Here is a 72,089-nt window from a genome sequence, read left to right as displayed (position 1 = left end):
AGAAGAGAGAGACAGGAACATCAATGATGAGAGAGAATCATTGATGGGCTGCCTCCTGCACACCCCCTACTGGGGTTCGAGCCCACAACCTGGGCATGTGCCCTTGACTGGACTCAAACCTGGAACCCTTCAGTTCACAGGCCAATGCTCTATTCATTGAGCCAAACCAGTTAGGGCTGGACTACCTTTTATTAATCAAATCAGACTACTAGTAAATATCATGCTGGTTGGGTAGCAGAGCAGCTATTAGAAATACCAGAAGGGCATCGTGTAACCACTCTGACAGCTCTACAAAGTCCCAATAGATGCCCGAAGGCCATCCTCCGCCCTTTCCTAGCTCTGGGCCTCCTCTAAATCGCATGCTTGGTGCAGGCTCACCACAGGCTAACCTGGAGCCTGATCATTGGAGGAGCAACATGACCTTACACCTCTGTAAGAAGACTATACGTCCATGCTTGCTCACCTTGTTCAGCTAATTCACAAGGTCGCACACATTCTCTCCCAAATGTCCTCAGTCGTGACTCTGTCTTGGCTCGGAATCAAGAGAGTGTGTTTTCTTATTTTGAAAATATGCCCGTCAGTTGAGATCAGTCTTATAAGATAATTGCTGATTTTTTTAAAATTAATTGGTTAATTAATTATTTTCTTCAATAACAATTTGCTGTGTTCCTTTTCCATGATAGGCACTGTGCTGGACATGTGAGCTAGAACAGTGAACACCAATTCCTCCCTTCAGGATTTTCATTGCAGAGAGATGAACTAGAAATAGGTGAATATCGCAGAGCACCTGAGGATGAGGGCTCTGAAGAATAGAAACTATGAGAAGGGGAGCTGTGACAGAATAGACCGTGAATGTGAATGAAATAGGTTTCCAATCGCACGCGCAAACTTAAGCCTCAGTTCTGCGCAGTGCTATTGGGATTCACCCATATTCTGTCAAGCTCTTAGAGTCAGACTGATTACTTAGATACGAGAAATTTACTTGTGCTGCTGGGTGACTCAAATTTGATGTTTTTCTTCACTTTATATTCAGACTTACGCTTTTACTAATTATTTAAGCTCTGAGCTAAACTTTCCACTTTTTTATGTTTCTAACAGAGTCATGCAATCTCATTCAGGGAAGGTTTTTGAAAAGAGATAAACAATTACCTGAGTTTCATTTAGATTTAGTTCTCTCTTGAGTCACCTTGATCCCTAAATCTCCCTCAATTCTCTTAATCTAGAATGCATTCCAACTCCCAGGAGGATGATAAGTAAACAGACAGACAAAGAGAAGCAGGGAGAAGGGAGAATGGTGTTTCAAAGACTGTGACAATATTTTCTTAAATATTAGAATTCGAATGAAAAATGCAACTCTTCATAAGCAGACATTTTATTTGGTACTGCCTTCACTGCAAGCAATTCTAATGAAATAGATTCCATTTTAAAATTACTTGTATTGTGACCAGAAAAGGCTGGTTTTGTGGACTCGGAGGAGCCAGACTAATTGTGACCCAGTTAGAACAGGATGGCTTTGCTTTTATTAAATGATGTCCAAGGTTAATGTCAGACAGCATTTGTCAACCTCGGGCCTCCTCGTGGCTGCGCTGGGAGTTGGATGCGTTTACAGGGTGTGAGTCTGGCCCTACCGATCCAGCGGACAGTGGAATAACCTCGATTGCTCTTTTAGAATCCAGTGATTGTTTTTAAAAGTGATTAATCTCTTTGACAAATCCCATCCCGCCCCCCACCCCCCGTTTTTGCAGGGTAAAAGACTTTCCCTTGAGGAATGAATAATCTTCCAGCAATGCTCATACGTATTTCTGTCTGCAAACATTAGCCTTTTTTTAAAAAAATATATTTTATTGATTTTTTCACAGAGAGGAAGGGAGAGTGGTAGAGAGTTAGAAACATCGATGAGAGAGAAACATCAATCAGCTGCCTCCTGCACACCCCCCACTGGGAATGCACCCGCAACCAAGGTACATGCCCTTGACCGGAATCAACCTGGGACCCTTCAGTCTGCAGGCCGACGTTCTATCCACTGAGCCAAACCGGTTAGGGCAAACATTAGCCTTTTTAATAGAATGCTCACTTAAAGACTTTTATCCAACAGAAATAAAACCTCACTTTGCTGTCCTGTGTACCAACTTTTTAATTTATATTTCTTGAATTTTAAAAGTTAGAATGATTTATAGTCATTCGCAATTTCAGTGGATTCTAATTTATATTAGAAACATTTATTTTATTGGTCATTAAATAAGTTTCTAATAATTAGTGAACTTTTTCAATCTATAAATCTATTTTTCCACTTCCAAATTCCCAGGAGTAAACTGCCACAGAAGATGATCCTTTTTTCTTGGGAAAACTAATCACATAAAAGAAGTTATCAGGCAGCACAACCACATGTGGGACTGCGATTCGGGAGCAACATGGTTCTATGCAGCTCACGTGTTTCTGCTCTTTCCCACTGAGAGTCCATTTCTAATCTTCGACAGTTTATAAGCAGGCTCGCATGAAATCGATACATTTTCTATGATGAAGAAATATTTTCTTTTGTTCAGGAAAATAAAACCTAATAAAAATATACTCCAAATATCTAATTGAATCTCTGACAGTGCTTGTTCAATCATTTTCACCTGTAGCCTCACATCAAACGAAAGTAAAATCAATCATATAATTAAGACAAACATCCTGGAAAACTACGATGTGCTGATGCATTGATTTGAATAACATATGTACTGAGGACATTTTATTCTACGATGAAGAGTGTTTATTTTAATTATCTCTTATCTTTGGGGTAAATAAAATATATTGTGATATAAAAAGCGTTAATGTACATGTTCTAACAAATTAAGATACAACATGTATTCATTCCTGGATCCAATAATCATCTATGGGATTGAGTTTTGTGCCAGGGTGTGGGCTAAAAATATATCGGAAGAATTTCCTACCTTCTCCTACTAACCTGAAAGACACGCAGTGAAAGAATTCATGTGGACATAACAGGATTGGGCAATAGTAGAAATGTGTACAACGTGGTACAAGAATTCAGTAAATGGGGCAACTCTGTGTATGGGTCAAGGAAGGTCTGACGGTGGCTTGCAAGATAACTAGAGCTCACCAGGCAACGCTGTGTTGCAGGTGAGACAAGGGGGGAAATCAGGACCTGCCACAGCGAGCAAGGGTGACGTACTCGGGGGCACAACGTGGTTTCCTGTCATTGGAGACAGTGTCTTCCCTTTGGAGGGATCAGGCTTGGATTAGATCACGAAGGGTTTTTATTAATCTATTGACTCTGACATGATTGGCAGAGAATCCACGTGGGATCTGAAGTACGTATTCTTTATTACGATTGTCTTGTGTCCTTTGAAATCATAACACAGCATGAACAACCGCTGCAGAGACTCCCAGAATTCAGGTAGACGAGATAAACATGTAGCAATTACACTCAAAGGGCAAGGAAAGCCTGTGCATGTATGTCGGCTGCAACAAGCGTTTGTAAGTAGGAACCTGGTCCCCCTCAGTTGTTTTCTTGTTTTCCTATGCTGCTTTCAGTGTAGATAAAAGAGATGTATAATCATCTGAATCAACTAATTCAAGCTGCAAAAGCTTTGCCATCAGTCTTTGGGGTGCAGCACACAAAGGGGTTCAAATGGATTCAGTAAATATTGATTGTGTTCCCTCTACGTGTGGGCAGCCAGGGCTACACAGGCGGATAAGATCCACTTCTTTCCCTTGAGGATTGAATGGTCTCCCACAGTAGACAGAGCAATAAGCAGACAACTGGAGACGCTGCGGTAAATGATAAGGAAGGGACAGCACGTGCCGGATGCCGGGGTACAGAGTGGGGTCTTCCAGGAAGGCAAGCAGGACTTTTGGAGGAGACCGGGCTCAGCTTCCTCTAGAAGACTAAGTATCCGTTAGTAGAAACAGACTGTGCAAAAGCAGGCATTTCTGTGCTGTTGGCAGGAACACACAGGGTTTGAATCGGTTCCTGTCAAGTATGAAGTGAATGCCTGAGTCTAGAGAAAGTTGAAGCGATGGAGCTGGTGGGGACCAGTAAGAGCAAAGCCTTCATCCATCTTTGGGAGCTAGGGGCTAGCACCCTGGGTAATGGAGGCATTAAGGGGCCTTCCGCAGGGCCAGGGCATGCGCATCCTTGCATGCTAATCAATGTGGAGGCAGTGCGCTCTTGCCCTGCAGGGGGTTGGGGAGAACATTCCAGGGTCCAGGAACAGTTCCCATCTCGGTCACTACTCATCACAGTCACCTGCCAACCACGCAGGTGCTGCAGAAACGGCTGCTGAATAAATGAATGCAAAGCAACCATTTGGTGGTCGTTGATGATGGAGACTGGCCTGAACCGGGGCGGTGGCGGTGGGGAGTGAGGAACAGGGAAGGATGGAAACACAGGACATTTTTCTAGGAACTGAGATGAACCAAAATTGGTGATTGGGTCTGAGAGGGAGAAAGAAAAATGTAGAAGAATTTAGGGGTTGGGGAAAAAGAAAATTTTGGTTGTGTTAATTAAAAAAAATTCCTTAATGGAACAGAAAAGTAGAACACGTATTCTTGCTTCTTTAAGGAGCATCTATATTCTTGCCTCTTATACATCCAGCATTAGCAGGACTCCAAAGGGGTTTTGCATGTTGCCTTTATTGTGTGAATAGGCAAGGAGACTGTAAGGTCTCCATGGGAAGACACTGCATCTAACATGCACCTCTTGAATCTCCTACATGCAGTGCACAGCACAGGACTTTATTAAGTGTCTACCAACTGACTGGCATCATGGTTCCAATTTAAGTCAGCATGTCAAGTAGTAAGATTCAAGGAAATAGAATTTCACTGTAAATGTGCGATGATATATTCATAGAATCCCACTAAAATACTATCTCCGCCCTAGCCCGTTTGGCTAAGTGGATAGAGCATCGGCCTGCGGACTGAAGGGTCCCAAGTTCTATTCTGACCAAGGGCATGTACCTTGGTTGTGGGCACATCCCCAGTAGGGGTGTGCAGGAGGCAGCTGGTTGATGCTTCTCTCTCATTGATGTTTCTAATTCCCTATCCCTCTTCCTTTCTCTCTGCAAAAAATCAATAAAGTACAGTGGGGCCTTGACTTACGAGTTTAATTCGTTCTGAGACTGAGCTCGTTAAGGAGCTCGTTAACTCAAATTACTCTGTCAACTCAATGCAAAAAATCGACCAAGAGACAGCTGGTATCTCAAACAACTCGTTAGTCAGGACACTCGTAAGTCAAGGCCCCACTGTATATTTAAAAAAAATAAAATGAAATACTATAGATAGAAATACTATTCCATCTTGTAGTTAGAATTCTCTTATTTTCCCCCCTTTTGGTATTGGGTAACTCAGCCTCACTGGCCAGTGCCGTGGGTAGATCACATTCATAATAACCTGGGGCCTACAGAAGTGAGCTAGTCCCCTCACCCTGCACTGATGTTGGTGCGCGGACTTCAGTTTCAGGACCTCCATCAGCCCTTCCTGTTTGCTATCAGTTCGTAGTCGCTGCTTCCCCTGTGGCTGGTCAGGCTCCGCTCTGCTCTGTCTTATTGCAGGATGATATTCTTTAATGTACCTGAAATGCACCTTACAAAGCCTGTTCATTTCCTTAAGTACATGGATCACTTAAGGCAGGACTGATATTTAGGAAGGTCTGATAGTACAGAAATAGCCTTTTTTTTTTAATAAAAGGAGAACGAGGAGAAAATATGACTCAGTCAAAACAGGACTTCACATTCTTCAGGAAGTTGTGTTTCACGTGAAGGACAAGCGACTTTAGTTACTTGTGCATTGTGTGAGAGATTTCTGCATGTGGGCAAGAGGCATTTAAAATGTGGGAAAAATGCGCGGCCAATGTGGTTCAGTGTTAAGCATCAACCTAGAACCAGGAGGTCATGGTTTGATTCCCAGTTAGGGCTCATGCCTGGGCTGCGGGCTCATTGCTTATGGAGTGTGCAGGAGGCAACCGATCAATGATTCTCTCTCATCATTGATGTTTCTATCTCTCTCTCCCTCTCCTTCCTCTTAGAAATCAATAAAAAATATATATAAAATGAAAGTGGGAAAATGAACCAGATTTATATCTATAAGTCAGTATTTTAACAGTTTATACTTTGTATTGTCTTTGCCAGTAGAAACGAAGCATGTTGATGGACACTTAGAGAGCTGGAAGAGCTCACACTGGTTACCCCGCACCTGAACTTCATTGCTTTATGGGTGAAGAATTTAATGAATCCTTGTTTTTGCTGGTTTCCACGTAAAAATTCTGATAGAAACAAACTCACCTTGAACGAGAAGCTTCTAGTATCACAAAATCAATAGTAAAGTGAGTTTCAGTGCCATAACAATATCTAATTCAATGTGTGTCACATGGGTGACTTACTTAAACCTACAATATCTTTTTTGTCAGTTCCATTGAATGGAAAAAATGCATCTATATTTAAATTAGAGACTGCGATTAGAGACTGCTATATAATTAATGAATATATAATTTATTGCCCATTTACTTCCAAAACAGCTTAAGTTAAAATTCAATGGTGAGAGTAGGAAGGATATAAGTCCTAAATATTTTTTGAATAAATGAATCAACAAATAAAAAAACACGATTTGATGTGGCCATGCATACTCTAAATATATACACAAAAATTTTTAGATCTCTATTTATTATAAAAGTTGAACATATTAAAACATACTTTCTAATTTTATAGATTTATATAGCTACTAGAAGAATATTTTGATATGGTTTGTAGTTTTATTCAAAAGTCTGCTTGTGTCTAGAAAATTTTCTTTATTACTTGAAATGCACATTGCAGAATAATTCTGACAATCCATAAACACTGCAAATAAGAAAATAACTATAACTTCATACAACAAAGAATCACTCATATGGGTCTCGACATCAGATTTGTGCTGTAGATAGCAAGGCGGGGAGACCAGTGGATGAAGCGTGAGTTGGATCTCTTCAGCCTGGGAGACTGTGTGGTCACAGAGCCACATATTTCTAATTGTGTAACTTGGCTCTGTGTTCAGGACAAGCATACGTAGATGTCCCCGTCCTGAGCATTTTGATTTTTAAAAAATATATGAGTCTCCTTTAAAAGCTTTCCGGCACAAGCCTTGAAGTAGTAAATCAGGTTTACCTGAGTCTGCATTATAACCATCTCACCCATGAAAGTGAGACTCTGTTTGTTTTGTGATATTTGATTCCCTGTTAAATACTTTAAAATGGAGGTTCCTGTCTGGCCCTGTGGTGTGAGGGTACTTAACATCGAAGAGGAGTCAGTTGTCATGAATATATTTAAAGGGACTTAAAATACTCCTTTCGAGTGGCCATCTCTACAAGGTAAAAGTTGGCGATTATAATGTATCATGAAGGCCCATATATTTCTCCTCCTTCTGTCTAGTGCAAGTGTGAGAGTGACTGAAATGGAGTCAGGAGGGGAAGCTGGGAAAATAGGCTTACATACTATCTACTAGCTTTCCAGATGCCCTCCCCAGCGGGAGTAACTGCAATTGACATGCTCATTAAATCTCCTGGAATTTTTTCATTGGGCAGAATACATTCATTCCAAACTATTCCTTCATATATATAGTATAAAGATATATTTCTTCTTCCATTAAGAAATTATAGTATATGGAACACTGACATAGTGTAATAAATTCACCTGTGAATAGAAAATAAAATCTAAAACAAACTTAAAGAGAGCTACATGTATTTAAAAGATTTATAATTTCTTAGCCAGTGAAAATTTACCATATACTAAATGAAGACTGACCTCATACATGATAAAAATTTATCAAAAACTCTAATTAAAATTTAAATTTAAGTTTGTGACAAATCAGTACTTCCAACTATTTTGGTTTTGCACTTTGAATAAAGGTTCACATTTCTACATTTAATTTCCGCATATAGCTAATACTGGATAACTGTAATTAATCAGTAGGAATTTATTTATTGCCACCCAAATGGTCAGTCCTACTCTAGGTACTAGCTACATAGTGTTGAATGAGACATTTATTTATTCAAAACATACTTATGAAGCACCTATCATATGCTATCGCAGACCAGGAAATGGTAAAAATCTCAGCCCTAATGGTGTGTGTGTGCGTGTGTGCATGTGTGTGTGTGTGTGTGTGTGGTGGGAAGACAAGGTAAAAAATGGACAAGATATTAAATTAAAACATAAGGTACTTAGATGGTCATCAGTGCTAATTTAGAAAGAAAAATAAAGTAGGGTATGGATGTAGGGAGTGAGTGATGGCTACAGTGATGGGGTTTGCACATTTTGATAGGGTTGTTGGGGTTTCCTGGAGAACGTGACATCTGAAGAAAGCGCTGCGAACAGATGTGAAAAGGGAGGGAGCCGTGGAGATATGTGAAAGAGGTATATTCAGGAAGAGGGAACAGCAAGAGCAAAAGCCCCCAAAACAGGTATCAGCATGGTGCCAATATGACAAAGGAGAATGAGTGTTGCCCAATATCTTAGGGGACAGTCAGAGAAGGATGAGGGTACATGGTGCCATTATATGGACTTAGCTTTTACTCAGAGGGAAATAGGTAGCCTCTGAAAGGCTTTGAGTGGTAATGGATAGGATGTGAGTTTTATTGTAATGGATCGTTCTGGCTACGGGGTCAAGAATAGATCGAAAAGAGCATGGTGAAAGCAGGTAGTCTATTTAGCAGGCTACTTCAATAATTCATGGGGAGACATTGGTGAAATAGCCCAGAGGAGAGAGAAGAGGTTGGGTCTGAGATATATTTGGAAGGTAAACCATCAACTGAATTTGATGGCCATTTGGCTGTGGGATTTCATGGCAACAGAGGAGAGGAGGGTGATTCAAAGATCTTGGCCTAAGAAACTAAAATGCATATGTTTATCCTTTTGTGAAATGAGATGATTACGAGAGGAACATTTCAGGATAAAGATCATGAGCTCAGCATTGGCGTGTTCATTTTGAGAGGATGTAGATGGTTTTAACGATGGAATTCAGAGAGAGAGATTCTGGGTTAGAGAATAAGTTTTCTTATCATAAGAATGACACTTAAGGCCATGTTTGGATGAGGTCACAAACATGACAGTAGATAAAAAAGAGAAGAAGTTGACTCACTGCTTCATGGGGAATGCCAACATTAAGAGGTTGGGTGATGAGAAGGGACCAGCACTTGGGAACTGACAAGGGTCATCGCAAGGAAGTATAAAGAATACCAGGTGAGCAGTGTGTTCTCCTAGAAGTCGGGTAAAGGACTCCTTTGAGTATGAGGGACTAAGGACCTGTGTTGAATGTTGCTGATGAAAATCAAGTAACTTGAACACTGAAAATGAATCATTGGGTTTTTAAATGTGGGGATCATTAGTGACCTTGATAAAAGCATGCATCATGTGGGAAAAGGTCCAATTAAAATACATTAAAGAGAAAATGAGAGGGAAAAAGAGATCATAAAGACAGTAAGTTTGAAACATCTTTCAAGGAGTTTTTTTTTTTCACAAAGTGAGAGAAAAGAATCAAGAGAAAGTTGTTTTTTTTCAAGATTGAAAAAAAAATGGATTACGTGTAAACTGATGAGAGATTCAGTAGACGTAGAAAATGTGAGACACAATACCTTCTACTGTTTAGGATCTGAGTGATAATAATCTAGCAGCTAAATAATTGAGCACATAATCAGGTGCTATGATAAAATAAAACAAGATGCTGTGAGACCTCAAGTGAAGGGATGAGAAGAGATCATTTGTACTTAGATGTATGTGACCACAAGGAACCACTCTATAATAATAAAATGATAATATGGACATCCTTCCTTACAAAGCTGGGGCCGGGGGAAGCCCGCCCAGGTCCCGGGTGCCTGCAGGCAGCCCAGAGGAGGGAAGCACAGGTCCTGGGTGCTAGAGGGAAGCCGGTGCTGACAGCTGGGGGAAGGAAGGCCTGCTCTTGCATGAATTTTCGTGCACTGGGCCTCTAGTTGTATAATGAGAATCTAGGATGGGACTACTCCAGACAAAGTGGCCAGCTGAGTGTGAAGACCCTAAGGCAGGGATCAGTTCAGTTTTCCACACACAAAATGAAACATTTTGGTAGCTAGTGGAAGGAAATTGCATGTTACCTGAGGAGCAATGAGAAGGGTGGAAAGTCATGTTGATCACTACGTGGAGACTGGACTTAGGAAAAAGACATGGGAGGAAGCATAAATAGTTGGAAGTGGATTTCAATAGCTCAGAATGGCCATGGGGAAGGTGGTTGGGGACAGCATTTTAATTTTATTTAAATACGAGCATTTAAATGAGCATTTTAAAGTACTCTTCCCAACAACCTTCTATGATAACAATAACTGGCATTTATTGAACACTCACCGTTTTCTGAATACTGTGGTAAGCATTTTATAAGCAATATTTTATTTATCTTTACATCAACCCCAGGTGATGCAGTTATTCTCATTTTACAGGTAAACTTGCTCAGAGGCACATGTGGGGGCTGCGTCTCCTGCCTGGTCTGCTCACTCTGGAGTGATCCTGTTCCATCTCCCGCCCGCGGCCTCACAACCACGTGCCTTTCAGACCTCACAGAAATGCTCTCCATCACTTCCAGTCTGTCCTTCAAACTTGTTACAAATCAAAGGGAGGAGAAGTCCTGCCTTCCCTACTAGGGACTTGAAGATCCCAACAAACGCCTCCAAGAGTTCTTTCTAAGTGGTTAAACAATTGTAAAACTTCTGAGCAATGCAAAAGACTTTCATAAACACCCAAATCTGTGGCTTTGGTTTCTGGTTTAATACAGTGGCTAGAGGAAGGGCAATTCTTTCTTGTTAAGTCTGAGACTGCTGGTTGGCACAATGGTGAAGAGTCCATAGGCTGAACTGGACTGCCTTACGTTGAAGTTCTGCTCTGCTAGTTGTGTTATGTTGGGTGAGTTACCTCAGCTTCCTCATCTGTACAATGGGGATTATAGTAGTACTGACTTCATGGAGTTGTTATGGGAATTCAATAAACAAACACTTATAGAGTACTTAGTACTTAGTAAGAGCTCTGTAGTTACCAGCCACATCCTTTCGAAGCATTGCACTATGACCTATTGTTACCTGGTAGCTTTGGGTGAAACAGTGGTTCTGTGTCTGTTCAGAAATTCTAAGCAGCATAGACACAGGTTTAAGAAGCAGGTCTATGGATTGTTTCAAGTACTTGCTAACGTGTCCAGAGGCCAGCGAGGCTCACCGTACAAAGTTAATTATTTTTTAACGGAATGAGATTGTCAAATTCAGTCCAGACCTTTCCCCTCATGGGTGTAACCTCTCTGGGGCAGGTAGAGAAAGGCACAGTGGGTCAGGACTGGAACTCGGGGCTTCAGACATCCAGTCCAGTTTCCAGGAACCATGGCGGTATTTTCAGCAGGATGACCTGGCCTCTCCCTGAGGACCCTGCCACCAGCTTATTCCTAGTCACACAAGGATGTGCCATTCCGTAAAGCTGCCTTTGCTGCCACGGCCTCGGATCGGGGTTTATGTTTACATCTGAAGGGAAGCAAATTGTATTTGGAGACCAGGATAATGAGAGAACTCAGCAAGGGTGTGTGAGCATGCTAATTTTTTTTTTACCTGATACTCCCTGTCTCTGGTGGCCCCACACTTACACAGGCCAATTTCAAGCCTCTGAAATACAGTATGAAAAAGTGTAAGTGTTCTCAGAGGCACGTGGTACTTGATGGTATCCTATATAATAAAAGGCTAATATGCAAATAGACCTGATGGTGAATGACCAGTTGTAATGATGTGCACTGACCACCAGGGCGCAGACGCTCAATGCAGGAGCTGTCCCCTGGTGGTCTGTGTACTCCCACAGGGGGAGTGTCACTTAGTCAGAAGCCAGGCTCACGGCTGGCAAGCGCAGCGGTAGTGGCAGGAACCTCTCCCACCTCCGCGACAGCGCTAAGGATATCCAACTGGTGGCTTAGGCCTGCTCCCCAAGGGACATTTCCTAAGGGCTCCCAGACTATGAGAGGGTGCAGGCGAGGATGAGGGACTCCCCCGCCAAAGCACACACACACACAAGTGCATGAGTTTCATGCACCGGGCCTCTAGTTAGTCAATAAGAACTGTCCATTGACCTTGAATTCCCTTATTCCAATCATGACCCCCTGTGGTGGGTCATGGGGCGCTAAAGCATCTGATGGAGATATCAGCTCTACCTCTATAGTGAATAATAAACTTGGATTCATGGCTCCAAGAGACACTATGGTCTGAAAATAAAATAACTTAAACATGTTTAGGTACATGTATGCCTGATAGGCCTGTGCACAATTATTAGGAAAAGAAATGAAGACGGTTCTTGGAGACATATAGGAGAATTAACATTGATTATAAGACTAAACCCCTTTGGCAGTTAAATTACAGGAGCCACCATGCAATGCTGACTGGGAGCCGGACAACGTGTGAAGGGCTTTATCAGTACCTTTATGACATCCAATCCCTCCAATAAGCGTGTGTGCGAAGTGTAATGAGCTGTTTGGCACCCACAGCACTCGGTGAATAACTGGGCCTGAGTAAGAAAATAGCAGCTCAGCGAGATGTCTGGCAGGGCGACAACCCGCATTCCTCACTCACCCAGGAGGCCAAGCTCTTCGTCCTTACTGTTTGCTGTCCCAGCCTCTTGTTAGGGTCACAGCACTGGATGGCGCATGGCTTGACCTTTCTGTGTTAGATTTTTAGGTCCATACACATTTCTAAAGGAATAAGCCCGAATACCCAGACAGCTCAGAAATTTTTGAAGTCACATCTTATTTTGTGTGCTGTATTACAGAGTGGAAATTAAATTTAAAAATTAGGTTCCAAAATGAAAATGCAGAAGCATTTACCAGGATGCTTTCTATATTATATTATTCCTTCTGGTGCTTGTAGCTATGGGTGGTTGAGGTATACCTGAAGCCCCTTAAATAGAAAATAATTTGCTAATATATGTCTAACACCAAATATTTAGGGAGCAATAAAAGATTAGAAAGTTACCGAAAGCCACTTTAGGGATCAGATTGTTAGCGCAGAGCTGAGTCCAATACACTGATTTGTGATGTGAATATTGAGCAAAATCTAAAATACTCTTATATCATTTGAGATAATTAGCCTCATTATTTGTCTTAATTTAACCACTGACATCCAAACAAGTAGGATTGAGTAGGATTTCCAGATACACTTCATTTAATCTTTATTCCCTTTATCTACAGAAGAGAATATTATATTCCTCAAAAGAAAAACAATTTTCCTCTAATGGTATTATTTATATACTCTATTTTTAAAATATATTTTTATTGATTTCAGAGAGGAAGGAAGCGAGCGAGAGAGAGAGAGAGAGAAACATCAGTGATGAGAGAATCATGGGTCAGCTGCCTCCTGCACACCCCACACTGGGGACTGAACCACAACCCAGGCATGTTCCCTGACCAGGAATCAAACCATGATCTCCTGGATCATAGGTCGATGCTCAAGCACTGATCCACGCCGGCTGGGCTATCAATTCTATTTTTGAATAGTGATATTATAAAAGGTCTCGTGATTATCGACGTACGGGTTGTACAGTTCACACACAACAGTTTCTGTGATGAAACTTGCACTGGGAGTCAGTTAATTACATGCTGAATGAGCACAGTGCCGATGTGGCCCTGCTTCCGGGGTTAAGTCATCCAGCAAGGAGTTAGGTCATTCACATGCTGCGAAGAGTTGTTTCTCATCATGTTTTAATGATTTGCCACCTAGTTCTAACCCTGTGACCAAAAACACACCCCATCCTATATAATAAAAGGCTAATATGCAAATTGACCAAACAGCGGCATGACCGGTTGCTATGATGCACACTGACCACCAGGGGGCAGATGCCCAACACAGGAGCTGCCCCCTGGTGGTCAGTGTGTTCCCACAGGGGGAGCGCCACTCAGCCAGAAGCCGGGCTCATGGCTGGTGAGCACAGCAGCGGTGGCAGGAGCTTCTACCACCTCAGCGGCAGTGCTAAGGACCACTCAGGGGATGTCTGCCTGCCACCTGCCGTAAGCCTGCAGGCAGACATGCCTCGAGGGGTCCTGGACTGTGAGAGAGCACAGGCCTGGCTGAGGGACCCTCCCTCTCCAGTGCACGAATGCCGTGCACTGGGCCTCTAGTTGTTTAATATTTTACTTTACCTTAGTTTCTAATACCATAAAATACTCACTAAGAACATAAGTAGACACTTATTTAGGGAAACACTACATGGTGGCATTTGAGGACAACACTAGATATTGTTTTCCATGACCACTCTGTGCAAGACAGGTACTGCTGCACGGGAAGCCTAAGATAGCATGAAAAACAACCTGTAATTTATCATGAACATAGTGCAACTATGTGTATGTGATTGCAGACCTTGGCAATTCCTAGAGGAATGCACATATCCATGTATTCAGTCTTATTATGCTCAATTAAGATGGTAATTAAGTCATAATTAATATGAATGACATTTATGTGTGCCAGAATGGCCCTTATGTGATAAAATAAAACCAGGGAGAATGTTTTAAAATATAAACATACTCAATTATTAGGTAAATTTAGTTAATTGAAATTTAATTACTTTAAAGTTTGTATGTATGAAGTTTGGGTATTAAGAGATGCTGTTCTGAGAATAGAGAGCATAGAAATAAACCACACCTCTATGGTCAATTACTATTTCACAAGGGAGGCAGGAACATACAATGGGGTAAAGACAGTCTTGGACAGATACATGCAAAATAATGAAACTACCCCCAACACAAGAATAAACTCAAAATGGATTAAAGACTTAAAAGTAAGCTGGGAAATGATAAAAATCCTAGAAGAAAACATAGGCAGTAAAATCTCAGACATTTGTCTTAGCAATATTTTTTTCTATATGTCTCCTTAGGCAAGGGAAACAAAGGAAAAATAAGCAAATGGGACTACATCAAACTAAAAAGCTTCTACACAGCAAAAGAAACCATCAACAAAATGAAAAGAGAACCCACTGAATGGGAGAGCATATTTACCAATGACACATCTGATAAGGGGTTAACTTCCAAAATACACAAAGAACTCATACAACTCAATGCCAAGAACACAAACAACCCAGCTAAAAAATGGACTAAGAACCTGCATAGACACTTCTCCCAAGAGGACATACAGAAGTCAATAGGCATATGGAAAGGTGCTCAACATCACCAATCATCAGAGAGATGCAAATTCCAATGAAATGTCACCTCACACCTGTCAGAATGGCTATCATCAATAAATCAACAAATAGCAAGTGCTGGCCAGGATGTGGAGAAAACGGAACCCTCCTGCACTGCTGGTGGGAATGCAGACTGGTGCAGCCACTGTGGAAAGCAGTATGGAGTTTCCTCAAAAAATTAAAAATGGAACTGCCATTTGCCCCAGCAATCCCACTTCTAGGAATATATCCTAAGAAACCTGAAACACCATCAGAAAGAACTTATGCACCCCTATGTTCATTGCAGCATTATTTAAAAATAGCCAATATTTGGAAACAGCCCAAGTGCCCATTAATAGATGAGTGGATAAAAAAGCTGTGGTACATTTACACAATGGAATACTATGCAGCAGTAAAAAAAGAGGGATCTCTTACCCTTTGAGACAGCATGGAGGGACCTGGAGAGTGTGATGCTAAGTGAATAATCCAGCCAGAGAAAGACAAATACCATATGATCTCACTTATATGTGGAATCTAATGAACATAATAAACTGATGAACAAAATATAAACAGAGGCATGGATGCATGGAGCAGATTGACAGCTGCCAGAGGGGAGGAGGGAGGACCGCTGGATGGAAGAAGGTGAAGAGATCGAACAAAAAAAGTGTCTCTATATCACATAGACATGGACAACAGTGTGGAGATAGCCAGAGGAAAGAGGAGTTGGGGCAGGTAGAGGTGGGGAGAGCGGGGGAGGGGAATGGGGATGAAAAGAGACTTTGCTTGGAGTGACGGGCACACGCTGCAGTGTATAGACAGTGACTTGTTGAGTTGTACACTTGAAACCTGCATGGTTTTGTGAACCAGTGTTACCCCAATAAATTAAAAAAGAGATGTTTTTCTGAATTACCAAGTTGCCTTAATACACCAACTACAAAGTTAACAGCTCATGCAGAAAGTCTGTAATGTCAAAATTATACATCAGTGCGGATCGTTTTATTTTACAGTAGAAATAAAATTGCAGGACAAAATATAGCACTTGTGGAGAGAAACTACGTTTTTAAAAGCATATAGACATTCTATGAGAAAACTCAAAACAAAGACTGACTTTGAACAGATTCCACGGTGCTTAAATATTTGCAATATTAAAATATTTGCCTATACTTGGAAATGAAGACATGGAGAAAAATTATTTGGCTTAGGACTTTCTTAAAATATATAGTAAGTATGAAATAAAATTTAGTATTTCTATGAGATATTTAAATATTCCAACTGTGCTGAAGACCGTCGGTAAAAAAAATAAAAACTCTCCATGTCCCTATATCAATTCCCAAAGCTACTGTTATAATAGGTTCTCCACTTTTCATATGCTCACATACACGCTGCTGAAAATATTATTACACATTGGATTATGTATAAGATTACAATGTATACTGTTCTCAGTTCAAGGGAAAATACGCATTCACATCTGCCTGTATCATTGAGTCTGTATGCTAATCATTTATGTAGTATTTTTATTTACACATTTATTTGCTTAAATATTCCAAGTTGTAATAGTAGGATCCCCAACTAATATCTCTGTTCACAGAAGAATACCTATGCTAAAATCAGAAACTTCAAAGGCAAATAACTGCTTATTGCTGGGAAAATGATTTTGGACGAAAAGCTTGTGTGACTATGCACATTTCTTAGGCACAATCCTAGGCCCTTCAGAGTTACCCATCATCGATACAGGCTGCCCTGAAATACTGGGAGAACTGACACTTAAAACAGAGAGATTTCTGTCAAGTTCTAATTAGAGATGCGCCAACCTTGACTTTGTCCTTCAGGGGAATTATCTGTAAGCTTTAGTGTATACCTCCGCAGTCTATGTTTAAAACATGGACCGTGATTTGTGTGTATCGTGTAGTGTCTAAAAGCTTCCTGGCTTCGGGCCCAGCTTTCCAACCAATTCTTTCCAGCGTAATAACTATTAGGTATTATGATTTATTTTGCTCTTACCCTCTACTGCTCCTGGCTGAGCATCCAATTCACGTCAGAGTGGCGATGCATAAACTTCGGAAGATTTGTAGATTTTAATGGGACCCCAATGCGATCAGAAACTTACCTAAAACTTACACCAACGTGTATGAAGATTGTGTACCTAATGTCACGTAACGGTCAGGGGGAAGTGTCACCAGCAATTGATGTGGGGAGAAATGAGAATTTCCCCTTACCTTTGGAAGACGGGCAAAACACTACTGCATTGAAATAGATACATTTACAAAGCTCTAAAGGATTATTTATTTTATTTCACTGACAATTCATTGCTTTATCAAAATACACTATAATTACATGAATATTTTATGACTCATATTTACAAAATGACCAGGTTTCACAAAATACTTTCTAAATTTGACTGAAAGTACCAATTGCTTTCTACATATATGTCAAAGGCTAATATGCTAAGTGTCTGTCTGACTGGTAGCTATGACGTGCACTGACCACCAGGGGCAGACACTCAGCATAGGAGCTGCCACACTTCAGTGACTTGGCAGCAGCAGTTCTCGGGTGACGCACCCCAACACCAGAGAGGAGGGAGCCCTATTCCTTGCGGGGCTGCACAATTCCACCTTCGGCCATGGGTTATGTTGTTGCTGGGGCACAGTTGGCCCCGAATCTGATTTATTGCACACTTGCAATTGTGTTCCACACCCTGTACAACAGCAACTTTGCAGTGTCCTCTCGCACTCTGGGACCCCTTGGGGATGTCAGAGAGTCAGTTTCAGCCTGATCCCCACAGGCCAGGCTGAGGGACCCCCCTCATTCCGCAGATGCCCTTCAAGCCACAGCACCACCCCAGGTGCGGCCAGCCAGTGAAGGACCACGGGAAGTTGGCTCCAGGGCGTGTCCAGCTCATCTCACCCAGTCCCGCCCCGCCAGCTCCCTTCTAATAAATTTCCTTTCAATGTGCATGAATTTGTGCACCAGGTCACTAGTAGAGCAATAAAAGGTGGAAGGTTTTAGATGTCTGCCTGACAGTGAACCATCCTATATAATAAAAGGCTAAATGCAAATAGACCGAACAGCAGAACAACAGGAAGACTGAACAACTGGTCGCTATGACGTGCACTGGCCACCAGGGGGCGTGAGTGGAACATGGCAAATGTTGGCCGCAGTGGGATGGTGGAGCAGGTGAGCAGGGGCACCAGACGAAGGCAGGACACCGGTCACTGTCATTGGGGCGAGCCTCTGGTGATTACTGAAAATTCTTAGCTCCTGCGTGCCACGGATCCATCTGGTGCTCGCACCCATTGCCGGTGCTGGAGCCACTCCTTACACCCACTACCAGTGCCAGCCCTACTCGCACCACAGCCAGCACCAGAGCCGCTGCTCACAACCACTGCCGACACCTGGTGACGGTCCCGATAACTCGGTGTCATTAGCGGGTGTAAGTGGCAGCTGCCAGCCCCGATCGCACCTGCTGCTGGCGCCAACCCCAATCATTCTGTGCCATCAGTGGGTGCAAGTGGGGCCGGCGCCATCAGCTCATGGGAGCGGCAGCAGCGGGAGCGGGGCTGCAGGCAAAGAGGGGACTGGGGGCCGTGGTAGGAGGGGCCAGGCAGAAGCAAGTAGGATGGGCCGAGACCCACCCCTGTTGCTCACTGCAGCCTCGCGGCCCACAGTTCCTTTCAAGGTGCACAAATTTGTGCACTGGGCCCCTAGTCATGTATATGAGTGTTATGCTTTTCAAGACTTTGAATACAAGATAATCACCTATACTGCTGCTCCCTGGCTTTTAAGTGGGAACTTTTACCTCCTATAAACCAGCTAGAAGTGAAGAGGCCCCAGTGTGGCCTTATAAAGGAAATCAAGTGAGATTCTCTTTTAAAAAATGTACTGATGAGAGAGAGAAGAGAAACATGGATGTGTTTTTCTACTTATTTACACATTCATCGGTTGATTCTTGTTTGTGCCCTGACCGGGGATTGACCCAGCAACCTTGGCATTTGGAGTCAATGTTCTAACCACTGAGATACCTGACCAGGGCAAAAGATCTTTTGAGCGATGGGCGAAACACTGAATCTAAGCAAGATTAAAGTCTCCAGAGGATCTGTTACATGGCTCCTGTTGTCCATGATCTGAAGTCGACTGTGAGACGCTATAAGGTAATCTCAACCCTGACCAGGCGTTCTGAGAGCATGTGTTTCAAGGAAATTTGGTCCTTGGAGAAAAGTCACTTTTCCTCCATTGGCTCCATTCGGGTCTCTGCAGTTCCTGGCAGTGGTTCGGATGCTCCACTCATGCCTTAGTGGAGCACCACTTCTGCTAATCACAGCACGCGCCACGTCAACACGTCCCAGGCAAAGATGCACACTTCCTGACTGAAAAACACATTTAGCTTTGGCCCGAAAGGGCCCTATAGGTGAAGTATGGGTTGGCATAGTGAACACAATGTTGTGAACGAAATAGACTGAGAAAATACCATTGCTTGACAACCTGTAATGGTATTTGAAACCACAGCCTAGGACGACTGGTATACTCTCCTAGTCCCGCGGCCGTGGGAGCGAACTGCAGAGTGGGTCTGGAGGCCCCACTGCTTGGCTGTGGGAATGATCCTGGAATCGGGAAGTTTCAATAGTGATTAGAATAAAACTAATAACCTTCTCAGAATCGGTTGCTTCTGGTAAATGTTCTTCTAGGGTGGGTCCCGATAATAATGCCCTCCAGAACTTTTTAAATACAGTCACTCAACCTTTTAAATACAGTAACTTAACCTTTTAAATAAATACAGTAACTTTTTTTTCTACAGTGTCAACTCGATATGGTTTATTTCACTGAACCTAAATTTCTTAAACATTGACGAGGGCATATTTTCACACTGAAGAGAAAAAAAAATCCTCCTCCCTTATATTCAGGGAACTCATAAAATAGTCAATGTTTCCATTCTGAACTCAGGAGGATCCTAACTGTAGGACCACATGGGACCTTGAGACTGTGGAATCGCGCAGAACCTGAGGATGTATTTTGACTTTTAGTCCTGCATGGCCCAGGGCTGAGAGGAACACTGTATGCTTTTCCTTTGTCCTCTCTCCTCCCAGTTGAGTGAAGTGGCATGCACAGATTATATTAAAGACGAGAGGCCTGGTGCACGAATTCGTGCACATTGAAAGGAAATTAATTAGAAGAAATATTTTAATACAGCTATTTGCCCTTTCTCTATAATAGAAGTGTCAACTAAATTCACGATCGACAATGACAGATCGATACACATGCATGCAATTGGCGCCAGAGGGAGCTTTATATGTATCGCGCATGCGTGAGTCAACTTAGCCTTTTATAGATATAGAATAAACTTGCTTAATTTGACCTGCTTTGTGATTTAGCTAAACTTTTTCCAGCCCAGTGAAGCACCCCAACTTCTCTTTCAGGTAACTGTCAGGAACACAGCAGTAAATATCAACATAAAGCAGATTATTATTGTAGATCACACAGGGAGAATAAAGGGTAAAATATTTAACTGCAGCAGTGTTTGACTATATTCTGCGCAGTGAGAAAGCCTGAAGTCATTTTCAAGGTCCACCATTTCTTCCTTCTTTTCAGTTGGGTTAAGTTTCTAAATCTCCATTTTCTGGCTAATGAAAAGAAAATAGGATTCCACTGAGGAGTCTCCTATCTACCTACTCCAGGACTTCTGTGAGGATCAAATGAGATGAGGCACGGGAAAACGCTTCACAAACATTTGGTTAAAGTGTAAAATGTTTCCACCTGGCTATATAGCAAATCATGTCCCTGGGCTGAAGAAACTCCAAGGGAGAAGAAGCTGGGCGTTGCTACTTGATGTCATTACCCAGCACCCACAGCCACCGTTTCCAGGCTTGGCTGGGCTGTAGGCTGCATTTTGTGCCATGGGGTCAGCTGCGATTTGGTGGGGTGTCGCTCTGGGGTGGTGGTAGGGCCTGTGTCCCACTTGGGGGAAGCCGAGTGTTGCTTTGTGGGTGCTAGGTCTGTGGTGCCATTTCTCTGTAAATTGCCAGTGTGTTTCACAGCAGCTCCTGCACTGAGTGTCTGCCCCCTAGTGTGCGTCATAGTGACTGGTCAGATGAACAATTAGCATATTAGTCTTTTATATATATAGATGACTTGACTTTGGGTGTTGGGCACGCAATGCAGTATACATATCATGTATCATAGAAATATACACTTGAAACCTATGTAATCTGATTAACCAATGTCACCCCAATAGATTTAATAAAAATAACAAATAAATAAATACATATATTTCCTTGAAAACAACTATTCCAATTAAACAAAATTAAAGAACAAAAGACTAGGGCTTGGTTTTCTGAAACTTGCCTACAAAAATGTTTCTGGCAAGGGATGACTTGCAGTTCCTCATGGTCACCCTCCACTCTGCCCATGGCAAGGGGGTCCCAGAAACACCTGTCATAGCCGTAATTTTAAGAAACTCTAAGGACAATAACCTAACCTGTACCTTCCCTTCACTACCCTACTCTTGCCTCACTTTTTACCTAATGTCCTTTTTTTGACCCATGGTCTCAGCTATAATATCATATCCCTTTTATTAATCCTCACTCGAGGATATTATTCCATCGATTTTTAGAGAGAGTGGAAGAGAAAGGGAAAGGCAGAGAGAAATATCAACATGAGAGAAACACACCGATTGGTTGCCTCCTGCACAACCCCAACCAGGGTCTGGTCCGGGGAGGAGTCTGCAACCAAAGTACATGCCCTTGACCAGAATCTAACCAAGGACGCTTTGGTCCACAGGCCAGTGCTCTATCCACTGAGCCGAGCTGGCTAGGGCTAGAATATCACATTGCTTGTAGTCATGTCCCCCAAGTCTCCCCTAGACTGGGGCAGCCATTCCGACCCCTTGCTTTGGGTAGCCTTGACAGTGTTGAGTACTGGTCAGCTACTCTATAGAATGCCTTCCCATTGTGATGGTCTCATATTTGTCTCATGATTAGACAGAAGTTACTGGGTTTTGCAGAGGAACACCACAACGGTAAAGGGTCATTCCTCATTGTGTCCTATCACGATTACAGATTGTTAGCATGACATCACTGTTGATCCCCTGGCTGAGGTAGTGCTTTGTTGAGTGTCTTCACTATAAAATTTTCCTTTTTTTCCCTTTCCATACTGTGCTCTTTGGAAGCAAGTCACTGTGTCAGCCCACATTTAAGGGGTAAGTGTTATACTCAGCCTCTCCAATAGGGAAGTATCTACATAAATTATTTAGATATTTATTTTTGGCACAGGAAATTTGTCTATTTCCCCCATTTATTTCTTTATGTATTCAATCACTTATTTATGTCAATATGGACTCATGAATATTTATTTTCTACTTTGGGTTTTAATCCATTATCTTGTTGCTCACACTGCCTCAGCTTAAGCCATTAGGAACTTATTTTAGTTGGTTCCTGTGTCCCTTTGACATACCCACATTCTTGGATTTTTAGTTCTTTTTTGTCAATCTCTCTCTCTCTCTCTCTCTCTCTTTCCAGCACTATGAAGTTTCCGGTTCATTTTGTATATTCCCTGCCACGTTTTAGATGCAGCTCCCATGGCACCCTGGCTCCTTTAACTGGAGAATGGCATTTGAAAACAGCCTGGGTGCTGGGTGTGCTAGGTGTCCCTGGGGTACTGTTGCATATGGGTCCTCTCAGGTGAATTTTATTTCTGGGATGATGAATGACTGCTTCATCACATGTGCTGATTTGTCATTTCAGATTATTAACATGGTCTGTTCAAACCTTTTGCTCATTTTTAAATTGGATTGCTTTCTCATTAGACATTTTGAGAGTCTACATATTTTGGATACAAGTTCTTTGTCAGAAATGCTTTTTTGTAGCTTAACTGTCCTATAATTTACTCATTCTAATTTAATGATTCTTAGTAAATTTCTAGAGTTGTGTGATTATCATCATTATTGTTGTTATAACTATTATTTTGGAGTTAAAAATGTCAAACTTATTTGTAATGTATATTTAGATAGAAACATTGAGCTCTCTATTTATTGGAAAATAATGATTTTACATATTTTATACCCTCTTCTTCTCTTTACCACCTAAGACTTTTGTATCTGAACCTAAATTATGAGTATTATGTCTTATCATTGAGACATTTTTAAAGCTCTTCTTTAAGAAACTATTATTTATGTTGATCTTATGCTGTATGACATTAAGAATGATTACTTTAATTTAATGTGTCCTTTCACTTTTTTTCAGTTGACAATGCTTTCGATATTCCTGACTCAGTGAATTTACAAACAACTCACGGTTATTAAACCCTGCAGGTAAAGATGGAATTAAGGGAGATTTAATAAGGGGTACCAGTATAGCTCCCTCCACCTATGATTGAAAATTCACTTCTGCCTCTACTGGGATGTCGTCATTGTGCTCATGGAAAGTGTCCATGGTTGGTTATTAGCCAGCCGACAGCTAAATCTCAGGCCCCCTTAACCAACGCGAGCTGCTGGGATGCTGACGTGAGGATTCCCACTTCCGCGCAGGCTGACCCGAGGCACGCTGGCGCCCTGCGTTCGGTCCTGTTTGCCATTCTACATGGAGAGACATTGACAAATGGAACCTAATACAGAGGGCAACCAAGATAGTAAAAGGGCTAGACATGGTGTCACATAAGGAATGTTTAGAAAAAACTGGAATGTTTAGTCTGCGAAAGGAAAGAGCGATGGGGCTGTGGATCGGTCGGAGGAACATGATAGCCATCTATCTTTAAACATTTACAGGACCAACAAAATAAAGAGGAGTTGTATTTTTTTTTTTTTTTTTTTTTTTTTGGTCACAAACAGACTCACTAGGAATAGTAGATTAAGTTCAAAGGAGGCAGGGCATGCCTTATAAAAATGAGAACTTCTTCAGATTTAGAAATTCTAAAATAAAGACTCCAAGGTCATCAGCATTTAATAATCCTGTTTAAATCTCCTTGAAGTTTTGCTAATTAAAATCCTTCATAAATCTGTACTCCAATCAGTGTTTTCTATAGTAATTGATCAATTTGTAATTCTAATAATAAGCTTTCTGTTGTCCTGGACATTAAATATAAAATATGCTGGAGAGAATGATTAATGGATAATAAAATAAAAATTTTAAAGATGAACAGCTTTTAAATAGGCAGAAAAATAACTATTTTAATTGGAGAATGTATGTCTAAGAGCACAGGAAAGAGGATAAATAAATACGTCATTTTCCTAAGACACGGAGTAGGCAAATCTGACTGAGGAACAACCGTATCTGTAAATGTTTATGAAATAATTGTCGGGAAGGAGAGATTAGGTTTATCATTAATGGCCTCCAATGACTCTCATCATCTAAATTAAATGATCGGTGTTAGTCATCTCACCTAACCCATCTCCAGCCATGGGTACAGCTGATCACTCCTCTGAAACAAATTCACCCTGTGGCTCTCAGCACACTCTGCATGCCTGGTTGTTCTCCTTTCTGGACACTCCTTTACTGATTCTTCCAGACTTACTCTAGAGGTAACAAACTTTCAATCACATAGAGCTTTATATGCTACTAGAGGCCTGGTGCACGAAGATTCGTCACAGTGTAGGCCTTCCTTCCCCCGGCTGCTGGCACCGGCTTCCCCCCAGCACCTGGGACCCAGACTGCTTCCCTCCTCTGGCCGCAGGCAAGCCCCCGGGACCTGGGCTGGCTTTCCTCAGGCTGCCCACAGGCACCCAGGACCCAGGCTGCTTCCCTCCTCCGGCCACTGGCAGATACCTGGGACCTGGCTGGCTTCCCTCCGGCCCTGGGTCCATCAGGAATAACGTCCGGAATGATGTCCGGAAGATGTCTGGTCTCAGCATATTACCCTTTTATTATTATAGGTATGTAAACTGATACCTCCCAAACTTATATCCTCTACGTCTTGAATGTCAGAGTCAGTTATAACTGTTTACTTGATATCACCTCTTGCGTATTTAAGAAAGTATGCCAAGCTGAGCACGTCCCACACCGAAACTCTGCTATTTACCCTACCTTCCATCAGCAACACCTCCTTCCTTTGTAGAATTCCCCACCTCATTAGATTATAGCTCTGTTATTACAGTTATTCAGCAAATTGGATTCATTCTTTTATTTATTTTTTAAATTTATTTATTTTTTAAATATACTTTTTATTGATTTTTTACAGAGAGGAAGGGAGAGGGATAGAGAGTTAGAAACATCGATAAGAGAAACATCTATCAGCTGCCTCCTGCACACCCCCTACTGGGGATGTGCCCACAACCAAGGTACATGCTCTTGACCATAATCGAACCTGGGGCCCTTCAGTCAGCAGGCCGACGCTCTATCCACTGAGCCAAACTAGGGCTCTTTTATTTATTTTTGTTAACAATCACCTGAGGATATTTTTCGCATTGATTTTTAGAGAGAATGGAAGGGAGGGCGAAAAAACAGAAACATCGACGAGAGAGACATATCGATTGATTGCCTCCTGCACAATCCCAGGCCAACCCTGGCCAAGGATTAAGCCTGCAACCAAGGTACATACCCTTGACCAGACTTGAACCTGGGATCCTTCAGTCCATGGGCTGACACTCTAACTGTGAAGCCAAATGGGCTAGGGCTGGATTCATTCTTGACACAATTCTCATTGTCACACTCAACCCATCAGCAGTCTTCCTGGATCTGCTTCACAATGTATTCCGAGGAGCCACTTTCCACTCCTCCACAGCTGCCCCCCCCGGGTCCCAGCCACCCCGCTGTCTGGGATGGGGATGGCACTAGCCTCCTCAACCCGGCCTCGCGCGTCCCTTTTCAGTGCGTTCTCAGCAAAGCAACGTTTAAAGGAAAAGTCAGACCATGTCACGACTCGGCTCAACAATTTCCAATGATTCCCAAATAGATACGTCAGACATCTGGGAAACAATGAAGAAAACAAGTGTGCTAAAAAGTTGAGCACTAATAGCACTCACGTTTATGATAAATAAAGAGGTACATTACTTACATTCTTAAACTCAACTAAAGTCACTTCAGTTCCATAAGGGGTTATTGAACATCCAGTGTTTATGGAATGCCATACTATTTGGTATTTGAAGCATAAAAAGAGCAAGATGGCCCTGGCCTCTAAACCTCAAGATAAATACATGAAATTTATGAAAGAGCATTGATTCAGACCGAGCTGGACCCTCCCAGATTACAACCAGACTCACGATGAACAGCCTGCAATGCACATGGACCTGAACATGCAATGTGACTCTGAAGCTGTGACATGATACTGGTCTGTGTTTACAAGACACTCTTCCAAAGACACTCTACGCATCTGTAGATGATTTAATATTTTAACTCCCTTCTTCGTTTCTGAAACAGGTGCGCATCTGTAGCTCTGAGGACACAGAAAGCATATAACTTGGCTTACAGCCATATGGTAATAGCCTTCTGATCTGGGATCAGGGCCGTATATGGATGGGCAGCGCTTAAGGATATTGTGAGAATGTTAGTTAATGGTTCAAAGGCAACGAGCTGCCAGAAATTTTAGGAAATATAATCTGTGTATTCTAATGCACTCCCATGATGATATTAACTTGTTCTCTATAAAGCAGTTCCTTTCTTCCTAACCCACTTAGCAAAACCAGCACGGACTCCGCATCTGAACTTTTAACATTTCCACTCTCTCTCACATGGATGTTGCCAGGAACCTATGTCACTGTCTAGTTAGGAACTCTGTAAATCTGGATTGCAATAAATCATGAAGCGGGGGGTGGGGGGGCAGGCACTAGCTGCTCGGTTGAGAGGACCTACAGCATGGAGAGAAATCAGGGGAAAATCATGGTAAAGTGGGAAGTGGCATTCACAGGCAAAGATGTGAAAATACTCATCTCCCGTCCCTTCCATGCCCTCTCCTCCTCCTCCATCCCCCCACCCCTGAAATCACCACACTTCTGTCCATGCACACAGTTCTCTCTCTCTCTCTCTCTCTCTCTCTCTCTCTCTCTCTCTCTCCTCTCTCTCTCTTTTGTTCAATCCCCAACCCTCCACCCCTGAGATAGTTTTAAATACTGTCCAGAAAGGAAATTCCAAGTTTCTTCCGAACTCAGAATTTAATCATTTTCCCCATCAGTCTTAAACAATCCCTCTGTGACAGTTGAAGTCCCGTTCTTGTTTTTATATCTTTAATGCTCTCAGTGATCCAGACAGCAGCCTCTAATAACTGTTCACCAATCCAACTGAGCAATCACTGCATCAGCTGTGTTTTCTGTCACCGCCTATTTGGTGTGAACAGCCTAATTTGATTTTTGTCATTTAAAATACCAACTATTCTCATTTATACTGTTTTCCTAGTTCTTGTCCTGAAAAATCTTCCATCAGCACTGATATTATGAGCAGGACTGCTGCGTCATTGTGGAACAACAAGAGCAGTTATTTTCAAGCTGAAGGCATTTGTCTCTGAATGGCACGATGTGATTTTGTCCCCACCACGTTTCTGAATGGCTTCCTGCCTGCTTCTCAACAAGAACTACGAAGGAAGCGCACCGCATTCTGCCCAAACAGAGCATCCCAAACCACAGTGCTTGCTGTGGTCCTGACATTGGCCCAGTGCCACCGCTTTTGTTTTTAGCTGCTTTGTTCTCCGTTGCTTGCATGTGGAGGTGGAAGAGGCTCCTATGTCCGGCTTGGTTTCCTAGGTCGGTGACGGTCACAGTTGGAGGGAGTGGGTGGGCAGCAGTGATTGGATGGGGTTTTATTTACAGAGGCCGGCTTCCTAGGTCGGTGACGGTCACAGTTGGAGGGAGTGGGTGGGCAGCAGTGATTGGATGGGGTTGTATTTACAGAGGCCGGCTCTGCGCGGGAGATCGGATCAGAGGGTTTCCTGGGTGAATAAGCTTAGAGGATCCCTCCTGCCCACGCACCCTCTGAGACGGCACAGTGTCCTCATCAGCGGCCACAAGGAGTGGACACCGGAGAGTGGCAGAGAGACCCTGCTCTTCCCCGCCATGTCCGTGGCCGTGACATTTAAGCAGACAGAGGCTTCCAGTGGAAGAGCGCTAAGAACTGGGCTCATCACGACGGGTGCAAATGTCCAGCTCCAGTGTCAACAGCTTTTCCTGTGAATTTCTAGAAGGACAACACGATTGTGCAGGCAAACATCTGATGGGTATCAAAACCCGGGATTAATCCAACTTACCTAGAACTCTGTGTAACCCCACTTTTACCAGAAAAATTTAAAAGGTAGTCATGGCAACAACTGAATCCCAATGGCTACCTGACTAGCTGTCCATCTGTCTATCTGTTTGTTCGAATGCATTTGGCTGGAGATGCCACAGATTTCTTCCCAAGTCTGTCTCCAGAGTTCAGGAAGTACAGGGGTGTAAATGGTAGCAGCGCTGCTCACTGCACATCAGCAAAGCCTGAAACCACCAACTACTTGCCAAACGCGCTCTGTATCCTTTAGAAATTGCATTATTCAAGCTGTATAACAGATGGACTGACGCACGTATAAAAAGATGGAAACTCTATTTTGTCAAACTGAAAACAAGGGTGCCTAATAGGTATAAAGAATCCTTTCACTAAATATATATGCACATTGTATTGTACAGATAATATTAAATATCCACATTGGCAGAATGCTCATAAAAGTATTGAGTGATTACTTTTGGAGAGAGAAATGAGATTACAGGTTAAAAGTGGTATTACTATACTCTTCCTAATTCCTCATTGCTTTAATAGTTTAATAGGTATAAACATTTTAACAAGTATAAAATTGTTTTCATAATTTAAAATTTATTTAATGATGAGGTAAATCATTTTGCTGCTCAGGAAATTATTCTTAGAATCTTACATGTGGGCATGTTAGCTAGGAGTCAAACTACCTGATTTTATCTTTTTCTTTTTTTCTAAAACAAAAGAGATCAGTGTCAATAACCAGCAGTTCTGAAATTGCCATTTTTTTCCATCGAAAAGATTTTAGAAATTTTCCAAAAAGGAAATTAAAAATAGTCTAAAGCCATTGGAAAACTCATGTGGAAAATAAAACGCTGTTGAATAAGATATAAATGTCCCATAAATTATATTCAAACAACAACATCGACAACTCGTGAGTCAAAATGACTGAGGCACTGACAGCCACAGCCCACAACATGCTGTGAATGTTTTACAGCCCCGGGTGTGAACATTATGAGCTGGGGAACAGCTCATTTACAGTTAACAATGTGCCATGAAATAAGCCAATAAACATGTAATCTACTATCTCCTCTTTGCTGCTTTCATTTTTACTTTGAGCAGCATTTTCTTCTACGTGAAAATTCCTCCTGCCTTTCTATTTCCATACATAATTCGTCCATCTTGATGGTAACATGTGCTCGGTAGGGTCCCAGTGGCTGAACAATGACTTTCTACCGGCGAGCTCAGTTAGAGACATTCTGAAATTCGGTACCAAGGCTCCATGATTTCCAGGATCTCCAGGACCATTGGGAAGGACACAGTTGGCATTCCTGGAGCTGATGATTATTCCACATTCCTGGATCTGCTGACCATTGCAGACACATTTTTGCTTGTAACTTACTCCTAAAGTCTCTAAAAGGACAAGTACTAAGAAGAAAGGCAGAATCTTGAAGATGATCACATCTGGGTGCCTCTTCAAATGCCCAGCACAGGGGTCCTCGGATGTTTTCAGGGGGTTCACCACTTGAAAGACATTGGCATCTTGGCAAGAAGTCATAAAGAGAGAAATATTACACGTGTAAGAAAAGCGTTCAATGATCCCAAAAGTGTGCTGCATCTATCCAGACTTCATTATAGATAAATGGAAATTTAAGAAAAACATTAGGACAACATTTACACTTGAGAAAATTCTTGCATTAACATTGATTTCATTTACTAAATAAAGACTACATTTATTTAATATGTGCAATCATAAAATCTTGGTGTTCTAACAAAGAATAGTTTGAGAACCATCCATAAGGCATTCATTCATTAATCATTTATTTGATTAATGCTGTATATCCAACTGCCTGCTTGATAGCTTCATTTAGAAGTGTAAAAGGCAGCTAAACTTTAATGCAGCAAAACATAACAAGACAAAACAAAGGGACCTCTTGGCTCCATACTCATAGCCCTAAACTCTTCTTCCTACTCATCCCTTCTCTGTAAATTATACCACAGTATAGTCAGTTGCTCAAGTCTAAAGCCCTAGCAGTGATCTGAGATTCCTATCTTTCCCTTATCTCATATATTTAGTAAATTTCTTCCAAAACATGTGAATCCAACTTCTCTTCCTCCCCTCCACTGCTCCCTAACCTAACCTGCTGGTATCTCTTGGCTTCATTTCTTCAAGAACTTTCTAACGGACCTCCTAAGTTCATGCTCCACATGGCAGCCAGCATGATTTAAAAAAATCAGATCACATCTCCGCCTTCTTAAACCTCCCATGCCTTTTCATTTCACTTAGAATATGAAGCGCAAACTTCTGAATGCCTGCAATACCCAACATGATGGATTCCTGGCCGGTGTCATCTCCTACCACCTTGGCTCTTTTGTCTCCTCTGCGGCTACATTGGTCTTCCTTCTATCACTTAAACACACCGGAAAACATGCCTGGAACACATTTCCTAATGATTGTTTATGGAAAGAAGAGAGGACCTTTTGATCTGGCGGACACATAGAAGACTAACACACAGAGTCTCATCTCCGGGAACTTGTAGCTGAGTAGGGAGAGATGCTCGGCAAGCAGAGAGGAGGGACACATATTCTGTGCGGTATGAAAAGCTATGAATACAAGTCACAGCCTACACAGAGGAGTCATCCATTTTACTTGCGAGAAGTCTGTCGAGTTACGTTTCCAAAGATAACTAGGAGGCGTTGGCCAGGAAGGCCCTGATGGAGGAGGACGTTGGAGGCAGGCGGAGAACTTCCTGAGATTCACTGAGGACCAGAAGCACACCAGGAGCGTCAGGGGACACCCAGATCACTCGGCCTGGCCTGACCAAAGCATCAGACCCCTGGAAGGGCCCATCATTCCCTGTTACTATGAACAACACGGAAACGTAGGCCAAGCAGTATCATCAGTTCAGACATTCATTTCTGAGGCCAGTCCGGACTCATGGAGTCCATTGGGACGAACTGTTCTTTTGTTTACTGAACAAATATTTATAGCATCTATACCTGGCACTGCCCTGACTGCCAGGAAGTGAGGATTGAGAACAAGCTGAGTCGCTGCTCTCATTGATGTTAGAGTCTACTTTGGGAGCCAGATCAAAACCAGGCAAATGAATACTTCTTTGCTATTTCAGGTGACGAGTGTTAAAGGAATAGAGAGGGGGGTGAGGGAAACAAGAACTGCTATCTCATTTGGAATGACCATGGGGAGCTTTCTGAGAAGGTGGGACTGTGGTTGGAAACCTGGATAAGCTGAGGGAGGAAGATGCGACTACCTGGAGGAAGAATATCTCTGACCGCAGAAATGGCCATGACGGAGCCCTGAAGCAGGTGCATTATGAGGAGGAGCGGGTGACAGGGGCTCCTGGAGCAGGTGAATCTGTGAGAGGAGGTCAAATCTGAGTCAGAGAGAGCCGGTGGGTGGCCCATCACAGGAGCCACTGCAGGACTTTCCCCTTTTTTGAGTGACATGGGAGCTACCAGGAGTTTCTGAATAGAGCAAAGGCCCCATACAACATGGTGTAGATGAATCAGTGCTTAGAGCAGGGGTCCTCAAACTACGGCCCGCGGGCCACATGCAAATACAAATATTGTATTTGTTCCCCTTTTGTTTTTTTACTTCAAAAGAAGATATGTGCAGTGTGCATAGGAATTTGTTCATAGTTTTTTTTTTTAAACTATAGTCTGGCCCTCCAACGGTCTGAGGGACAGTGAACTGGCCCCCTGTTTAAAAAGTCTGAGGACCCCTGGCTTAGAGCATGCGGACTGAAGGACAAGGAAGAGACTTGGAGCCTAACTGGTTGGCTGTAGAAGGAGCTCAGGCAATGGGTGACGGTGGCTTGAACTATGGAGACACCAATGGAGACGCTAAGTGGACGGACAGGGTTATGTATTTTCAGGGTGAATCACTCAGGACTGCTTGACTGAATACTGAGAGTGAGAAAAAGAGAGAAATCAAGGGTGGTTTATTTATTTATTTTTTTAATATATTCTTATTGATTTTTTACAGAAAGGAAGGGAGAGGGAGAGTGATAGAGAGTTAGAAACATCGATGAGAGAGAAACATCGATCAGCTGCCTCCTGCACACTCCCCACTGGGGATGTGCCCACAACCAAGGTACATGCCCTTGACCGGAATCGAACCTGGGACCCTTGAGTCTGCAGGCCGATGCTCTATCCACTGAGCCAAACTGGTTAGGGCAAGGATGGTTTCTTGTGTGTGTTTATTTTTGTTAGAAAAATGGACTAGATGCTGTGCCATTTTCTTATATAAAGAGACAGACTTGGAATTAAAAGTCAAATTTTATATTTTTGCCATATTAGCTTGTGATATGTATTAGTTAAACAAATAGATATATTTAGACTAGAAGCAAGGGGACATTTTGACAGAGTTAAAATGTCTGCAAGTGCAGAACTTTGATTTTACACTTCAGTCTGAGTTGATAAGACTAAGTGTTTTGGTAGATAGTAACCTAATTCATAAAAATGGATTGAAAACTAAACCTGAAACTAGAGGTGGGTGTCCCCAGGGCACTGTTTTTTCGGTAGCAACAGTTTTGAATTAGCAAATAGAAGGTTACACACTGAACCTGAAATTTGAAAAAAGGGAATCTCATGTGTTGTTTTTGTTTCACATGCTTTTATTAATCTTAGAGAAAGTGGGAGGGAGGAAGAAAGGAAGCTGGGGGGTGGGGAGAGAGAGAGAGAGAGAGAGAGAGAGAGAGAGAGAGAGAGAGAGAGATCAGTTGTCTCCCTTCAGTGCCTCAACCGCAGATAGAACCCGAAACCTTTTGGTGTATGGATGATGCTCCAACCAACTGACCCACACCAGCTAAGGTGAACTCTCATGTTTTTATGTTTTGTTTTGTTTTTGGGTGCTTTTTTTTTAAGGAAAGCATGAATCACAGCCCTGCTTCGCACCAAACAGTCTAAACCAGTGGTTCTCAACCTTCTGGCCCTTTAAATACAGTTCCCCATGTTGTGACCCAACCATAAAATTATTTTCGTTGCCACTTCATAACTGTCATGTTGCTACTGTTATGAATCGTAATGTAAATATCTGATATGCAGGATGGTCTTAGGTGACCCCTGTGAAAGGGTCGTTCGACCGCCAAAGGGGTCGCGACCCACAGGTTGAGAACCGCTGGTCCTAGTGCTAAACATGCTAAGTTTATAATATATATCTCTCTGAGTTGTGCCAACACTGATGATCTCCAGTCAAAAAAGCCACAATTCACACCTTTCTCTGTAAAAGTCACATTTCAATCCCATCATTAAGGGTTAACCTGCCCTGATTAAACTCTGGTAAATCCTTCCGGATCAGTAATTACAACAATAAAAAGAGTAACTTTACTTCATGGATGTCTAAGGATATTTATTCTGTTTAAATTTTACTCATCATTAATTTCCAAACTCATGTTCTAATTAGACTTCTCAATGTAGAATTTAGTACACTTTTCTCAATATTTTTACTTTTCTGCTCAGTTAATCAGGATAATAAAATGAAAAAACTGGAAAAAAATTCAAACTTGACTAATATTTTATTGTTCACATATTAACGCAATTTTAAACTCACATCAATGTAAAAAGAAACTGTAAGCATACAACTAGAAATTGATTTTTGGAGAATTTAAGTGCAATTTTCATTTAAAAAAATAATATTTTAATGCAATCATTTTACTAGCTAACCACTTAATTCTGTCTACATTATTGTCTTCTGAATTAAGAAGAAAGACATTGAAGATAATTTCTAAAAATAAAACCATGAATAGATATGACCTTCGAATTTGATCCCTTCCTGTTTAACGAATACAATTAATGTTCTGTCAGGGTGATTTCTCTGAAACTACTGTACTCATTATGCTAAATTGTCTCTAATTATTATTTTCAGGCAATTTGGCACAAATAGACCAAGTTCAACATTACAATCCTCATGGAATCTATGGTGTTTGATAAACAGAAAGTTGTAACTTCCTGTGCATAAGCAGGATGTCCAATCGGCAGCCGATGGAGTGGACCTCGATGGAGCTGGAGCCCCGAGAAGGGAGTGAGCAGGGGTGCCCTTGGCCTCCTGGCTGTCCTTCCCTGATGCTCAGAAACACTCTCCCAAGCGGGACTGAGCCCTGCCGCCTGACTCATGTCGGGACTAAGGTTGGGTTCAGCGTCGAGCGCATCAGCTGAGAGGCTTCTGCTGTAGAATCACACATCGTGTTCAGAACCGTGGAAAGAAAACAGCCATGTTTGGGGAATGATCGGTCCCATTGGTATCGCAGGCCGCCCTGAGCTTTCCGAGGAGGGAATAAATAGTCTCACTGCCTGTAGAAGCTCTGGTCTGTAGCCTTGGTTCACACTTGATTTCATCCTCCACCCCTTCCCGCCCCAGAAGCTGTGAGCCACTCACAGGGACAGGGGAACCAGGGTTCCTGATAGAACGGGCCTCCTGTGAGAGGCCTCGCCTTCTTCACGCCGAGGAGGAGCCAGCCCCCAGGAAATCTTTCTGTGCCGCCAGCCCAGCAGTGCTTGCCCGGCCGCCTTAGAAATGGCCATTCACACGAAGCCCCAGGGACCGCCTGACCGGGGAGGGGAAGGAATGTGGTTGGGTTAAGGGAGGTTATGTTTAGTTAAAAAAAAAGAATGCCCGTTTAAGAATGTCCTAAAATGCTCTAGAATCTCAATGCCGTAATCAGAAGCAGTTGTAAAATTTACTTTGACATTTGTTTTTCCTTGTGTGATCTTGTGAAAATCACATCTCAACCTTTCATTTTTTTTTATTTGAAGACACTTAAAAGAAACCTTTGGGGGAATGAATCCATTAGAGACCTATTGCTAGCAAGACAGGAAGTCAGAGGCATTTACATGTTTTGCTCACATTAGTAGAAAGCCTATTGTTTTGACTCACTCTGGAACTAGAAAATATGCATTGTTTATGATTTCCTACAAAGAATCTACAGAGATACAGGCCACCATGTCAGCCTCTATGGCTGAATTCTAGCAGTGACACAGACACGTGACCCAACAGGGTTCCGTCCCCAATATCCCACCTGACTCCCCGCTCCCGCTGCGGAGGTCGGCATCCCCACCCCCATCCCGTGGACAATGCCACGCGGTTCCGCAGCCACTCTGCGAGCCAGACGTGGTCTCCTGATTGCACTGAAACTGCGCTGGTGTCCGCGCAGAGCCCGGCTAGAGATCCCGCAGATGGGCCCTTGCCCTTGCCAAGCTCCACTGTGGGGCTGCTGGTCGCCTGTGCTCCCAGGCGGGGGTGTAATTTAACGCGTCTGGTGAAATCCTTTCCCCCCAGGGATTGTTTTATCTCCCCCCCCCACCCCCCCCAGCCTGAGCCTGGCCCGGCTCAGCTCAGGGTCCGCTGTGGCTGCCAGGTCTCCTGACTCCCCTGCCTGAGGTTTCTCCTCCTCCCTTTCTCTGCCTTTTCTGCACCACAAGGCAATCCGCAGTGGGTGTCACTGAGGTGTCACCAGGTCTGTGACGCGTGAAAAGCGCTGCCAGTGAACAGAAAACAAAATCCCGAGTCCCGGAGGTTCCAGGGCATCGCGTTTCCCGGGGCCACGAAAGCTGAGCCGAGCCGAGGTGCCTGGGATGGGGGTTTGAATGAGGACACTTTGTCCATGAATGGAAACTCTACATTCTTTGTTATTTTAACAGGCCGTGTCTGTTCTCCTTGAAAGAAATTGTATGAAGGGAGATTGGATTAAGTCGTTTTTATTTTATTTCAAAGCACTTGTACACTTTTCCAAAGATCAACTTACTTAGCCAAGTAATAAACTCTTGTTTTACAATAATACTAGTGTATATTATATCACTCTAGCTTACGACCAAATACAGAATTAGAGTTGTGGAACAAAACATTTGTTTCTTTGGTGAATGAGGCGTATATCATTACCTATTCACTCTGCCAGATATAACGTGAACCTTTTAAGCTACTCAAAGAAATGCCAGCTAGTTAATCTGCTTTAGGAGGAAAAAAAAAATACAACAAAACAAAACAGCTTTGCACCTACTCAACCTCATTCTGGGTTTTCTTTCTTTTCTTCTTCTTCTTCTTTTTTTAATTAGTCATTTGCAGCCCAAAGGAAGTCTAAGTTTATATCTCCTTTGCATGTGTATCTTTGGAAAAGTTAAAAAAAATGTGTCTGTATGTCTTCAGTTCCACCTTACACACATTCTAGGGGGTAGCAGATTCACAGTGCCTGAGTGAGTTCATTTAACCACAGAGCATGCAGATTTTCAAATAAAAAAATAACTTAAATCACAACATTGTTTGCTTCTCAGACCTCAAACTACCCAAGCAGACGGTTATTATTATTCAGTTTTAAAAACTTGTGAGGTCACTCCCGTTAGCTCCTCATTTCCCTCTAAGGCTCAGTCATTCTGAGCTTAACATTGGCTTAGATACTGCCACCCGTAGACCAAACCTATTTTTATACTTTCTGCTTAATGAACTGGAATTTTTCTTGGTGTCTCACAGACTGGCCAATTCTTTGCTGTTTTACCTTGTTTTTACCAATTTGTTCAATAGTCAACTTTGCTGTAGGAAAGAATGATAGAATTTGCCTACCTTAAAGGTCATAAAAGTGTGACCTTTAAGAAATTCCATACGTTTCCAGCTGGCGCCACTTTGCTGAATTCTGTTAAGGCGCCTACTAACGCGACCTCTGGATGGATCCATGTTCTATGGAGGCCACCACCGCCTCCTCCACAGAACACCCAGGGCAAGGGCGGGGTGGTCTCCGCCAGCCCAGGATTCACTACGCGATTCCTGTCTCCACCAAACGCTTCGGGGGAAGTGATGGCTTCAGAGTGACGCTCCCAGCATGTCCCACAGGCGGACACACAGCTCAACAGCGTGTGCCTCGTCCTTGCACGCTCAGCGTCACGAGACAGCAACCCGGCTGAGTCAACTCCTCCTCGTGAAAACAAGTTCGGGTACAAACATGCCCCGTCGTCCAAAAGCACCCCTTGAACAGCCTGCAGACGCTCAGAGAGCTCCTGGGTGCTGAGCATGCGCCCTCCAAGGCCTGAGTTCAATGTCACCTGAGAACCAGTGTTTCCTGTGGGGAGGGCCCATCCCTGCAACCAGTGAACAGTCTCCCAGCAGATGTAGGACATTTTGTAAAATGTTATTTAAGTCAGTGGCTTCCGCACTTTGATACTACAAAAGGCCTTGTAAGGAGTGGGGACAGAGGAGACAGAGAAACAAGATGAAAGTGAAAGAAGAAGAAAAGAGGAAAATGAATAGGAATGGACATCAGTGGAGGAGAAAATGCCCACATCTGCTTTGATAGTTGCTCTACCAGTGTGCAGTCTGTGAATGGAAAACAAAGAGAAACAAATCCTAGTGCTGCTCCAAGTGTGTGTGCGTGTGTGTGTGTGTGTGTGTGTGGTGGGGGGGTGGCTGACAAAGACGGGCGTGTCAATGATACAAGGTTTCCCAGCAACGAGCCTGGTGGGTGGCAGGAGTGGATGCTCCTGAAATGGAGGCAGAAGCAAGGAGCATACAGTGGTGCCCCTCGGGGATTTGCTGTCGTCAGACGGTAAAATGGAAGGTGGGGGAAGGCCTGTGACGAGCAAGTCGAAGGATGGGGTTGGCCCCACCACACAGCAGGGACAGTGGCGAAGGGCAAAGCTGACTGTCACGGGTGTCCTCGTCTCTGGCGGAGGGCCATCATGAAGCAAATGAGTTTAAATAACAGATAAATGATGGGATTTGGTGAAAATGACAATCCTTTTAAACCTAACAGGCAGACATAGGAGGTGGGGTGCAAGGGGTTAGGGACGGGTAAATTTGAGTGCCCTCTCAAATTATGAATACTTCCTTGGAACTGTTTAAATTCCAGATTACAAAAAACACAAAGATGTACGTTTTAAGAATTTGTGTAAGTTATATTTAATTAACTCTAAATGGCCTCCCAACACCCAAAATAAAATTTAAAAGGAATCACAGGTATTTGACCTGATATTAACCCCTAATTAGAATAATAAGAGTTTAAAAGTAAGAGAATTTGGAAAACTATCAGATGGATAAAGCCTTTTTTGTTACTATTATTCTGAGGATAGCAACATGGACATGTTTGGGGGGCTCACGTCGGCTGCTAAGAGCGCTTGTGATGTTTCAGTGTCACTCACGCCTGCTCGCCCAGGGCTGCGTAAGGACAGCAAAGGCCCCGTGCCTTCCACGGCTCACTGTCCACTTCTCCCACGGACACTGCAAACTCGCAGATGAGCGAACGGAGGCCCGGAGAGGTCCGGGAACTGGCGTGTGACCGCAGCGCCAGGCCTCTAGCCAAGAGGTCACCGCTGCGCCTGGCAGCAAGAGCCGGAGGCCCCGCGTCAACAAGCTGCTCTAGGGCCTCTTGACATGAGAACGGCTCTTCTCAGGCTGGTGAGGTTCCCCTGGAAGAGCAGATTAGCAATCGCGCCTGAGTAAGAGGGCGCTTTCACCGGGACCTCCAGGCTGAGGCCCTGGGTGCGGGGCCACCCTTCCCCAGGTGGCAACAGGTAGCGCTGTCCCCGGGCGTGGCCAGCTCTTCTCCACGCCCTCAGTCCGCAGAGGGGCCTGGGTCCCCGGGAGGCCAGCTCAGACCTGCCCTCCGGGTGTGCAAACGGGCCAGCGCCAGCCAGCGGCACCTCCGCTGTGGATGCGGCTGACTCCACACTCCGGCACTTGACCCTGTTACTTCACTGAGAGAATCGTTTCAGACGGTGGGGGAGGGAGAGTTGGCTGCGAATAAGCCCTCCAGCTGCCCTCAGACCTTTCTGCAGAACCAGGTCATTTGTTTAAATAAATGCGCTGCTTTTTCATAGGATCTTATTTCTCATTTTCCCCTCCATCCGAATCTACCAGACTCAGCCTTTGCACACTGTACGCAACACATTCGACAGACAACTGTGGCGGCCCAGAGCAAGTCCTCGCTCCAGCTGGACGGGACTGGCCTCCCGGTCGGACTCTGAGCCTCCTGGACGCCCACCTCGCTCCCCCCGGCACAGCCCGGCTTCCCCCGGAGCCAGCAGCTGACACTCCCCTTGGCCCCGGTCTCTCCCATTATGTCGCTACCCTGAGACGTGAACTTGGAAGCCCCTGGCTGTGTGAGCTCTGGGAGAGGCCATGAAGCACAGAGAATTACCAAGAGAAATGCTGTTGGCTAAAGTATCAAAATACTAAGCTGCCACAGTGTTGGACCCACTTTTTGAAGGAAAGATAGATGCATGAAGGGATTGTGAAGGGATAGGAGGTCTCTAACCCATAAGGGTCTTATCAGTGAAGACAAGGTTTTCACATGACATATCCTTCGCTGGCAACCGAACAGCTGCCTGGCTGACTTGGGTTTGGCAATTCTTACGAGCCGGACAGATTCCTGCATCCAAATTTCCTCTTGAAATCATCTGGCAAGTCCATGTTCTCGATCTTTCCTGTTAAGCTGTAGTTTTTTTGAAGGTAAAGGGACACTGCTGCCCGGCCAGCGCAGCTCAGTGGTTGAGTGTCTACCTATGAACCAGGAGGTCACGGTTCGATTCCCGGTCAGGGCACAGGCCCAGGTTGCGGGCTCGATTCCTAGTAGGGAGTGTGGGGGGGGCAGCCAATCCATGATTCTCTCTCATCATTGATGTTTCCATCTTTCTCTTCCTTTCCCTCTCTGAATTCAATACAAATGAAAAACAAAACAAGAAACAGGACATTTGGAGGTGGGATTGTGTAAATCATGGAATCCCCCCAAAATGAACACTCGGGCATAGGGAGAGCAATGGTTTTTATTGGGGGAGTGTCCTGGATCCCTCAAATCCTACTTTGGAGGTGACTGCCTGCCTCATATGTACACAGGCTCAGGTTTGGGTTCTCCAATTGAGACAGACATTCTAGTAAACAGAGACATAGGGTCATTTCCACCAAATAAACAATGCATTTTTATAGTTGGGAAAAATCAACAACTAATGAACTCAAGAGTAGTTTGAAAATGTATGGGTTTCGTGTTTGAAAAAGAAATCACCTCAGTTTCCCAGGAGGGTTGTAAAAGGCAAGAACCAGAAAATGTCCAAGCAGGTTGTAAAAAATTAAGGAGCACTGGAAACTAGCCACGTAATCCTGGGCTGCAGGAATTCCATGGCAGGAAAAGCCCTATTAAGGCGACTCCACCTGGGGTCACGGACATGGCGTCATCCTTCTAGAATGCGGTGCGGCCCTGACTCTCACCAGGGCGCTCTGTGCCCGGCTCTCCCCCAGCAGCGCTGGTTGGAGCAGCTCGGCAGCGAAAGACAAGGACCATTGTCACCCTTATTGATGGGTGACAACTCATTTCTCATTTCTCTTTCCAACTAGGGGCTCCAAGGAAGCAAACCCAGAGCGTGGGAAGGGGTTGCAGGAGGAAGTGCCCCTGCCACCTTCCCGGCGTGCTTCTGCCCCAGGCCCGCCTCCTCTGGGACGGCTCATGGCCCCTCTGGGTGCCTCTTGGGTCAGGAGCCCACACACCTAATTCTAGGAAGGCTTTGGCAAGCGAAGTCACTGTGGGGACCCCCCACCCCCGCCAGTGCTGGCGTTGCTGGGCTCCCCCCTGCCTCATGCCCTGGAGACGTGCTCACTCTCAGCTTGCTTTCTCACCCTCCAGCTCAGACTCAGCACAGGCTGTGGTTCTCACTGTGCGAGCCGCTCTGTGGACGTAGTTGGGGGCAGAAGTCTTTTAACGTGTAATCCTACCCAGTATGTTTCAAAACACCAGGCGATGCCTTTTCTCATGGAAAATGCAAATATTTGCCCATCCAGCTTCACACAGGGAGGGAAGCCTTCCTTCTCAGATTCGTCCGCGTCCTGTTCTGCTTGCTGGGCTTCAGGTGCCTGCTCCCTGCAGCTGGGGCCGAGCTGCTCAGGAGGCCCTGGCTCCCAGAACAACCCGCAGGGCCAGCAAGCAGAGGTGCGCTTCGCTCATTTCAGCAGCCGTCCCTCTGGGGCTGGTGTCTTTGTTGTTCAGGTGCAAACGTCTGGGCACAGCTGCCGGGCACAGCCTCCCAAGGCTCATGCAGAAAAGAAGAATGTTTCCCTATCCCGTTAGAGCAACAAAAGCAAAAGCCAAAGGAGCAGGCGCCTCCTCTGTTCCCCAGAGGGTGAGTGGCAGCTCCGCACGGGCCCTCGGGGCCTGGCCCACACGGGAGGCTGCCTGCCAACCGCTTGGTGTGGACGCAGCGTGGCAGGAGTTTGCTTTGGCAGAGGACCTGCTCTTTCCAGCCCACGGCGATGCCAGCTTCCTCCCGCGTCTGCTCTGTGCCACCTGCTGCCTGTCGCTCCGCCCTGACCATGGCCACCTCTTCATCGGCTCGGCGTGGGAGGGAACAGGACAAGCCCTTCAGTGTCTTTATCTGATCACAGGGCACTCTGCGACTCCTTTGCTGTCCTACAGGTTCCCTCTGAGGTACAGAGCTAGAAAACTATAAAAAAACTAGTCTTGCCCGGCTGGTGTGGCTCAGTGGTTGAGCATCGACCTATAAACCAGGAGGTTGCGGTTCAATTCCTAGTCAGGGCACAGGCCTGGGTTGCGGGCTCCATCCCCAGTGCGGGGTGTGCAGGAGGCAGTGATCAATGATTCTCTCTCATCACTGATGTTTCTATCTCTCTCTCCCTCTCCCTTCCTCTCTGAAATCAATAAAAACATATTTAAAAGAACTAGTCTTCTTACTCATCAGTATGTAGGTGCCCTGGTGAGAGCCACTCCTGGTGCCTTCGCCTCTCCTCCGTCTGTGGGGTCGGCTCACAAACACTCTGAGTGAACACGTATCTGAAAGTTAGTTCATTCTCGCCAGCATATGTTGGGAACATACAAACAGCTTGTACGTTCTTATCTTGGTGCTATTTTAATGAATATGTTTTATTTGAAAATCAAAATAATTACACTAATCTCATAGCTCGTTGAGCTCTTCCTCCATTCGTCAACAGTGTAATGGATACGTGTTTAGCCTCTGTCATCAAATAGAGCTTGAACGCCTGCCCTTGTAAATTTCCAAGAAATTCTGGGCAAATAACCCCTCCTCGTCTCAATTGTGTCATCTCTAAAGATAGAGATAAGAATAAAATGTGCAGCATTGGGTTATTATAAGGATTGAATTATCTGACACATTCCACATGTAGTACTTCACATATGGCCTGCGATTTCAATGTCCATGAAGATGGTGATGAAGATGAAGGTGATGGTTGAGGACATGACTTCAGTGAGTCATAAGCCAGCTTCCCTTAAGATTAATTACTCTTTGGCTATTATGTGACGTCATTAAAATAACAGAATGTAGCCCCAGATGCAATCCTTTGCCGCTCCTCATTTACAGATGCAGGAACTAAGATTCAAATAAGTTAAACAGGAGTCACAGATTTCATAATTAGCACAAGGTCTAGGAACAAAATTGCGTTCTTCACCCAGGGCCTCCGAAGTTCTTGTGTTTTCCTCTGCATTGTGCCGTTTGCCTGTCTGACACCTTCCTTTGTCCTTCCCTCCAACAATGAAAAACAATAAAGTTTGTGAATGGAATGCAGATACTAAGGCCAGATTTGGAGGAGGAGGAGGAGATGGGGTGGGAGAGAGGATTCTAAACACCAAGCTCACTAAAATCTACCCTTGTTAGGCTTCCAGGAAAGGTGAGTCCGAATAAAGACTAAGAATATCTTGGGTGGGTTCCATTACTTGCTAGACCTGTGCTGGGAAATTGGGCTGGATGTGTAACAAACAGCAAAGACTTCTTGTTTTATTCTAAAAGTACTCTTAAAAAATGCTTTTATTGATTGCAGAGACAGAGGAAGGGAGAGGAAGAGAGAGAAACATCGATCAGCTGCCTCCCAAACTGGTGACCCATTGTTGCAAGGAACAGCAGTCAGCCAACTGAGCCACACTGGCCAGGGCTAACAGTACTCGAGTGGACTTCTGCAGCCTTCTCCCAAGACTCAGCTTGGTTTCCGTTTAGTTTTGTGGGCAAACTGCTGGCTCACGCACAGAAAGCCATGCCCACCTAATCTCTTCCTCCTTGAACAGCTCAAGTAGAGCCTGGAACGCCAGGGGATGTTTCCCTCTCCTCCTTGACAGCAGTGGGTAACCAAGTGTGACCAATAAGATGCCTACTGTGGAGCTTCTAAGAAGGCTTTTGTTACCCTATGAAGAGGAATGATGTGAGAGGAATAATAAGATGATTCAAAAACAAAAGAGACTGACTGTCTCAGCATCGGGCAATCCTGCCATGGAAGCTTTACCTCTCAGCACAGGAGATCAATTATTTGCCTTTGATTGACCGTCTTGAACCTTATGGCAAACCACCTAAAACCAGTATGTTTAGAGTTGCAACGAGCTTTACAGATAAAGGAGAAACCCTGTTCACCTAAAGATGTTTCCTTATTTTCTGATACTTCATATCAGTCGTCGTATTTCATTTGCTGAGTGCCATGCATGATTCACATCACTCACTGACTCTCTATGAACAACTCAGGAGAACATAGTAAATGTCCCGCTGGGCCACTCAGAGGCAGTTCACTTACCGATGGACATGACTACCTTGAAAGTGCACATGAAAATTTCTTTAAAACGGGTTTAGTGTAAACTTTTTGGAGAGGGATTTAAAATACACATACCCTCTGGCCATGCGTTACACTTCAGGGACCTAGATCGATGCCCTCCCTGTGCTAAGTGAAAGATGGCGGCCGTCATTCCTTCTGTTGAGAGGAGAGTCCAATGCCCTTACCTTCAGGATGGTTCCAGTGGATTCCTTGGCCAGTAGAAAAGGGCAAAAGGAATGTTCTGGAACGTCAAAGGTTAATTCCTAGAACACCTGGCATCTTCCACCTGGGTCTCTTGGAGCACTTTCTTGAGCTCTGAGTTGCTATGTGAGGTGCCCAGCTCCATGGAGACTTCCATGCTGAAGAGCCCACATGGAGGCACCCCTGTCAACAGCCCCCCCTGAGCCCAGCTTCCCCATCCTCCTCGTCAAGGTGCCATTCATCAGAGGGGCTCTGCCTGGCATGCCAGACAAGCACACCTGACACCCAAATGCCACGGAGTGATGTCCATGAATTCCACGGGAAACTGAAGAATCACCTAGAAATGCCCGACACACAAGCCCTTGAGATAAAGTAAATGATGACTTTAAGCTGCTAAATTCAGTGGCAGTTTGTTAAACAGCAATAGATTACTGTAATGTTTCCATAAGTGCACAGAGACATAAGGAAGAATGCCCACTGAGGCATTATCTGTAAAAATTAAAACCTGGGGACAGCTTAAATTCCATTAACGAGGCACTGGTTAAGAAAATTTTAGCAAACTCATACAAGGAACTACTATACATCAGGCTGCTGAAATGATTTGGATAAATATATCTATTTATAAAAAATGATGCCCATGTTGGAAGCATGGAACTGATTGATGGACCTCAGAGGGAAGGGGGACAGCGGGAATAGTTTAACCAAATAACTTACATGCACATATTCATAAGCCATGGACACAGACAGTAGTGCGGCTAAGGCCTGGGGCGGGTGGAGCCGGGTGCAGGGGGTCAGTGGGGGGAATAAGGGGACATCTGTAATACTTTCAATAATGAAGATAAATTAAAAAAATGAAATGATGCCCATGTTGTCTGAAGTCTGTAGCATTCCAAGCTGAGAAACATCGTTCTATAGGTGTGAATTCACACACACAGATATGTCTGGATAGAAGTCTAGACACAAGACCACTGATGGTTTCCGCATCATGGGACTGGTGTTCCTCCTTTTGCCAGCATTTTTAGCAGTATTGTTCACAGATAATGTTGTTACGTTACTTTTGTTTACATTGCTTAGGCAGGACAGATGCATTAAGAAGTTTTCAAAATCAGCATAAAGTGGCAAAAAAAAGGTAGATAGCTTTTCTATGCATGTTTTATTTTACGCAAGGTTCGCCTGGCTTTACATCTTTATACATTGGGGTTTTCCAGATATAACATCATACCATCTGCAAATAATTATTTTGCGTTCTCCATTCCGTTTCCCTCGCCAGACTCAGGGCAGTGCGCCACGGGAACGGTTCCTTCCTAGCGCTTTGGATTGAGTCTCGCTTGTCAATGGACGGAGCTTGATGGTCTTCGTCATGTTGAGGAAGCGTTTTTATTTCTATATACCAAAAACTCAGACTCCTTAATGGTTCTTGGATTTTGCTATAGCTTTTTGGCCATCCAATTGGAAAGACTATATTATTTTTGTATTCAACTTGTCTATGTGATAAATTTTATTAATAGATTTCATAATAATGGATAGGTTTATTGTTGGACTAAAGACCATTTTGTTGTAGTCTCTTAGGATTTTGCCTGTCTACGGTCATAAAGCATTGGATGCACATATTTCTTCTCTGTTTATCTTGGTCAGCTTTTAGTTTCAGGATAGTCACTGCTTTTTAAAGTGAATTTGGCAACTTTCCTTTTTTTATCTATGTTTGCAGAAATTTTTGTAGCACAGACATTATCTGTGTCTTGAAAACTGACAATAAGTCAGGTGTAACACCATCTGTCTCTGCAGATACTTTTTTGTTTGTGCTAAGTTTTTGACAGTTTCTAATAATTTTGCTTTATTAAAATGTTTCTGTTCAAGTCCATGTTGAATTAGTTCCGGCTGTTGCTATAACTTTCTTTAGAAAATTGTCCATTTTCCTGAAATTATTAAATATATTAGTATCCATTATTTTTAAAAGAATATCATTTTAAAATCTATCCTATAACTGTTAAAATATCCCATTTCTCATTTTGGAGACAATTTGATTAATCAGAGTTTTTCTATATTGTTTATAAAAGTCTCATATTTATCCTTTCCATTATTTTGCTACATAATTATTTCTGCTTGAAGCTACATTATTTACTTCCTTCTGAATTATTTAGATTTTGCTTATTGTCTTCCTATCTCATAAGCAAATCCTTGAGATAATGTTTCATTTATTTAAAAAATAATGAAAATAATACTGTGAATATAGTTCTGGTTACACTCCTAAGTCTAACGTGTGCTATCTTCTACTCACTCAGTTCACGGTAACTCACTTTTCTCCAACTGCTATTCACAACGATGCTTGTAAAATGTTCCAAGTGTTTGGACGTTATTGATATTATTTTCATTTTTCTGTCTTAAATCATAATCTTGGAATATGGTCATTTAGGTAAAATGTATATGCAGTGATACAGAAGTTACACATTTTCTTAAACCAAGGTGTCAAAGTTAGGAACAGTACTCTTCACATTTACCACTTTTGTGGGCTGTAACTTTCCTCCACTACCACCCTGCACCCCCTTGCGTAATGCTAGCCTCATAAATTCAACGTGGAGATCAGTCCCAATAATTTTTTTTTTGGCTATTTCTACCTTTTTGAAAGAAAAAGTTTCTAGAGAACATTCTGGAGGGGAATTTTTTGCACCTGAATGAAGTATATTCTGGGTTTAAAGAGATCTGAGAATATCTTTGCCTTGCTTTTCATAGGAGTTATAAAGTGGGTGGGTGTAGAACACAAATCATACTATGGTTAAAGTTGTATTAGTATTACTCCACTTTCTTATTGTATTAAATATGGACCCCAAAATTGGAAGCAAACCTGATATTTTCTATATCTTGAGAGTAACCATTTACTGTGGATTAGGTTAATTTAATCTAAGGTCTCTTCGGTGTCTAAAATTCTTTGGTTCTAGAAAGAGTATTGACATATATTATGGTCATGATTTATCCAGCAATTTTATTTATCTATAGATATAAAAGCCTAAGCGACTGTTCGACTGTCCGAACAGTAGTTATGACGCGCATTGACCACCAGGGGCAGATGCTCAACGCAGGTGCTGCCGAGCTGCGGTGACTTGGCAGCTGTGGTTTTCGGGTGACACACTGGGAACCAGAGAGGAGGGAGCCCTATTCCAGGGTGTATAACCCAAGAATCACTCTCTTGGAATCCAGGACCCCTCGGGGGATGTCGGAGAGCTGGTTTCAGCCCTATCCCTGCAGGCCAGGCCGAGGGACCCCACCGGTACATGAATCTGTGCACTGGGCCTCTAGTATTGAATAAAGTTAAGAAAAATATTAATTTAGTAAGGCAGCTAAAATTAACCCCAAAATGAATCCTCTCAGTTGTATATATTTTATTGGAAATAGAATAAAAACAAGAGAAGTTAGGGAGACTAACTTTCTTTTACACTTTGTATAATATTGCCAGAAATTTCTCTGACAGAAGAATTAGCTAATTTAGATGCCAAAAATATGTTTTCTAGTCCCAAGAAAGATCTTCCAAATCAATAAAAGAATAATTACATTGATAAACTTCAAGAATCATTTTAGACTCCAATAACTGCACTTTAATATGTGCATAAAGTCTCTCTCTCTCTCTCTCTCTCTCTTTCTCTCTCTCTCTCTCTTCCTCAATATATCAGTTATTCGATGTTTTCGGAAGTGTTTTTTGCTGACAGGCACAAGTTTATCAAGACAATTTTATCTCTCTGATCACTTTGTTGAGGAGGGAATGGTTATATAACTAGCAGAAGCAAAATCTGAGAAGCATGGCAATTTTTAAAATTGACACTATTTAAACAGTGTGGTTCCTTCCTTGTATTTCTAAACATCTCAATAGATGGTTGTGAATTCGTTGGTTATGAACACTGTTGATATTTTATCTGGAAAGATATTGGAAATGTTTCCCGTAAGAATCCATTATGTATATATTTTTCTCTCTGCGTGTTCATCCCTAGCCATTCACACTCAGTGGTGTCATCAGCTCTTCTTTCCTGATGATGGAAGTTTGTCCTGTTCTTAGACATAAAATCTATATTTATACAACTAAGTTAAGCATCAAACTCACCATGGTTAAATAATGAAAACGAATTCCTAGATTTAAAAAAATCCCTGTTAATCTGGTTTTCCATGGAAATTAGTTTGTTACAGTATTTTTCCCTGTGAGGCAGGGCGACAACCAGGAAGTATCTGCTCTAGACTAATGTGGGGCTTTGGACAAGTTACTGAAACTTTCAAAATTTCTTTCCTCTCTGCACAAATAAGCACTACTTTGCACACCTTCTTATGAGGAATAAATACAATTATGTAAATGGTGGCTACTCTGAGTAATTTATTTATTTTGGCTACTCTGAACGGTTGATGGTTTTTCCATGACATGTGAGAAAAACACTTTTTAAATCGTTTTTCTTAGAATGGTTGTTTAAAACACAAAAATGTTAGGTCAAGAATTTTGTCCTACTAAGTGCAATCCTGTTCTGAAAATGGAAATTGCCAGACATCCACTTGTTCCCAGGCATGTGCGATACATAATATCACAAATTATATTTAAGACAGGGATTCATTTTATTTAAGAAATAGTGAAAGTAAGTGGCTCAGAGTCCATCTTTAAAATAATATAGGGTGTCCCAAAATTCACGCAAGAAGTAATTTTGATAGAAAACACAGGTTTATAATTAAAAATGGCAAATTTTTATTGATTCATAAAGTTTACAGTATAGGGTTATGTATGGAACAGCACATCGGGTAAATGGCCTCCATGGCTTTGCTGGCACAGACACAAAGCCGTGGTCTTCGTTGGTCTTCACTGTCCCTGCTCCTGGGCCATCATTGGTACTTGGTGATGCTTATCAAATTGAAGGGCTTGAAATCAAAGGGCAACAAATATTAGAATCTGATTCAATAAACCAAGTAAAATTAGGCTTTTATTTATTTTTGTTGTTGTAGTTAATGCTCACGCAGAATTCAAATCTTACGTGAATTTTGGGACGCCCTGTATAACTAAAATATTGCCATGTGCTGTTCAATTGAAGGCGTTTTCCCCGGACTGCCTGGTGGCAGGGCCTGTGGATTGGGGTCAAGTGGTTTCTTGGACATCTGATCTTGGACTCTGCTCTCGACCTGCTTAATAAGGGTCCTGAGATGCTTGACCCAGGGCTGCACATTTATTTTTTGGGAGGATTATGTATTTCTGGAATGTTTTAAGATTAGGTAAGCCCGGGGAAAATTGAATAGAAAATATATCCAAATAATGTGGCTATGGATATTAATAAATAACAAGAGACTTTAAAAAACAGATGTCAGAAATGGCAGCAGCCCTTATCCTAAATCACTCCATTCAGTGGGCCGACTGTACGATTGAGGGTTCCTTCGCAGCTGGTAGCACATCAGAAGTCTGAGCTGCTGTTTTAAAGCAGGCCTGGGGCTCCCTGCGGTGCTGCCAGAATATGGACTGAAACCGCCCAAGTTCAACAGCCTCCCCCTGCTCAGTAGGATGACAACTGGGGTCCAATGAGTACTTGTCTGGGCAGTTGGAAAAAAGCCTTGATGAAAATGGTGACGTTGCCAGCAAGTGTAACAGCCCTGCCAGCAGCGTGGGAACCAGAAGCAGACCTTTCAAAGCAGTCAGTGCCAGCTCCCCCAGCCTCCTGGGTACTTCTCCAAAATGGTATGCACATCCCCATGCCCTTCCATGGCTGAAGAACTGGAACTGATAACAACATCTCCACCAAACACTGGCAGAAGCAATATGTTATCCATCTACTTCTCTGAGCTTTCTTTATTTTTTTTTCAATTTTTCAAATCATAGTATCATTGACATAGAACATTCTATTATTTTCAGGTCTACAACATAATGCTTTGATATTTGTATTTATTGTGATGTGGTCACTGCAATAAGTCTAGTTTCCATGTATCACTGTACACAGCTACAACATTGTTCTTGTGGTGATAAGTTTTAAGATCAACTCAGCAACTTTGAAGAATGCAATGCAGTATTAGCTACAGTCTTCCTTCTGCACTTCACATCCCCATGACTTATTGATTTTATAGCTGTGAGCTTATAAATAAGTATTTACTTTAGGTCAACAATCTATGACGTGATTCTCAGATGCTGGTCTCATGCCCACCTGAAAGCAGAAATAGATAGGAGTGGGTGGCAAGTTAGGGAAGACTTTCTGGGATGAGGCATTGACTTACTGGGAGGGGACGGGAGGGGATGGCCATTCTCAAGTGAAGGTCGGGTCATACGGCATGAGAAAAGCTCCGAGGCCAGTATTAAACACACTAGTATGCATACGTTTCTGGTTTTCAAGCTCTTTTATTTGTCTGTATAATTAGGTTATACGGGATACTGGTATGTGGCGAAGTAATGAAATAATTATCTCTGCTATTTATAAGATTTTCCCTGGAGTTGTAACTAACCAAAAATCACTGATATAATTAAAATAGATGCTAAATATCATCACTTGAAAGTAGCTTTCTCTAATTATGAAATTCTTTTAGCAATTTCTGCCAAGTTATCCATTTCCTGTTTTGAAGATATCTAATTAAGTCCCCATTGTCTCTTAATTATCATTCATTGCAGTGCATTATAATTTGTATTCATAAATTAACCAGAAGAGAGGCTTAGGCACTCCAATTTCTCTGCACCTAACGTGGTCTGTTACCCTTCCATGACATCGACACTCTCAGGGGCTTCCACGAGAAACCCGTGCCACCACCTAACTTAGTCCGTCGTCACACTCGGCTTTCGGTGCAGCATCTCTTGTTTTACTAGCCACCCTTCTTTGGGATTTATCAGACCGCTTTATTCTTCCCCTCGGTCGTCACGCCTCTTCGCCTGCTTCAGACCTTAGACAAGATGGTCTCGGATAAAAAGCGGTTCCTGAATGTGCTAATCCTTCCCGTCCGGTCGCTGTCTGCGAGGTGCTCTGCACCCTGCTCGGAGTCCTCACTCGTGAAGGCCATGGCCTCCCAGTTGGGCTCAACCAAGGCAGTAGATTGCAAAGCTACGAGTTCATGGTACCCTTCCCTGCTCCCCCCCCCCCCGCCCCCCAGCCTAGCACTGTGTTCCTGAGCGCAGGAAGTTCAAGGGCGCCTTCCCCCTGGCTCATGCTCTCTCTGCACTCCTGGCAAAGGATGTGCCCGCTGAGTCCTCAGCCGGCTGCGGGAAGGACACCTTTCCTATGCTAGCGTTTGCCTCTTGTTTCATTCTGTTCTTAACCTTGTTCTCCATTAAATGTCTGGATTTAAACCAGTTAGGGGAACTTCTGCTTCCAACAAAGCTGGGGCTGCTGAAAGGAGAACATCAACCCCCTGAGAGTTCTAACAATGTGATTATGATGTGATGTGATGGATCTGGAGACTATGTGGTCCACTGCATGTTTTTAAAGTAAATGCACATTTTATGCAAATATTCACAAACAGGCTGTTACGTCGGTAATGCGTACCCCTCGGCGGCAGTGCGCCTAACGAGAAAGTCACAGCAACGTCAGAGGAGCCACAGTGGCCGCACAGGCTCCTGTGTGTCCACCTCCCTCACGGCTCCCTTGAGACCTTTCCCAGAAATCAAAGAGCTGCTGGTCTGCGGAGCCACTGTTATGTCTCAAACTTTCAGCTCACAATTGCTGCATCCAATTTTAAAAGAGAAATATTAATATATAAGAACCTTGTTATGCAATAGTTTAAAGTATGAAAGTAGTTTTTTTGAGAATTGATAACATTATTTGTAATTTATTAAACATTTAAGGCTCCCTAAGTAAAAAACAACAAAAACACACACAAAACTTAGAGATTAAAGAAGATTACATAAAAGGAATCTATGTAACAACCAGACAAGCCACTGCTATCTAACAGACGTAAACTAAGTCACAAGTGAAAGCCATCCAGGTGAATTTAAAATGTCTGGTGGTCGCATAAAGAAAGAAACAGCTGAGATGAATTTTAATAACACTCTATGCAACCCAATGTGCCTAAAATGCTATTCCAACATGTCGTCACTATAAACATTATGAATATGTCACGTTTTTCCCTCAGACTCCGGCATCAGAACCTTAGTATTTTCCCTGAAAGTGCATCTCCACCCGGACAAGCCAAGTCCAAACCTTCAAGAGCCGCCCGTGGGCAAAGCTCGGGTGCTGGCGGCACAGCTATTCCTACACACGGTGCCCAGAGCCCCAGGGCCGGGATCCGGAGCCTTGCCCTCTGAGGTCATCTCCCCTCTGGCTTCTTCCTCTCCTGGCCCATTTCCCCCAGCCCTGAGGTTCTGCTTCTTCAACACCGGGATACCCAAGCTCTTCTGCGGGTTCAATAGAATCAACAGCACGGACCCCTTTGTAGGGGCCACAGAAAGTGCGGCTCAGACACTCCCGTGGGAGCGAGGTGGTCACCAGAGCCCGGAAGCGCGCTGTCACCGTCGGCCGGGCCCCTGGGCCACCGCCCAGGCCTGCCGCCTCGGGCCTCCCTCTCACCCCAGGGGGAACCGTGGCATCGGGTCTGGCTGTCCTCTCCGCCTTTGGACTCGGACTTGGCTGTCGGTCTACCATTTTACTATCCCTTCACACTCACCCTGAGTGCCGCTCAGGGCCTCGCCATCCAGGGCCCACACTCGATGTCTCCCCTTCATTAGCCCAAAGACCCAGCGGTTCGAATGTTTAATCTGGAATTAACTTTCAGGAAATGAGTTTGTGCTTTGAGGTTGTCACTGTGTGAACTGTTTTATTTTCCCCCGATGGCCCTGGGGCCAGGTTTACGAGAGCAGCTCCTCACTGTATAACGGTGAGTCTCAGTAACCAAGGAAACAAAGGCGGGCATTGTTGCTGGAATAAAGCTGTGTGTCCACCTAGTCAGTTCTCAATTCATAATTGTTCAGTGTTGCCACTGTCCCCTGAAAACATCAAGAAATTACTAGAAACATAGCATTAAATTAAGGCTGAGTCCCGCCTCTGAAATTACACTGACCGCCACCCAAACACGAGCTTCCCAACTTATTAGCTGGGTGATACTGGGAATTTCTCCTATCTCCCTCCACTCCCGTTTCCTCAGGTAAGACATGGAGATGATGAGTCCTCAATGCATCGATGTGAGGGTAAATCAGATAGTACGCTTACTGTGCTCCACACAGCGCCGGGCACACAGTGGGAATGCAGTGAGCATTGGCTGTCATTACAATGGTCATTATCCTTACTTTTCCTCACAGAGCCACTCACAGCTTTCCGGGCTAAGCTAAAGCTCCGTTCACCCCCTCATTTCCGCAGTATCCACCGATCGCTGCCCGCATGCTGGGCCTGTGCCGAGCGCCGGGTGCGGGGTGGACAGCAGGACACGGTCTCGACGCCATGGGTCTCAGCCTGTCAGAGCCGCACACAGACCCCTGCCTGGCCCAGCAAGGTGCTCCGCGGAGGGCGCACGGGGAGCCGGGGAGCCGTGGTGACCCCAAACCTGGATTCTGAAGGCGGGAGCGGTCATCGAAAAGCTCGCTGGTGACAGTGAATCTTAAACATGTGACATCGGTGACGGGTCAAAGGGCAAGAAGATGCCAGTACTCCAGACTCAGAAACAGCAAATGCCCAGACAGGAACACACGGCACGGTCTGGAACAGGAAGGGGCTCAACGCCGAGAGGGGCACAGAGGCGGGACAGCCACGGTCTGACTGTAGCAATGGCGGCAGCTGCCATCCATGCAGAAGGCCAAGCCCCTGTCCGAGGAGGGACTTCCTCTCCCTTTGCTCCCAGGGGCTTCCCTTCTGTTACTTCCCTTTCCCCCCAGGGCCGTGCCGGGTATTCAATTAATCCAGGTTCTGTGTCTGGGAGATCCCCTCTCCATGCCCCTCCTGCTCCCATCTACTGCCTGGCATTTGGGTTCGAAGGCACTTGGTTGCTTCTCTCTCTCGTTATTTCCTTGACCTACAAGGCACCGCTCAGCCTCATCTGTCTGGGCTGATCCCAAAGAATTCCTTCTCTTCAGCCGCTTCGGGTCTGTGGTTCTGTGCCCCGACTTGAGTGCGAGGCGTCCTGTCCCGGCAGGGAGTTTCTGGAAGGCGGCCACTGGAAACCAGTCTGATCAGACGTGGGAAGGCTCAGGTCTTGTCATGGTGAAGAGAGCCGTGGGGATTTAAGGTTGAAGGGGACCTTCCAGTCCCCCAGGAGCACACGGAGAGGGACCTCTCCTGATGCAGGAGCCAACCCCTCAGCTTGGAGAGAGCCTGTGATGTGGGGGCAGGAGCGCCGGGCTGTGAGCGTGCTGGCTGTTGCACCACTAATGCTCGCCGCGTCAACATTGGTCGTTTATTAATCAGCGTCTTGCCGTATCTGGACATTAAAGTTTCCTAAAACCATTTTGCCTGAAGATAACAAGTATTAACATACGATATCTGTCTTTCTTTTTCGTGTTTTCGTGTTAGAAGAAGTATTCCTCAGCAAGCTGTATATAAAAGCCCCGCCAAAGCTCTTCAGGACTGAGTGACTAATGGAATCAAAGTGTGGCAATCCAGGGGAATGTGCATCGTGCGTATGGTGAATAGCAGTGAGTTTTATGAGAACGGGAATAGAAGGTAAAAAGTCAGAAATTAACCCTTCTTCGCTATGCAACTAATTTTCTCTCATTTTGTACCCTGTTCAGCATCATGTGTATGATGAATAGTAGTGAGTTTTATAAGATTGGAAATAGAATGTAAAACATTAGGAATTACCCAGCCAATGTGGCTCAGTTGGTTGGGTGCCCTCCTGTGCACCCAAAGGTTGCTGGTTCAATTCTCGGTTTTGGCACATGCCCAGGTTGCAGGTTCAATCCCCCAGTCGGGGTGTGTGCAGGAGGCAACCAATCAATGTTTTGGTCTCATATCAATGTTTCTCTCTCTCTCCCCCTCTCCCTTCTTCTCTCTAAAACTCAATAAAATGTTTTTTAAAATCAGGAATTAACTCTTTTTTGTCATGTGACTGATTTCATCTCATTTTGTACCATTTTCAACTTTTTGGAATATTTGCTTAATTTCCTTGGTCTAGAAAACTTCAATATTCTCTTGCCTACAACCATATCCTCCTTCTTTGGATCCTGAGAAGTCCTTCGAAATCATCCTCTCCAAAGAGTCTTTCCTTATTCTCTTACTTTAGGCTAACAACTCCAAATGCATTTCGAACATATACATGTACTTTCTGTTCTCTTGTTTTGCCCATGTGTGTATGTGTATGTGCATGGGTATGTGTGTGTGTGTACCTGTATGTGTGTGTGTTTCTCTTTGTTGTTCATTGAGAGAAAGGAGTACATTCTATTTCTTTTTATTCACGTCTTTAGTACACAGTACAGTTCATAAAATCTTGTTGAAGACATATACAAACTTGAATATTATTCCTGAACATGCTAGATGTTTGCTTTGTGAAGTAGGGGATACTAGTTAATGTTTCCCTATTTCTATTTTTCTCATCCCTAAAACAATATTTTTGATCATCATCCAGCTAAAACTTTTGATAATTATTATAATATACTTCCTTGTGGGGTGAGTTGGGAAAGCGGGGGGCTAGGGAAAGAAACTGCACAGACTCTTCCATTGTAACAATTGCTTTGAAATGGAGGTAAGCTCTCGGGGAGAAAAATTACATTTTATAATCCACATTGGTTCTATTAGTATACTCCAGTAACAATGCACTAACTACTTTTTAAGACTCTTAAGGTTAATTACTAGACTTGCAAAGGAGTTTAATTTACATGAGGAAATAACTTGTTCATGTCCACACACGGGACAGCTGTTTGCCCTGCTCCCAGTAAGCGCCGCGGAGTGGAGGTCAGTGTGCAACCCCATGAGGGACAGGGGCCTTTTCCTAGGCACAGCCAGGCGGGCACCTGCTCTGCTGCACAGGTTCTGACCGCGCTATCATGCTCTGCAGTTCCAGCCAACGCAGCTCTGCTGCCCTGAGTGCTGGGTGAGAGGCCGGTGGCTCTAGTCATGCGTACTTGTCTTTAAATCGTGACTCATCCTCTCAACGTGTTGTAGGGCAAGTTAGGAAATTTCCCTCAGCCTGCACCTCCTCTCCTATGAATTGAGTACAGTGAGAACACTGACTTCACAGGGCAGGTGTGTGGATTATACAACGCTAAGCACAGAGCCTGGGAAAGAGAAAACCGTCCATTGGAGGAAGCCACGACCTCGACCATCACTGCTGCTGCTGCGATGAGTAGTATTCCTAGTGGGTTTTTACGGAGGAACATGGTCTCCCTATGTTGAAGAGCTCTTAGAGGTCATAATTCAACTCTTCTGCTTTCTACTCCATCAAATATTTAAATTTCTTCTACAAGGTCCCGGATACATGATTATCCAGTATAATCTTCTTCACTTGTCAGATTGTACTTGAAACCTGCCCTCACTGGGAACTCTCTAATTCCCATGAAAGTTCATGTTATCTTGGGACAGTTCCAATAGCTAACAAGGGTTTCTGTGTGTGTGTGTGTGTGTGTGTGTGTGTGTGTGTGTGTGTGTGTGTTCTGCATATTCACCGTATGTGCCTGTTGTGTTCTTCACCCATTGGGGTAAGTCTGGCCAAGTGGGGGTGTCACAGAACAATGACTGTCCTTCCTTAGAAAGTCCTCATGCATGGGAAGGCAACAGTCATTCTGCTTCTAGATCCAGGAAATAATTTTTAGATTTTTTTCAATTTTGAATCTCTCCTCATTCTGATCACTACCCCTAGCGATGCCCCCGTGTTTGAAAAGAATGTGGTGCTAGGATGTGACCCCCAATTCAGGGTGAGTCTTGCAAACCAAGCTTTCTTAGCTACTTTGGAATTTCCCTTCCCATTGTTGACTCATATCAGGCTCACGCTACACTAACCCCCACAAGTGTTTCTACTTTCAGATTGCACAGACATAGGCTGTCCTGTGTTCAGGGGACTCTGAGCACGAGATAGGCTGGAGAGCAGGTGTTTGTCTGACACCGCAGGGTGGGTGCGGAGGGCAGCTGTGAGAGAGCTGGGATCTGCGGCCGCCGATGAAGTCACTTCTCCACCATGTTCCATCTTTATATGATTTTAAGAAAGGGAATGACACGATCGGAAACAACGAATTCGCACGGCATTCAGGACGCCTGGAGTGTGTCTGAGGAAGCTGAAGGCACACGCCCGTGTCACCCACGCAGTTCAGCTTCCGTGACTCAGGAGGGCCTGATATAACTTCCTCGTTGACTGCCACGTCCCCGGTCCAGTGGGTTTCTAAGCGGCAGATGCAGACGCTAAAGACTCAGACCAATATTAGGTAGCCTACGGGAGCTTCAGAGGCATCGTTTTCAGAGTTCACCCTTTGTTCTACTTTACGTGGGCAGTCAACTGACCTGCTGTGAAGACTCCCATAGGTCTGGGTGATCGCCACATGCTATTAATTTTTGCCAATTGCTCCCCTCCCAAAAAACCCCCAACACTTTGAAAAACATATCTATAAGCTGATGTGTAAAAATGTTTACGGAACTATTGAGCCTTCTCGACAAATACAACAGGAAAAACTGAGTTAACAAGCAATGTTGTATTTTTCAGATGAGCAATTATTTTTATTAAACCAATACAAATAGATGTTGTAATTCACTTGCTGGGGCCATGCATCTGATATTCCTGCCTGTGGAACACAGCTAAGAATCTATAGGTAAGAAAAGCATGTCTTTCCGAGAAGACAGATTCCTCTCCTAACTCTCCATAGCAAAGATCGTACAGTTTCCTAAAAGATGTCTTCACATCCCTAGTCATCCAATCCTGTGGACTTGTATTTTACTAAAAATCTAGACCAGTTTGAAGGCTCTCATGAATCCATGTATGTCAGGGGGATGCATGTGTGCTTGGGAAATTTTTGGAAGTGCATTTTGGAGGCATAGACTGGACAGCAGCAAGGATTAGAGACAAGGAAAAAGAATCCTGAAATTAGACCAAAAAAAATCTTCCAAGTGGCAGTAATCTACAGCCATTTACAGTATTGCTGTGTCTGTCCAAAACAGACATCCAATTCATGACACTGACTTTTTTCTTAGAATATGTAGAAGAGTAAAATTTTGTAAGGATTTTTTACACCAAATGACCAAAATATTACGAATACGAAAATAGGACCTTCAATTTGCTAACTCACTCACATTGACTCCCTACTCCCAGAGACTGAAGCGATAAAGGAATTTCTGCACTTTCTGCTTAAATAACAATCTGTACTGTACATGTTCATCACTTCTTCATTCACATTCATTCAACAATAGTTTAATAAACATCGGGGACCCAGAGCTAAACCACACATCAACACTGTTTTCTTGGTACTTATTATGTCTGAGCCTTTGGCTTCGCACTATTCACATGTGGAATCATTTAATGTTCATAATCAACATAGGAGGCAGACCTATTCTTCCTAATTTTCAGAGGGGGAAATTGAGGCTTGAGTTTGGGCCCAAAGTCACAAAGCTGGTAGAGTAGTTGAGGCTACTTCCAAACCCCGGGTGGCCCTGCTGGGCTAAACGCTGCCTTCCCTGCATCATCTGTGTTTCTGGGGCTTCTGACTCCCACGGGGCAAGGCAGGCCTGCAGGGGCCGCACTGCCGCCCTCCAGGGAATGTCCATCAGGTTGCAATTGGCTGCCTCTTCCCAGCCTCCACTTATCTGCTCAAGTGCCAAGCCGCTCTATCTTTTATCTTTTTAACACTTTCCACTGTCAGGGTGTCTGCAATTTGCTGCCTGGCACGGGCTGGAATAGGAAACAGTTGCTGCTATCGCTGCCACCAGCCCCACGTAAATCACTTCCACTGTGGCCAGAGCTGCCGCCGCTGTTTCTCTTCTCCATCGCTCCCTGTGCCAACTGCTCACTTTTCTCCCTCTTGACACCCTGTCTACTGGGAGGCTTTTGTATGAGTTGCGAGCATCACCACCCAATGCAGGGTTCTACATTATTTCATGAGAATAAGGGTTAGAGTTCGTTAGATATAGCCTTTCTTTTTCCTCTATTTTGTGAAACCATATTTGTAAGTATTGGATATATTCGGGCCATTCCCACCATCAAAACTCTTCTTAGATTGTTTTCATGTCAGACTAAGCCTGGAATCCAGAGAGTTTCAGAAGACTGAAGGCTAAATAGCAGGGTGTGTGTGCATGTGAGAGAGAATGTCTGTGTGTGTGTGTGTTTAGTAAATAATAGGCATAGCAAAAGAGGAATGAGAAAAGTTAGGGGTTTATGCCCAAGATTACTCAGGTCTTAATTAATTAAATTGATTAAACCCCAAGAAACTATTTACCACCTTAATTTATGTGCTTCTGTCAAACAGTTTACTTGATGGTAGTGAACAAAGCAATGCCGTGATTATAAAACAAGATATGATTAAATGTGGACTAGTTCACCAATAGAATTCAAGCAACCAATGGCTGGGTGGAGTGGGGTGAGTAGCATTTGAAAGTGTGGCGCGGTAAACAGACTAACAGGGAACATTCTTTCAGGAGGGCCGGTGCAGGTAGTCACTCCTAAGAGCCCAGGTGCTCTACACTGGTAAAACCCTCCTCCTAGGCATCCATCACCATCCTCTTTTGCATAATTCAGGGAACAGAAAGAGGCAGAGCTATAAAAATCATAGTTGGAGCCGAAGCACAGGCATTTGCAGACTTAGAGATAAGAGTAGTTCTCACTGGACGTCTTGTTCCTGACACAAGTTAGGGGTCAGAGTAATAGAAAACTATTACGATCTTTCACGGAGGACAACACGAAGGAGGTTCATGCTCGGTGAGGAATAGGACAGCCAGGGGACCGGCACCAGGGAGACAGTACCCACACCCATATGCAGCCCAGATGTGCAGCATCACTTCAGGGAGCGAACACTGGAAGTCAACACTGAAAGAAAGCCACACTGCGGCCACACGGCCGCCTCAGTTTAGTCGGTATACGCAGGGTCTTAGGCAACTTTCCCTCATGCACGGCCTTGACCATGGCCTCCTTTCACTCGCTCTCACTAGTGCCTTAGCTTCACTCAAGTGCCACTTTCCCCAAGGACTTCTGCTGAGCCTTCTAGGCCACAGCGGTTTCTGCCTCCCTTCCAGCTCTTAGATCTTCACCACCTTTTAAATCCTTGATCCCACATTGTCTTAAACCATGTGGTATCATTAGAGGCTTGATACGATGTCAGGCAGGGTGGCTTTTGATGAGGGAGTCATTGGAAGCAAAAAGACTGTTTTAAAACATATGGTGCTGAGTGCCTGATGTAGCCAAATGGAAGAAGGGCGGGTATCAGTATTTAATGACTTCTCCTAATACAGAGTTTAAACCATACCGATCTTTCAGAACCGACTTCTAGAGCGTGTTCCATAGCGAGGCCAAGTGCTTGGAAAACTGTCTCGCTTTGCATTTTCTCTAGAGTGTAGCATCTGCATCATGACCTAATGCTCTGGTCTCCCCCCCCCCCGCTCCGTGCTGCTTTATGGATGACGTGTCTCTCACGAGATCTAGACCTTGTCATCTACTCCTCTAACAGGAGATCGTTTTCCAACATGTGCTCTACTGAAATACCATTGTCCCACCAGACATCTTCTGAATAAAGTCTCTAAGTCACATGACTTTGGGAAGTACTATGTAACCTAAGTTTTGTTGATTAGCTTTAAAAATACTTGGCATTCTCTGATATGGTAATATACCTAGTATAAATCTATCGCCTGTCTCTCTTTAAGGAGAGGCGGATCTTCCCGGGGAAAGTTAACTCTATAAGGCATTCTTGACATCGCACACTATTTGTCAGCCTTAACGTCTGTGAGACACATCACCAAGAGCAATGCATTTTTAAGGGAAGAGTTTAGTGCCATCACAGCTTTAAATATAACCCATGCAGATAGCCTGTTATCGCCACTGCAGCCTGTCCCCTCATTCTATCTCTCCATTTCTTTAATCACTCGGGAAAGCCAACCCCGATGGTAGCATGCCATTACCAGGCGACGATAACAGGACGGCGGGCAGAGAACGCTCCGGTTCGAGCTGCTCTCATCCTCCCACCCCACTGCCTAACTGTCCCCAAAACGGACTGAGTCAAGGGGAAGGAGTCCCTCACATTCCTTAAAATTAAACAAACAAACACAAAGCGGGTGCTGGCGCTCAGCATCACCAGCGTGAGAGAGACGCTCAGTACGTCGCGGGGCTACGAAGGCCTCACGCCTCCTCCTAAGATACATTTCCCTGGGAAGACCTTACACCTTCCGCTTCACATGGAAGGCAAAGGCCTGGGCAGGTGCGCTTCTGTCTGGGCCCCCGGCTGGTCTGTGGGGACGCTGCTGGGTCAGCTGCGTGCACGCGTGCACACATCCTGTGTGGCCATGGGACTTGGGCTTCCCAGATCGCACAGTGAGAAATATAGGGGGGCGGGGGGAGGAGTGTTTTTTAAAAAGCGTCTTTAACTCCAACCTAGTCCAACCTTGATGTCCTGTTCTTGGCACCGTTTTTAGTTAAGCATACTTTCACCTCTCACACCATCTACCTTTACCATGTTTTGGAATATGATTATAATGCTTTCTGGCGGTTAATGTTTTTTTACTTCGCGTACAGGCAGCAGGACAAAGGGCAACACATCTCTCCTTAGAGGGACTCCGAGAAGAGTTTCAAGACTGCAGATGGGCGATACTGAAAAGGTTGGGTGTGGGAGAGAGTGCCAGGAAAAGATTTGGGGGCTTTATGAACTTAAATACACAAACCAGATTTCCCGGGCACTTCAAGGTGTGGTGAAATATAGGAATGTAAAAGAGTAGGCATCTCACCATTTTCTGAGATTAAGAAGAAAATAATTCTAACTCTTAGACACACTGTCGGGTTCCTCAAGCTCTTTAAAATACAGGTCCCGGATGTGCTGCCCCTCAGGGCAGCCTGAGCTGCACTGGGGGGCCCCTGCTAGCAAGGCTGACTGTCCCCCCCTCACTCGGCCACTGGCGAGCGCGTCTCTGAGGAGGTCCATGTGTCTTCCGTTCCCAACACTCTCCGAGAGGAGTAAGTAGGGGGACTGTATCTGCTGCTCATCTCTCCAACAACCCTGCTCAGAGAAGTGTTTTATGCCCACATTTAAAATATATATAAATATGTAAAATAATAATAAATCATTCGTATATTCAACTTCAGTGCAATTCAATGACCGGCCGTGATATAATATTCCCTTCATATTACCAAATAGACAGAATCAGCCAATTGGAAGCCCAGAATAAGAAAAATAACTAATTTGCCACAGTTTTACTTCGCCGGTATTTTAAAAGCCAGAGGATCTAAGAATATACACATTTACTTATCTCTCCAAGACATAATCACACTGTCACCCATTTTTGAACCACAAAAGATGGATAGCATAGCATGTGCTCAAAATGGATTCATTAATTATCCACATAGATAAGTGTTTCATCAGGTATATACAGCAGATAAGTCTTATCTGTTCTCATAGAAGAAAAAAGATTAAAGTAATTCTTCTATACATATTGGGAAGAAACAGCCTGCTCCACGGAGACGTTCATAAAGTGACATCAGATGACAGGCTTGCCCGCAGATGGTGAAGTTACACAAACACACATACTGGCGACCGAGTTCATAGTCCACCCGGGCCGCTGGCTGCCGGAGGAAGGACGTGCCTTCCCACCATAAATATCGCACAGCATTTATTCTGTTTCTCTCCAAACACGGAGTCACCGTAAAAATCTCACAGTAAATGCTCGGGGCTTTATTTTTCCTGGCAGGCGGAGAGAAGCTGCAGGAATCCTCTCCAAGGCAGTGCAGTGGGCTGTCAGGAACCAGGGTCAGGACTGGCACGCTCCCCTCCGCCGTGACCACTGCCATAAAGGGACGGCATTTACAAGGAGCGACTCATCAACTGGTAGTGATTGAGTCTTTCTAAATATTAAGGATACTAGATAAAAAGTAAACGGTATGTTTTCCCGAAAATTTCAATATGCCTATTAAAATAATTCTGTTTTCATTTTTCTCAATTAAAATTGCTCCCCCCCCCACCCCATAATGTGTTTACAACTAAAGAATTCCAGCCACTTGAGTATGTTTGAGTGCAATTGAAAAGAGAAAAATAATGCTTTTTCATCGCTGACAACTTTTGTCAGAAATAATTTGGGGTAAAATGAGCCTAGAGGTAAAATGAAAGTAAACTCTATTTCCTAAGGACAAATCGCCTGATGTTATTTAACAGAATGCACCATCATGACATGCTTCTTATGGACTCCTAAGGCTACTGCTGCAGTAGATTTCACAGGCTCATTCCCTTGCCTTCTCACATGCAGCCTTCCATTGTTCCGTTGTGGATGCATAAATGCCCCCTGATTCTGTCTGCTGCATGTGTCACACTGTGGAGTTAAGGAACACCGACTACACGTGACCAAACATAGCTCTACCCCTTTTCAAGTGCCTGGACTCTGCCTGGGACCCGGACGACCTTGCAATGTTTTCTAACAAGTTAAAAACAAGTTTTATGCGTGAGAATCATGCCTTTCTATTTATGCACGTTTGAATCCGCTTATCCTTTGTAATATATTCTAACATATTACATTCACTTTATTTCTGCCATTTGCTAACTCTAAGTGATCTCATTAGACGGCACCTTATATAAATGCTCTCTGTGAAAGCTGCAAAAAATAATTTCCTTTGCCTATTAGTTTTTAAATATCTGATAGATGCAACATCTGTGTGTTTGTGGCACGCTGTTTAACCGCATTACCTCCCTGTCAGATTTACGCTTATAAAATTTGGTGCAATCAAGTAAGCTCTTTGCAACCCGGTGTATGCTGTGATATTGATCATGCCAAACACTTTGGATTGTAACGTGATTGGCTAAATAACACATAGTTCTCCACGTATGCAATTCACGAAGTGATGTATTTCTGCTGAGGACAGAGACACGTGAAATAATTCACTTGTTAGCAAACTACTTAACTGCACGTTGCCAACCTGAGTGAAATGAATGCGCAGCGATACTGAAGGGAAAGTGCCCGGAATGGAAGCGGGCAGATTGGTGTGCTGTTTAATTTGAACTGCTTGCTGCTCGCAGAATCTGAGTTTGCCCTTTCGAATCATTATCAATTCATTTGAGGAGTCAAATAAACAGTGATAAAGGGCTGCCGAGAAGCGCCCGTGGCAAGGATGCTGGGGCAGGAACCGGCACGGAGGCCGCTGTGCGGGGAAGACAGCTTCGCTGGCAAAGGTGATGCCGACAGTCCGTGTTTCTACAGACTCTGCAGTCTGTTTTTTAAAAACAATTCTTAATGGTATTACAGAACAAGATACACTCAAGAAAGGAGAGTGAATCTCTTGCTGTTTTTCTAAAGCTGAGGTAAATTTCTAAAAGTATTTTAAAGTGATCGGACTGTACGTGTACAATTCTTCCTGGGAACTGGAAACACAATTATACAGAAGTTTAAAAATTTGAACCATTCTATGAATAACTCGACCTATTTTGGCCAATGCCCGCCATTCCCCCCCCCCCCCCAAATGAGATTACCCGGACTCTCCCCACCCAGTAGCATTCTTCGTGTTGGCCCAAGTTTAAGTGGAAATATTCAAAAGCTAAGGTTGTCCAAAGCGCTGGTGGAAGATACATTTTAACATACATTTATTTCCATTTAAAATGTTATAAGAAATCATACATGTAAAATAATAAAATAAATTCGCGTCGGAAATAGTCATTCCCCAAAACATTGAAACTTTCTTCTTTTCTTTTTTCCTTTTATCACCTCCAGTCCCACTCAATATTTTTTATCACACAGCCGAAATATTTTAGACGGGAATCCAGGGTGAAAATCTATGCCGCACAGGGAGTGAGTTTATTGATTAAAATGCACATTCTCCACAGCAAGTACGTGCCTTCACCCAAAGCCTGGCAGTGCCCGCGAGCGCCAAGCTCCCAGGCGGGTCTGCTGGGCTCTCCGGACCAGGCCAGCGCTGGCCCTTCCCCTGCAACTGATCCTGGAGGCACCCAGGCTGGAGGCCGCCGCCTCCTCACCAGCCATGTTACCTGCCGAGCCCTTCCTCTCCAGCCCCGGCCCACCAAGACCTTCGTTCCTCTCCTCTTCCTCGCCTCCGCAGGGAGCTGATCCCGCCTGGTCCCTGGAATCATGTCCTTCCTGGGGAGCAGGGCGGCTGCCCTCTCTCTCCTCTGGCCTCCAGTTAATGGAGCGGGGGCACCCCCTGCTCTCCCCTCGCTGTGGCTTCCGTAGGATTTGACAGGCTTCCTTGCAGGTTACACGTCCAGGCTTTCTGAAGTGGCTCTAAAGCTTGGTTTTTTGATTTTTCTAACTTTTTTTTTTTTGAAACCCTTGCTCATCTGTAATCTTTAAAAGCTCAGCTGACGCCATGCAGAGCGAGCCTCATTTCTTTGCAGAACTAATCTAGACACTGTCTCGTGTTGAGTACAGTTGTCTGATTCAAATCTCCTGTTACAAAGCAGATGACATGTAGCTGGATGTCAGGAGAAGAGCCGAACAATGACAATTCACTTATCCCTTAGAAAGGATCAATTCTCCCACAATGCATCTGTCAGAGAACTCTCACTCAGTAAAAGCAATTTTTCTAGCTGTCTGACACTGTAATTGCTCTTAAATTTTCAATGAACGTTTTACAAGGACTCCCCTGAACCATGATGAAAAACTTAACTTTTTTCTAAAAGTGAGAGGCTGACAGGATGAAAGAGGCCTTTCTCTTTAAAGCCGTGCTTGCTTGGGTCGGAATTCTTTCATATCATCAACAAGCTGTTGAATAGAGGATAGATTACTTTCCATTTATTTCATCAATCAGATTAAAGGCTCCCCTTCACAATGCCCTTTAAACAGAGCTGTTTATGATGTCCTCCCGGGGCTGACTTCAATGCAGTATTAAATCACGCTGGACAGGGCAGTCGGTGGGGAAGGAGTAGAAATATGACGGCTATCTGACAACATTTAAGGATTTCATAGATTTCGGTCATTATCTTCATTCCTGTCATAAAGGGGAGGTAAACAGAAGAAAAACAGCCATAGCTTTGCCCATTCTTAAACCTGGGGAAAAAATTCAACGCAATTTCCTTTTATGGATCAGTAAGCAGAAATGCCAAGCATAGCAGTGATTTTTTTTTTCTCCTCTGAGACTGGTAATTTAAAAGGAAAACTAGTTTAGGGAGAAAGAAGTGGAGATTTCTTTGTTTCTATTCTCTTCTAAATATGTATTGACAGGTTTAAAAATAGAACTCTGAGTTCAGGCATTCCCCGGGAATTCAGAGTAAAGGCCATAGGTGGTATGGGCAATCCTCTATTTTTAGTCTTTCCAAACATAAAACAGAGCCAAAGAGCTGTTTATGATTTCATAGGCAATAGAATAGCCTTTTCTGCAGAAGAGACCTATGTGTCACATGGGTAAAATCATTGCCTTCATGTGTATGTGTGTATTAAATGTGTCTATTTGGTTAGTAAATAATAAAAACATGTAAATGCATCCAAATTCCTTTGGTGTATAATGTACCTGTGATCAAGCCATCTGCCTTAGGTACACAGTGATATTGCAATTAAAAAAATAAAATTTGATTTTTAATCTCTAATACAAATTTCCCCAAATGAGAGGAAAATCGTACAGACTGGGGCAAATGTAGGCTTACAGTTGTTCATATAGAAAAGAGTACAATAATTAATAAATAATAATACAGAAATAAACTGTGTTTCACATACAACTCTAAACCTACTTTTGCCCCACCCTGTATTGTAATTGTAGATTTAAAGAAAAAGGCAGTTGAGGAGGGACTTTTATAGTCATTTTGTGCTGTCTTCACCCTATACCTGCAGCTCCTGAACGAAGCTCTGACATTTTCCCATCTTCTGCTGAAATATCTTCTGTACCTGGAATCTCACTCCCTCCCCTGGCAGTTTATATGTTTCTCACAATTCTGTCAGAATATATTTTTCTCACTCCAAACCTTTATTCTGTGATATATTACCCATTTTGTATAGGCCATTTTTTTTGGTATTTAAATTAAATTTTAAGATATACCTGAAACAATAAGCCATCAAGTACTAAGACAATTGTGTTTTGAAGCCAATTCTCTTGTCCTCTCCACCTTTTCCTCTGAAAGTAATCAACTGTCAGTTTTCCAGCAGTTTTTTATGCATTCATTGCAATCATCTAATGCAGTGGTTCTCAACCTTCTGGCCCTTTAAATACAGTTCCTCATGTTGTGACCCAACCATAAAATTATTTTCGTTGCTACTTCATAACTGTAATGTTGCTACTGTTATGAATCATAATGTAAATATCTGATATGCAGGATGGTCTTAGGCGACCCCTGTGAAAGGGTCGTTTGACTGCCAAAGGGGTGGTGACCCACAGGTTGAGAACCGCTGATCTAATGGGAACAAAGCACATGGGCATTTTCCTACATAACCTCATTGAATCCTCAGTCGGGACACCTACAATAGACACGTGTTTCATTCAGAGGAGAAAAATGCGGCACACGAGTATTAAGTAAATTGACCAAGCCACACCGTTAGCAACTAGAGTCAAAATGTGAAACCACAGCGATGAGGCTCCAAGAGCCATCATCTTCACATAATTCTACATTGTCCCTGAACTTTGTTGTCTTACACCTGGCTGCCTGCTGGACGTCTCCTCTTGGATATCTTGAAGGGACCTTAACCTTACTTAGCATGTCCAAAACAGACCTTTGAATTCCCACCCGGAGCCTGCTCAGGCCAGTTTCCTCTATCTCACATATACCAGCCCCAACTGCTTAAGCCCCAAACCTGAGCTCATCTCTGATTCCTCCTTCTCATTAGCCCCCAGACAGCGGTCGGCAAACTGCGGCTCACCAGCCACATGTGGCTCTTTGGCCTCTTGAGTGCGGCTCTTCCACAAAATACCGACTTCTGCGCATGGGCCACGAAATTTCAATCACACTGTACGTGCGCGCCCACACATGGTATTTTGTGGAAGAGCCACACTCAAGAGGCCAAAGAGCCGCATGTGGCTCGCAAGCCGCAGTTTGCCGACCACGGCCCCAGGAGAACTTCAAGGCTATTTACCTGGCCCAGTCAACGTCAAGTTTCCTGTTTCTACTCCAGTAACATCTTTTCCTCCCACAATGATCTGTTAAAAGCATAAAGCATGGCCTGGCATGTACCTGCCTCTGTCATTTAAATCTTTAATATCTTCCCATTACGCAAAGACAATTCCAAGCTCCTCTTCCTGGCCTGCCCTGTTATGACCTCTGTGACCTTACTTTGTATGACAGTCCCTTTAGCTCATTGTTCTCCAGCTACACCTGCTCTTTATGTTCCTCAAACATGTGAAACTTCCTTCTACCTTAAGGCCGTTCATTATTTTCTCCCTCCCACATGCTCTGCCTGTAGTCACAGGGCTTACTCTGCAGTGCCTTTCAGACCCCACTGAAACGTCTCCTCTCCAGGGAGATCTTCCTGGGTGTTACTTACAGTAGTGCCTGCCTGCTCTCCATGATATCCCCTTACTTTATCTTTATTAGAGAACTGATTCTGATAATGAAAAATCATACTTCAGTGTTTGTTTTACATAGTTAGATTGTAAAGTTTACAAAATCAGAAGCCTTGTTTTTCTTGTTCATCACTGTATCTCCATAGTTTAGACTACTGGTATACCACAGGTTCTCAACAGACGTTTTTAATAAATGCATGAAAGACTTTTTTTGTTGACCATCCTAGTATGTTAATAGCACTTTTATTTTTCCCTTCCAGGGTATTCTAAATGGACATTGCCATCATTTGGACTTCATTTCCACAGGTGTTATACCTCCTGTTTTAATTTCATAGATCGTTAAGGTTGTATTTTCCTTTTCAGTCTTCATTCTTTTTGTGCTTCATTTGTATAATTTCTATAGATCTGTATTACAAGGTCACTGATTCTTCATGTGTGGATATACAATCTGCTGTAGAGCCCATCTAATATAATTTCAGTAGCAAAGTCTGTTTTAGGATTTCAGTTTGCTTCAGTTTTACAGCTTCCACATCTACACTGGAATTTACTATCTCTTCACTCATTAATCCATCTATTCCTATAGATTATTTAATATATTCATCTTAGTTATAAAATATTTTTTCTAAGCTCAATATCCTGAGTCTGCTCCTATCTCCTCTCCTCACCCCACTCCTCTTTGGTTTAAGTTTTCCTGTTTCTTGCCTATGTGTAACCATTTTTCATTATATGCTAAACATTATAAATGATGTATTAGAGAAACTGTGAATTCTATTATCTTTGAAAAAAGTGAATTTTATTCTAGTAAATCATTAAATTACTGACAGATTACCTTGACATTGTAAAGGCATGATTTAGGTTTTATTAGAGGAAGTCTGTTTCAATTGTGCCTTTATGCTTAGGCGAGATTCCTTAGTCTTGGGATTTGGTCTTTATTCCATATTCATGTCTTTCCTGGAGTTTACTGTAAGGCCAAGTTTATCATACTCCTTGAACTCAGTGAAATTTTAAATCCAAACTCGTCTTCTGAGCAGAACAGGCAATTTTTAAAATCTATTTTCAGCCTTCCAGCTGTTGTTTTTCTGTGTTTGTTTGTTTTGTTTTGTTTTGTTTTTATGCTCTATGTCTCACTCCATGCATGGACCAGTCAGGTATTAGCTGTTTGCCAATCCTCCTACTCCTTGTGGCTGCCTCTTTTCTGGCATCACCCTCTTTATTTTCCAGCCATTCTACTACTCCAGATCCCCCAGATCCTTTCTTTATGTACATATGAATTGGCAAGTGTCCTTAGGGGACCAAAAAATGTATAATTGCGCATCTTACATAGTTGGTTCTTTTTTTTAAGAATCATATTACCTCCAGTTTCTGTTTACTCCTGGTTGATTTCAGTGCCTTTATAGAATTTTATAAAAAACATATTTTGTTCAGAGTTTTTAACTATTATCAGTGGAATAGTTACTATAATATAAACTACACTCTTATTATTCTATTACTAATTTATTAAATTTGTAATTCCCATAACCACAATTTATTATCAGGAATCATTTACGTTCATTCTTTTTATATTATTGATCCATAATACTTTATTTACAATTCTGAAATCTACAATATTCTGTAAAATAAACATTGTTAATTAACTTATTTGGTGATGTAGTTATTTAATATTATTTATTTATTCTAGTTACTGTGAATATATATTTATGCTAAAGATACATTAATGCTTTTAATTACAATATCTTGCCACACACCCTGCTGAGGGTATTATGTCTTCTACATATGGGTCACATTTTATTTCTAAAATAGAAAAAATCCCAACATCATAAACATATGTGGCCTCAAAGTTTTCAGATAAGTGATTGCCAAACTATATCAAATTTGGGCCAAAAAGAAAAAAAAAATGTCCTGTGTTTGCACTAGATTCGAGACATGGTAAAAAGTGCCTTTGGAAGGATGTATTTTGAGTTTTGTCTAAAAATCAGTAGTAATGGACCTGGAAAGGGGCAGTGAAGTGCTGATACAAAGCTTGTGCTAACACACCCGCCCAGCAGAACAGTCTTTACTGGTAGATGTTAGTTGTGTGGTTCCCATTTGAGGCAAATAATTTGTCCAAACGTTATTTTTCTAATAATGTGGCTGAGGTTTGCATAGACGAGGTATGTGAAACTAAGTCCAGTATAATCAGCTGACATTTCTGAAGTCATCAATTTGCCCCTTGGTGAGCTACTGTCTGTTCTCTCGTGATTAATGCCTGCGGCTGTTTTTAGGAATATTATTTTCCCTTTTCTTGGGCAACATGTAATCTAACCGAGTGGGTACAGTCTGTTAAAAAAATGTTAATTATAGATTTTAGAGTGTCTCTAGAATATACATTTCCAATGGGGAGCAGTCATAATAAATATTTTGGAATCACAGATGGAATCCAATTATGGCCTTTTATTTATTCTGGGGTGAGGGACATTTCTGAGGTGTCCTTTCCAAATTACAGACATGTTTTCCTGTTTTTAAATTTCCAAGGAAGATTCGTGGTGCACTTAGGTTAGGGCAATTTCAAAATCAACCAGGAGCATTCCAAAGATGAAAAATGTTTAAGTTCAAATCCCCTTATATTACTGTTTAAAAAAAAGTGCAGACCAAGCAATTAGAATGCTGCAGTCCTTAAAATATGAGGCCATATTTCTACTACCACTAATTGATTTTACATCTGGCATGGCCAAATAATTTATGGAACTTGAATAGTGTCTTTGTTTATACCCTAAAGGCTCAAAATGAATTCTCTATATCCTCATCCTTAAGGAGAAATCATCTGCTTTAAACCTGTAATGTGATTAGTAAATCTAACTAAAACTTTTAAGATCCTAAATAGGAATGATTTCTTTTAAATACGTGGAGGTTTAAGATATCTTTTATGTATAGAAAAAGATCGATGATTTAAGTCGTGCTTAAGAAAAATCCCAGTGGGAAGTATCCAAGGGAAAATGGCACTTAAGCATGTTAAAAAGTATTTTTAAAAAACCAAGAATTTACATTTCTATTTAATAAAATGACTCCTCTTGGTGCTGGGACGAAGCTAGCAGCTACAAGCACATGTACATGCCAAATAATAACAGCTACTACCTATTGGACTCTATTTGGGAACAGGTGCTGCTCTGAACGCCTAACATGGATTTACTATTTTAATCCACAGAACCACCCTAGGAAGGAGCTTGATTAATAGTTGCAGTTCACAGATGAAAGAAGGAACAACAGCAGCACAGAAACCCACAAAGCGGGGCGTCCTTGCCAGCGGCCCGCGGGCGGTGGGCGGGCCCCCCACGCAGGCAGCCTGGCTCCAGCGCGTGGGCCCAGGCCCGGTGATCTACGGCCTCTCCAGCGCCGAGAGCGGCCTCCGCCAGGCGCGGTTTAAGGGATGGACATGCATTCCATCTTCTCCATTCAGAAGGGACGCGGGGAAGCCGGGATCACGGCTGTCCTGCACCGATGCCGCAGGTAGCTGCCATGGCCATGTCCGTCAGCACGGCCTCGGCCTCACCCCCGGGCTGGGCCGGAGTCAGTCGTCTGTAGAAAGAGCAGCGTCCAGCAGTCCCTTCTCAGGAACTTCTCCTGAACGCGTACCCTGGGTACTTT

The sequence above is a fragment of the Myotis nattereri genome (assembly GCF_964212035.1).
Source record: "Myotis nattereri genome assembly, chromosome: 4".
Taxonomy (NCBI): domain Eukaryota; kingdom Metazoa; phylum Chordata; class Mammalia; order Chiroptera; family Vespertilionidae; genus Myotis; species Myotis nattereri.
Note: the sequence above shows the minus strand (reverse complement) of the source record.